The 60,948-nt window shown below is 51.0% G+C and overlaps 2 protein-coding genes across 3 annotated transcripts in view; both read right to left on the reverse strand.

The window, feature by feature from the left end:
* Positions 1-2,931, reverse strand: part of LOC125633021 (zinc finger protein 688-like) — an 8,038-nt gene extending 5,107 nt beyond the window's left edge. The window contains exon 1 of the mRNA XM_048842145.2: positions 2,519-2,931. Coding sequence (XP_048698102.2) covers positions 2,519-2,542 — 24 coding nt within the window. The 5' untranslated portion in view covers positions 2,543-2,931. The remainder of the gene's footprint in view (positions 1-2,518) is intronic.
* A 28,260-nt stretch (positions 2,932-31,191) lies between these two features.
* LOC125632991 (uncharacterized) lies at positions 31,192-39,846 on the reverse strand. 2 transcript variants are annotated; one of them, XM_048842038.2, is made up of 4 exons: positions 39,735-39,846; positions 36,116-36,792; positions 33,679-33,882; positions 31,192-32,570 (listed from the first exon to the last, which is right to left on the reverse strand). In XM_048842038.2, the coding sequence occupies exons 2-4, from the start codon at positions 36,651-36,653 to the stop codon at positions 31,537-31,539; spliced, it is 1,776 nt and encodes a 591-aa protein (XP_048697995.1). In that variant the 5' UTR covers positions 36,654-36,792; positions 39,735-39,846; the 3' UTR covers positions 31,192-31,536. The 2 variants fall into 2 exon arrangements, with proteins under 2 accessions (XP_048697995.1, XP_048697994.1); XM_048842037.2 differs by lacking the exon at positions 39,735-39,846 and adding an exon at positions 39,643-39,728.
* Positions 39,847-60,948: the final 21,102 nt, after the last annotated feature.

The raw sequence follows: 60,948 nt of genomic DNA on the forward strand, positions 1-60,948 counted from the left end.
TTGGGTCTGGAGGTCACCATCTGAGTGTGCGGGATGATAATAACCCTTGAGGATCCCTTCCCTATTAGAAACCTCGCTTTAGAAAGGATGGCGAGAGAGGGCAACAGATTTACAATGGACACAAAGACAGCATTTTTTTAAAAAAATGCAACATCTAATTAATCTGTGGAACTCATTGGCACAGGATATTTTTGAGGCCAAGAACTGAATAAGGTTCAGAACTGGTGAGAAAGTACAGGTGAAATTCACCCCCTGTAGGGACCAGCACAAAGACCAGTTACATCCCATTTCAGCCCTACAAGATCTAGGCACCACTCAAGTTCCACTTGTGCTGATCCCTTGCACAGGGTGAATTTCACCCTATCCAGATAACTGAGCTCTGCCCAGTCATGTACAATAAGAAACAATTTTGCATTGTCATGGATGGACTCAATTACATAACAGAATATTAAAAACATAAGAAAGGCTGTACTGGGTCAGACCAATGGTCCATCTAGCCACAGGCACTGACTTTCCAAAGTGCTGGGGGGTGCTCAACCTCCAGCTCTGCCCCAGGCCCCACCCCCACTCCACCCTTTCCCCCCAAGGCCCCACCCCTGCACCACCTCTTCCTTGCCCCTGCTCCACCCTGCCCTGCCTCTTCCTGCCCAGTTCCGCCCTCTCCCCCGAGTGCACCGCATCCTCGCTCCTCCCCTCATCCCCCCAGTCTCCTGCACGTTGCAAAACAGCTGATCATGGCGTGCAGGAGGCTGGGTGAGGAGGCGCTGATCAGTGGGGCTTGCTGGCGGTGGGAGGTGCTGGGGGTGGGGTGGGAGTGAGCTGATGGGGGGGCTGCTGGTGGGTGCTCAGCATCCACCATTTTTTCCCCATGGAGTCGGCGCCTATGTGTCTAGCCCAGTATCCTTTCTCTCACAGTGGCCACGGCCAGATGCTTCTGGCAGTTGGAGGTTTAGGGACACCCAGATCATGGGGTTACGTCCTTGACCATCTTGGCTAATAGCTGTTGATGGATCTGTCTGCTATGAACTTATCTAACTCTTCTTTTTAACCCAGTTATACTTTTGACCTTCACAATATCCCATGGCAATGAGTTCCACAAGTTAATTGTGGCTTGTCTGAAGAAAAACACCCTTTGGTTTGGTTTAAACCTGGTGCCCATTAATTTCATTGGGTGACCCTGGTTCTTGTGTTGTGTGAAGGGGGAAATGTTCGCTTTCTCCACCCCAGTCCTGGTTTTTTCGACCTCTCTCATATTCCCCCCCTCACGCACCTCTATTTTCAGCTGAACAGTCCCACCCTTTTTCATCTCTCCTCCCGCGTCTAATGTTTACGAGGCCACGGAAAGCGCAGTTTGTGATCTACCTTAACGAGAACGTGCCCTGTCCCTATTGCATGTAAAGCCCCACTCATGGCTTCAAGGCACCTTCCCAGAGCCAGAACACACTGAAGCTGTTTCTACCAGCCTGGGAGGAACGGGGAAGGGAAGGGCGTGGAGCTGTGGAGCAATGTGCATGCCTGTCGTTCCATGGCAAGTGATCAATAGGGAGAGAAGGCAGGGATGAGCATTTGAAGCCAGTGGACAGGTGGGTCAGAAAAGCCTGCCCTTGGCTGCCCACCTAAGGTAAAGCCTAGGGCCAGAACAGCTCTGTAGAAGCCAGTCAGGTCCCTGGGGTATAAGGCAACGGGGCTGATCCTGAGAAGGGCACCTTTCCCCCGGATGGTGCTGAGCACTCTCCGCTCTCTGTGCAGCTAGTGGGAGTTGAGGGAGGCTCCGTGCCCAGCAGAATCGACCCCCATAATAGGACAAAGACAGGGAAAGGCACAGCTTATGCTAGGGATTTATAGACAGAGCTGCCTGAGCTACCCGGTCCTTTGTCTCCTGTTGCTGGGCTGGAGATTTGTGTTTAAAACACAGGCAAAGGGAACACAAGAGTCTTGTCTCTCAGGCTGTCTGGATGGGGAGCGAGCGAGCGAGCGAGCGTGCGTGCGTGCGTGTGTTGTTTTAACCCTTGCGATGCTGGGGGGTTCAGAGGAATGGTTCCTGCTCATGCAGCCAGGTCTCGAGTCCCCACCCCCCTGCCCAGCATGGAAATTAAACACCAGGGAACATCAGCCATGACTCCCAGAGCCCTGGCCTCAGGCACTTTCAAATCAGATACCTACTGACATGTCAGACATGTTGCTTAATTTACCCCCGTCAGGGCCTAGCACCAGCCTTGGTCTGTGATGTGCTGGGGCCACGATCGACTGGCACCTGCCAATGTCTGAAAGCTGCCAAGAGAGGCAGACGGGGCATGTCTTTTTGCTCCATTGGACTAGTCGATCTGGGGGGGACAATGATAAACATATTGGTGACTTGGGGACTGTTCTCCTCAATCAGGGGTGAGGCCTGGGTGAGCTTGGGGTGTCCGGTTTAGATGGCTGGGAACGGCCACAGGGAACCCCGGGCACTGATCCTGTCCAACAGGGGACCAGTAACCACAAGCTGCTCGGGTCTGACCGCACACCCAACCCTTACCTTGCGGGAGAGCCCTTCAGACATGTCGGCAGGTGACGCAAGGTGTCCGGGGCTGGGAGCCGGTCAGCAGCCGTCACCCTGATCTGTCCACCTCGCAGGGATCCATCGCTCACATTTTCATGTGCCTGCAAAAGCAAGTTCCCAATCAGCCAGTGCAGGCTGCCCCCTGCCCCACTCCACAAGCTGATGAATACAGGGCTGGGGAAGATTAGCTGCCACAGCTCATAGCAAGGGCAGGGGATATGGGGAGGGAGTGGCCCTCAGGGCCAGTGAGGGGGGTCAAGCCGGGGCACCCCAAACAGGGCTCCAGAGGGTCACTGCTTTGGCTGGTCCAATCCCCCTTTGCCGAGATGGTCCTCAAATCAGAGGGGCATCTCCCTACATCAGAGCCATCTCCATTTGTAACAGCCTGGGAGGAAGGGGCCCTGTGGGCTGCTGCTAGAGGGGGACGCTGGGAGATGTAGTTCTGCCCAGGTCTTGCTGTGGGATGCCGGCGGCGTGTGCCAGCCACAGTCCCCAGCACAGACCCTCCCCGGCTTCCTAGGGGGAGAGGGGATAAATAACATCTCCCAGCAGGGCCTGGGCTGAGCGCCGGACACTGGATAGGGGAGGGAAGCCACAGAGGCACCCGTTCCCGTCCCACTCGCCCCTCTGCCGGAGCGGGCCATGGGGCCAGCGCTGAGCTGGCGGCTTGGGGTACATCTGAGTGTGTGGGAATCGCTCAGATGAGACTTAAATGCTAGATCCCATCTCCCCCGTGTGGACATTAACGAGCCTGGGGATAAGACCAGGGATTTGCCCTGATCTCCTGAGCTCATATTTCAACCCCACCTCCATAGGGTGCAATGCACTATTGTGCAGAGGCCTCCAGTTGTGGGCCTAGAAGTGTTGCCAAATCACGGACATTTCCTGCCTCAGCTCCCTGGTGCTCTGAGACCTCAGCACTACGAGGAACCCTTCAAGTGCCTCAGTTTCCCCATCTATAAAACAGGGCCGATGATGCTTACCCACCTTGTAATATGCTTTGGGACCTACCAATGATAAACGACCAGTGTCTCCAAACACAGTCAGGCACCTGAATACATTTACAGGCAGCTTGTCTGAGAGCAGTCTGATTTCCAGAGGGACCAAACCCATTCTCAGTGAGAGTGCTGGGTGCTTTGCTCTGCAGAAAGCCCGACCGATTGTATTTAGAAGCTTAAATATGTATTTAGGTGTCTAAGATGTTGGTACACAGGTTTGAAAATATTGGCGCAAGACTTTACTATCGCTGTTTTTCATATCTTAACCATCAGCCCCCGTGACCTGGCTTTCTGGTGTTCTCTTCACTGACCTGACGTTTGACTAACTTCTTGTGGTGATGAACCCAACACCCGATGCCCAAGCCCTAAGACAGGCCCATTTCCTCATTGCCTGGCGTTCTGGCCCCATTGAAGTCAGTGGAGGTTTTGTCATTGGTGTCACTGAGGCCACAGTTCCAGTCAGGGCTCTGAAGCTGCTGACCAAGAGTAACGGGAAAAGTCACCTGCCAAAATGCTCTTCAAATTCCAGGGAAGGAGCCTGCCGCTGCCTGGGATTTTTTACCCCTTTGACGTGTTGGCCTATCAGGCAGCCAGATCCGACCAGATCGTTTCATAGCCTGGGCTCAGCTAGTGGAATAATTTGCATCTGTGTATGATTTTGGGTGAAGTTTTCAAGCCCAACCCTGAAGGCCTGGGTGTGGCCAAACTCTCACTGAAGGCAGTGGCGATTTTGCCTGAACCAGGATTTGGCCCTCTGAAATTATGGACTTGATGCTTTTCCTCCAGCGAAGCCCACTGGGGTTTCACAGCTGACTCCACCATCAGCAGGTTCTGATCCGGCCGCGTGAGAAAGTTGTAAGGGAGACTCTGATATTGCACTAGGTGCGAGGTGACTCCGTCCCCCCACCAAGCCTGCGCCCTGCTCAGCCCTTGGGCATCATCGGCATAAGTAGCTGGGGAGGCTTGTGCTGGGAGCAGAGTCCCTGCATGCAAGGGCAGGTGCCATGTTCTCATTGCGTCCACACAGGTCGGCCCCGTGTCAAAGGGTGGCCCAGATCCCACTCCAGCTTAGGCTCCCTCTGGCCACCAGAGGCTTGGTCAGCAGGAAAACTTCCTGGAGATGCTGCTGCTCCCTCCCCACTTCCTCTGGGCCTGGGCTTGAAGCCCTAAAGCCGGCCACTCCCCACATTGGGCCCACTACGTGGGGAGGAGGGGGGGTCCTCACCCAGGCCCCAGTTCTCCATCCCTGTTTGTGGTCGTGTTGTGGTATGAAAAGAAGTGACTGTAAGCCATTGTTTCACTTCCCAGGCAAGTTAGAGCAGCCCTTAGGGCTGCTCCGCCTGCAGCAGCCCTCTATGGGCCATTTGTCAGCCATGAATAGCCAGAGCACCAGGCATTCCTGGTCATATTCCCTCCCTGTGCTGGACACGTTCCCTTGCTAGGGACTGTCTTAGAGCCCTTTCAGCCATTCAGTGCTGGCCAGGGTACCCTCTTATGCTGGACTTAGCTCCCTGGGGCCAGTTCTATTCAGTTTGTGGCTCCTTTCTGCTGCCAAAATGGCACAAGGGGTGTGAAGCAGACCAGAGAATCAGATCCTTGGAACAAATGTTCACGGAAGCCAAATGGGCCAGCCTGCAATCTCAGTTATGCTGGTTTAAATCAGGGGTGACCCCACCGGTGCCTACAGGGCATTTCTATAGAACTCCTCGCTACGGCAACCACCACTGCAGCGGAATTATTCCAGATGTAGACCCTGAGCTCACACTCTGGCCTCAGTTTTCACTCAGTCTCACTCCCCCTGGGAATTTTCCCATACAGCAGAACCTGGAGTTTACAAACACCAACCTGCTGAACGAGCGGTTACACCAACAGAAAAAAAGAAATAAACCGCCTAAAGGTAAAGTGATGTCAATGGCCAGCATGTCACGATCCTTTCCCATTCCGATGTCTTCAGGCCACTGGAGACCTCCTTGCAGTGATTTGAAGGACAAGAAGAAAGTGACACAATAGACCATACTGCAACGTATGCACCAGCCCTGCTGTAGTTCTGAGATGTTCAGTTTTATGAACTCCTCAACCCCGAATTAGTTTGTCAGAGAGGAGTTCTTTTGTTTGAGATCTGAGTAACACCTCCTGGATTTGTCCCACTGCTTCGCTGCGGCAGGGGAAGCTCAAGGAACGGGGCCTTGAGATGTTTGTGAGTTTTCCAACCATGTTATTGTACCAAGGTCATTTTGATGGGTGCAGGAAACAAAGCGTGGCTCTGTTTTCAAACATCCCTACCAGACTTGGGGCGCTTGCAGTGTCAGAGTTTCATTTTACACCATCCTTATATAAACACAAGCCCAGATTCTGCTGTCAGTTGTCATAAACCTGCAGTAACTCCACTTGATTACATGCAGTTACCCCAGCCTGAAACAAGAGGGAGGGCAGTAAACCACACAAAGAATTTGTATCTGGCCACAGAGGAGGGGGAAAGGAAACAGTCACTGCAAAGGTGCAGTTAAGGATCCACAACAATGTTAAATTTCCCAGGTGTTTAATCCATAGGCAGTTCAAAAAGAGACCCAGTTGTAACTATGTACGTATTCCTTAAAATGGGGGAAAGGAATGCAAATAATTAAATGCATCTGCACATGCATTCTCTCCTCCCAAAGTTAAAATCTAAGGTTGTCCCATGCCGTCCGAGTCTGTGATCAAAGGTGGTTGTTAACCCATGGGGGATTCTTTTATCATTTCAGTCTAATGTTTCCACTTCTTCAGCGCTTGCTGTTAGTTTGAAGCTCTCTTGTGGGCAGAGAGACCGCAGTTCAGCTGTCACCCTGAGAGGCTGGTGCCTGCTTTTCCTGCATGATCTCGATGGGCAGCACCATTGATGCACCCTAGTTCCGCTTGAGTAGCAGTGACCATTTAATGGGGATTTCTCCAAGTATAAAATTCACATCCATTCCCAGACCGGCCTGAAAACTGGTGTTGTCAGACATCACCAGTGTGGTGCTAAAACTATCCAGGATTATCAACAAAAATCTTTCCCCTAGGAGCAGTAGGCAAGGGTCCCACAAAATCACCCTGTAAACATTGAAGGGGGCCTTTTGATGCTTGATGCATTAACTCTCCACGTCTTTTTCTTCTAGCAGGGTCTTGCTTAGCACACGTTAAACAGCTATGAATATGCAGGTTTACATCCTCTTTCATTCCAGGCCACCATCCCAGTTTTTTAAATTTTTCTAACGCCTCTTCCTGTTTTGGGTGACCTCCCACAGTTGAACCATGGACCCATCCTAAAAGGAGGTACTGCATCTGCTGAGGGATTACCAGGACCCATTCCTTTTCTGGTTTTGCCAGAATTCGGTCTCCCTCCTTTCTCAACGGGACACCCTGCCACTGCTACTATCCATTGCTGTATTAAGTCATCTTTTGCCTGCAGGTCCTGTAAAAACTGTAGCTCTTTCTGGTTTCAGAGTAGCAGCCGTGTTAGTCTGTATTCGCAAAAAGAAAAGGAGTACTTGTGGCACCTTAGAGACTAACCAATTTATTTGAGCATAAGCTTTCGTGAGCTACAGCTCACTTCATCGGATGTAGCTCACGAAAGCTTATGCTCAAATAAATTGGTTAGTCTCTAAGGTGCCACAAGTACTCCTTTTCTTTCTGGTTGTTTTCTTCCCTTTCTTGTTCTTGTTTTGCCTGAGCCCAGGTGATTACTGCAATGGGTGTGGGCTCCCACAGCGTTTCAGTGAGGGGTGCTTCCTTAGCCACTTTATCTGCTTGTTCAATTTCCCTTTTTCAATGGACTTGTTCTCTTATGGGCTTTTATTTTAACCATCCGGATCCTCTGATACTGCCCTGCCAATTTCTCTATTTGCTGCCATAAGGTCTTGTGTTTAATTTTGGATCTGTCAGTTCCTGTAAAACCTACACTACTCCACCATGGTAGGTAGATGGTGGTTCTCTGGTAAACATAATCTGAATCAGTTCCTATTATTAGCTCTGTTTGCTTGTTCTTCATTCTAGCTAAAACTTCTAAGACCACTGACACTTCTGCAGACTGTGTTCCCCCTTTGCTCAATTTGTACTGGAAGAAGTTAACTCTTTGCAGGTTTCCAGTTAAACAAATCCCTGCAAAAACCAGTGACTCGTTTTCCTTCAGAGTAATATGAGCTACCGTCCACAAACCAAATGGTTTTTCCAATCACCTGTTCAGCTGGGGTTGCTTTAAAGACAGGGTGTGCTTTGGATTCCCGTTGGGGGGGGGAGGGGGTTCACAAACATGCTCTTGATCGCTTATAGTCAATCCCCATACAGATATTTCAGGTTCTTTTAGTGGGACTAATCGAACATTCTCGGACATGAGAGCAAAGACCCATTGAATGGCCTTGTCTCCTCTCACACGTCCTTTAGACAGGTTTTCCTGACTGAGTAATTTTCCCAGCTCATGGTGACTCTTTATAATCACCTTGCTTGCTCTGATAATTGCCTGAGCTTTTTGTAGTTTCCAATAGGCAGCGAGAGCAGTTTGCTCACACATTTCCAGTTTGCTTTCTGGACCTGTTAATGCTCTGCTATAATAAGCAGTGGGTCTCTCCCCAGCATCAGTGTCCTGTGTAAGCACACTAACAATACCGAAATTCTTAACACTAGGGTACAATACAAAGGGGAATTCGTTGTTAGGGGCGACCAAGGTAGGTGCCTCCATTAACCCTTTTTTCAAGCTCTCCCATGCATTAGTTACCTCCTCTGTCCAGGTCCACTGTGGTCTTTTAAGTACCTCGTACAGGGGACCTGCCTTCTCTGCGTACCCAACCATAAACTCTCTGCAGAAGTTAGTGAACCCCCCAAAAGATTGCAAAGATTTAGTATCTACTGGCATAGGGAGGTTAACAACGCACTTTACCCTTTCCTTATCCACAGACCTTCCCCCTGCACTGAGTCGAATTCCAAGATATTGCACTTCTCTCTCTTTAATCTGGGATTTAGAGGGGTTAAGTTTCAAGTCCTACGCTTGGCAGCAAGTCAATAACTGCCACATTAACACTGTGTTCCTGCTCTGTTTCACTGATGATTAAAATGTCATCTACATCCTGGACTATCCTTCCCGTTTGTAACAGCCCCTCCTTCTCTCTCATATTTCTCACTACAGTATGAAATATTGTGGGTGCGTCACAGTACCCCATAGGCAAAACATTCCAGCAACATTGCATATACCCTAGAATACAAAATATGTTCTGTATTGAGACTCTGGGTTTAAAGGTAAACTCCAAAAGCTGTTTGCCACGTCGAGTACTGAGAACCACTTCACGTCAGGGGTTACCACCTCCAACAATTCTGAGTAAGCAGCCATTACTGGGGGCTCCCCGCTTGGCAGTTCTGTTTAACCCCCAATAGTCAATAGTTAATCTGCATGTGCCAGCAGGGTTTTGACTGGCCAGATTGGTGCTGCATTAGGCGCTGAACACCTTCAAATTAATTTTCATTTTTCCAATTCTTCTGTAACTTGCCATAAAGATTCTTTTGCTTTCTGAGGTATTGGGTATTGTTTGATGAATGGGGGTTGTCTCCTTCTACTGTAATGGCGGTTTGTATTTTCCCTGTATCTAGGGAGTTCACTGCTCGGACGGTTTGAATTGCAGCTCACCAACCTTCCCAGACTTCTGGTGCAGGAGGTGGCTGTTTGAGCTTTATTGCTTTCGCCGTCTGAGTAGCAAGTCCCATAGGGATCACGTGAGCGTTATTTGTTTCTCCCGTTACAGTGAGAGTTTTTTTGATACACATGTTTGGGATGTTCAGAATTAATCCCAATCGTTTGATGGTTTCTGCCCCAATTAGATGGTCTCTCCCTGCAGCAGCACACTTCTCCTGAAGGGTACGTACACCAAGCCGGAGAGGGAGGGTTTTAACATCATATAGATTCATAGAGTCATAGATATGAAGGTCAGAAGGGATCATTATGATCATCTAGTCTGACCTCCTGCACAAGGCAGGCCACAGAATCTCACCCACCCACTCCTGTGAAAAACCTCTCACCTATGTCTGAGCTATTGAAATCCTCAAATCATGGTTTAAAGACTTCAAGGTGCAGAGAATCCTCCAGCAAGTGACCCAGGCCCCATATGTTTGCTTAGTTCCTGAGATGCCCTGGATCTGTATGGAATCCACTATTGGATACACATTAAATGGATCTTTTACTATAGGCATTCCAGCCCCTACGCCCAATAGAAAATCTGCAAGCCCGTCCCTGACTCGGGCGCTTCAGCGTGGGGGTCCCCAGACATCTCTTGCCATGGGGGGCTGGAAAACACAGTCTGAGTTGCAGGAAGCACTGTCCTGTAGTAGTGAATGATGAGCAATCGGATCATTGCTTTAGCCACAGTTGCCTTAGCCACCTTCATCGCTGCCTTTTCTTCCCCCTTTTGAGACCCCTTGCCAACCAGACATGCCTGTAGCTGCGTCCGCAGCTTCTCATTCTCCCCTTTAAGATCTGGAGTCTCCTGTTTCAAGGTTTCAGGCGAAACCCATTCACTCTCTCCGTTTACTCCTCTACCTCTGTTCATTCCACGACGACGTCTCCTACCCCGGCCACGGCCACAGGGAGAGTATCCAGGACCCCCGATTTTCATAGAATCATAGAATATAAGGGTTGGAAGGGACCCCAGAAGGTCATCTAGTCCAACCCCCTGCTCGAAGCAGGACCAAATCCCAGTTAAATCATCCCAGCCAGGGCTTTGTCAAGCCTGACCTTAAAAACCTCTAAGGAAGGAGATTCTACCACCTCCCTAGGTAATGCATTCCAGTGTTTCACCACCCTCTTAGTGAAAAAGTTTTTCCTAATATCCAATCTAAACCTCCCCCACTGCAGCTTGAGACCATTACTCCTCGTTCTGTCATCTGCTACCATTGAGAACAGTCTAGAGCCATCCTCTTTGGAACCCCCTTTCAGGTAGTTGAAAGCAGCTATCAAATCCCCCCTCATTCTTCTCTTCTGCAGGCTAAACAATCCCAGCTCCCTCAGCCTCTCCTCATAACTCATGTGTTCCAGACCCCTAATCATTTTTGTTGCCCTTCGCTGGACTCTCTCCAATTTATCCACATCCTTCTTGTGAAACACTGGAATGCGTTACCTAGGGAGGTGGTAGAATCTCCTTCCTTAGAGGTTTTTAAGGTCAGGCTTGACAAAGCCCTGGCTGGGATGATTTAACTGGGATTTGGTCCTGCTTCGAGCAGGGGGTTGGACTAGATGACCTTCTGGGGTCCCTTCCAACCCTTATATTCTATGATTCTATGATTCTTGAAGTGTGGGGCCCAAAACTGGACACAGTACTCCAGATGAGGCCTCACCAATGTCGAATAGAGGGGAACGATCACGTCCCTCGATCTGCTCGCTATGCCCCTACTTATACATCCCAAAATGCCATTGGCCTTCTTGGCAACAAGGGCACACTGCTGACTCATATCCAGCTTCTCGTCCACTGTCACCCCTAGGTCCTTTTCTGCAGAACTGCTGCCTAGCCATTCGGGCCCTAGTCTGTAGCTGTGCATTGGGTTCTTCCGTCCTAAGTGCAGGACCCTGCACTTATCCTTATTGAACCTCATTAGATTTCTTTTGGCCCAATCCTCCAATTTGTCTAGGTCCTTCTGTATCCTATCCCTCCCCTCCAGCGTATCTACCAATCCTCCCAGTTTAGTATCATCCGCAAATTTGCTGAGAGTGCAATCCACACCATCCTCCAGATCATTTATGAAGATATTGAACAAAACCGGCCCCAGGACCGACCCTTGGGGCACTCCACTTGATACCGGCTGCCAACTAGACATGAAGCCATTGATAACTACTCGTTGAGCCCGACAATCTAGCCAGCTTTCTACCCACCTTATAGTGCATTCTTCCAGCCCATACTTCCTTAACTTGCTGACAAGAATACTGTGGGAGACCGTGTCAAAAGCTTTGCTAAGGTCAAGAAACAATACATCCACTGCTTTCCCTTCATCCACAGAACCAGTAATCTCATCATAAAAGGCGATTAGATTAGTCAGGCATGACCTTCCCTTGGTGAATCCATGCTGGCTGTTCCTGATCACTTTCCTCTCATGCAAGTGCTTCAGGATTGATTCTTTGAGGACCTGCTCCATGATTTTTCCAGGGACTGAGGTGAGGCTGACTGGCCTGTAGTTCCCAGGATCCTCCTTCTTCCCTTTTTTAAAGATTGGCACTACATTAGCCTTTTTCCAGTCATCCGGGACTTCCCCCGTTTGCCACGAGTTTTCAAAGATAATGGCCAATGGCTCTGCAATCACAGCCGCCAATTCCTTCAGCACTCTCGGATGCAACTCGTCCGGCCCCATGGACTTGTGCACGTCCAGCTTTTCTAAATAGTCCCTAACCACCTCTATCTCCACAGAGGGCTGGCCATCTCTTCCCCATTTTGCGATGCCCAGCGCAGCAGTCTGGGAGCTGACCTTGTTAGTGAAAACAGAGGCAAAAAAAGCATTGAGTACATTAGCTTTTTCCACATCCTCTGTCACTTGGTTGCCTCCCTCATTCAGTAAGGGGCCCACACTTTCCTTGGCTTTCTTCTTGTTGCCAACATACCTGAAGAAACCCTTCTTGTTACTCTTAACATCTCTGGCTAGCTGCAGCTCCAGGTGCAATTTGGCCCTCCTGATATCATTCCTACATGCCCGAGCAATATTTTTATACTCTTCCCTGGTCATATGTCCAACCTTCCACTTCTTGTAAGCCTCTTTTTTATGTTTAAGATCCGCTAGGATTTCACCATTAAGCCAAACTGGTCGCCTGCCATATTTACTATTCTTTCGACTCATCGGGATGGTTTGTCCCTGTAACCTCAACAGGGATTCCTTGAAATACAGCCAGCTCTCCTGGACTCCTTTCCCCTTCAAGTTAGTCCCCCAGGGGATCCTGGCCATCCGTTCCCTGAGGGAGTCGAAGTCTGCTTTCCTGAAGTCCAGGGTCCGTATCCTGCTGCTTACCTTTCTTCCCTGCGTCAGGATCCTGAACTCAACCAACTCATGGTCACTGCCTCCCAGATTCCCATCCACTTTTGCTTCCCCCACTAATTCTACCCGGTTTGTGAGCAGCAGGTCAAGAAAAGCGCCCCCCCTAGTTGGCTCCTCTAGCACTTGCGCCAGGAAATTGTCCCCTACGCTTTCCAAAAACTTCCTGAATTGTCTATGCACCGCTGTATTGCTCTCCCAGCAGATATCAGGAAAATTAAAGTCACCCATGAGAATCAGGGCATGCGATCTAGTAGCTTCCGTGAGCTGCCGGAAGAAAGCCTCATCTACCTCATCCCCCTGGTCCGGTGGTCTATAGCAGACTCCCACCACTACATCACTCTTGTTGCACACACTTCTAAACTTAATCCAGAGACACTCCGGTTTTTCTGCAGTTTCGTACCGGAGCTCTGAGCAGTCATACTGCTCCCTTACATACAGTGCTACTCTCCCACCTTTTCTGCCCTGCCTGTCCTTCCTGAACAGTTTATAACCATTCATGACAGTACTCCAGTCATGTGAGTTATCCTACCAAGTCTCTGTTATTCCGATCACGTCATAGTTCCTTGACATCACCAGGACCTCCAGTTCCCCCTGCTTGTTTCCAAGGCTTTGTGCATTTGTATATAAGCACTTGAGATAACCTGTTGATCGCCCCTCATTCCCAGTATGAGGCAGGAGCCCTCCCCTATTTTCCACTGTCCTAACTGTGTTCGCAGCTCATTGACAGGAGTTCCTTCCTGCTGTTTAACCGCAGTCTCCACTTTTCCAATCCATTCATTCCAAGGTACGTCTCTGCCTCCATTCTCGCACCAAGCATTCATCCATTCGGTCACCCCAGAAGGCAGCGCCTCCAAAACAAGTTGCTTCAAATCCTCGAGATCAGTATCCCCCACTGTTAACCTAACATACGTTTGTCTTCTGTCAGCCATCTTGGCCGGAGCCTCTCCTGCCATTCCTGTAATTCCTTTAAGTGCAGCGAATCCACTGGATAACTTAAAATGCTTTTGAGCCCCACACGTTTAACCATTTGCGTAACATCATCATCAAAACCAAGGGTATGACAATTCAGTGGTCCCAAAGGGGTTTGTACTAAAATTGGTTCCTATAACATCAATTCCCACTGCTTTTAACAGCTGCGAGCATTTACGTAGCCATGCGATAAACTCATTAAAATTCTTGGAAGGCGGGGGGCTGACAGCTCCAGCTAACGCAATTAGTTCATTAATTTTTAAAGCATCGAGCCTGGCTGTTAAGCCGCTCGCTCGAGGTGGGTGAGGTGTATCTGTACCGCACTTGGGTGCCTCCATTTTCCTTTCTGCATAATTGCCATGGGGGTAGGGCTGTTTTCAAGTGTCTGTTAATTTTTTTTGTTGCTGTTTCCACTGCGTTCCATAACCTCAATGGAGGTGGAACACTAGTTGGTGGGGTAGCGTCAAGGGTGAAGTGGGGTGTCAGGGTCAGGTTCCACGGTAGGGCTTTCTCTCCCTTTTTCCCTCATTTCTCCTGTTTTAACAGGAATTGGTCTAGGCTTTGGGGAGGGTTTGTCCAAAACCTGGTTCTCATCATAAGGTGGTGGTTGCGGTGCAGTGGCCCCTGCCCACGGGTCAAGAGAGGATGATCCAGCTGGGTCATCCACATGTCCCCAGTGCAGCCTCCATTCCAGTTGTCCCATGTTCCATCTTTTAATTTAGCTAGGGCCACCTGCTTCCATTTCTGCCCCCATCCTTCTGGGACTGGAAAAACCCTCAAAGTCTGTTGAGCAACAGGGGACGGAACGTTTTTCTTCTGCAGGTTTTCCGCAGCTGTCTCCAATTTTTTGTTTTCCTGCTTTATCTGTTCGAGCAGATCGTGAGTCTGGACTGCCTGTTGCCCTGTTAAAAAAACTTGGGCTTTCCAGTGCTTGACTGCCTGGGTTGCTTCCTCCAAGGCTTTAGTTATCCCTTGAACTTCCCTGGTTTGCTCCATTACATGCCTGGCCAGTATGTCGGCGTGTTGTTTAAGCCATCTGACTGCCATGGACATTCATTGCAAAATCCTAGCTTTTTTACTTCTATTATTTCTTAGAGCTTCTGTTTCTACCATTGCTTTACAAATGCCAGTTCAAGTTTCCCCACTTTCTTTTTTAAATTCATATGGACCCCCTTTACTGGCAATCCAGCGGGTCCACGAGTTATCAAACTCTGTGGGGATTTGAAGGGAGAGGATAAGGGGGTTCCTCAGCTAGTGGTTTTCTGTCATGTTAGATCGCGATTGCTACAGCAGACAGCTCACTTACTCACCAGATCAGCGGTCGGGGTCACCAACGTTGTCAGACGTCACCGGTGTGGTGCTCTGCTGTGTCCAATGTTGATAACAGCCAGCTGCGTGCGTGTGTTCCCTCTGTGTGCTGCCCCGGCTCTGCGCGGATCGCTGACACAGCAGACCCCGAGAGAAACCCCAAGGACCACAGATTCCGACAAGGTACGAAGGCACCCGGCCAGGTTTATTGCCAAACGAAACACAGTCTCTAGCGCCCCGGATCAGATGTCTACAGTTCTGCTAGTACATATGTGCTCCCTGACAATGGACTGGTTCAGTCCATGGCGTGATTTACCACTGCCCCAGGCCAGATAGAGACATATCCTCGGGGTAAAGTCTTATGCAGAGCTACAAACAAGTTACACCTCACTCCTGACGTATTGAGGTACAAACCCTCTACGTAGTAAGGTGCCACCTCTCACCTTGTTCATGTTGGTTAGAGCAAAACAACCCCATCCATCATATTACCCTTTTGCCCCTGTCTTTAGGATGGGTCAGCATGTGCCTTGTTATCTGTGTGGAATGTGCTCATATCCGAGCGTTCTCGGTACCATCCTGGCACACGTTTATATCTCTAGTACCCAGGACCTTTTGGCTATGTGTGTTTTTGCAACATCAGCCCTCTCCTTGCCGGCTTTTGTAAGCAGGGCCTGCCTCTGGCTCACAGCTTAACTTTGCTTTATGTTAACGAAGTCTTGACCATTACTTTAGTTCAGGCCTTAGGCCTCATACCAGGCCCTTGATACAGGGTTTTTGTTTCAGGGCCTCATCTAACTACAACTGGTATATCAGCAGGCCGCCCAGGCTAGAGTGAGTGGTGCAAATTGGTCACTTAACCCAGGCGTTCCTGAGATGCCCCCCCATTTTTAATTGTTCAGATACTTGTAACTTGTGTGTGCGCGCGCAGAGCTGGGGAACGTACTACGGGCAGCAGGCCCATGACACTGATCTCACAGTGTGTCTTATTCCACGGGTACACAAAAGCAATCCCACTCGTGCATAGCTCATGAGAGGCAGGAACAGATTTTCAGAGTTCAGCGTTGACACCCTGCTGCCAAGTGAGATCATCCCCGGGGCCTAGCATGTCTTTCGCTTTGACACCAGACGGTTCTTGGTGTCCATGCAGCACGGCTGCTTTCTTTGGCTTTGCTGCCATCGCTCGGCCACTCCACTGAACTGCGGCATAATGATAAAGCTTTCGCAGTTACACCCACCCGCTGTTTACTATTGGATTTAACGCTGTTGCCGGCTTGGCAAACAAACCCCAAACATTGCACAAACGCAAAGCCAACTGGGACTTGTGAGAATCCTGCTCCCTGCTGCCCAGGTGGGACTTCATGGCCTCAGTGGGGCTAGAACTGAGATCAGTCCGCTCCACAAGCATAATTGAAGGAGAATCTCAGTTAGCAAGATAGGGTCTGTGACACACAGATGGGACAGTTCCAATTCCATCCAGTGGGGGGCAGCATAAGAGCCAGTTTGTTACAGCGACAGAGGGTCTTCTGGCTCACGATTTGCCCAAAAACCAGGGACGTGGACACATCACATGTAGCTCATCTCAGAAGACTCAACAACAAGGCCTGCATGGCTTCTGAGCTGGCAAGATGTGGTGAACCCTCATGACTTTGATATGCTGCTCTCCTCCCTCCATGAATCCCACATAGGCACCGAGAGCCACCAGGCAGGATCCTTAGCTAGTGTCAATCCACGTAGCTCCGTTGATTTCAGCCGAGCCACATGGCTTAACCCCAGCTGGCCCCTGGCTCAGCATGCAGCGGACAGGGGAGTTTTCCCCTAGGTCAGTAATGAAACAAGGCTATCTTCAGAGCCCACTAGAATCTGGCTTGGGCTGGATCTGAGACTCACGCTGGTTAGTCCACTAGAGCAAAGAACAGTTTGTGCTCACAGCCCCAAGGCCTTTCCTCCCACTGCTCTGCAGGCAGCTGTTCATTAACCTTGCAGCTCCACGGCAACCTAGGGCAAAGCTGCCACCCTCACCTCACAGAGAGGGAAACTGAGGCACAGAGTGATTAACTGACTTGTCCAAGGTCACTCCGTAGCAGAGCCGGGAAGCTGCCACAGGAGTCCTGGCACCCACTATCTTGATCTAACCATTAGACCACACTCCCCCTCACAGCTGATGGCTGTGAAAGGGTTCAGCATTAGCACGAGCACAGCCTGGGCTTCAGGGAGGAAAGCCGGTGAAAGAAGTGAATTAGCTAATGGGGGAGCCTACTTTATTAGACACCATTTACCTGTGAGTGTGTCTTTGTCCTGAGCGTCCGGCCAGCACACTCCTGGCTTGGTGCCCTGTGGGCCAATGGCGACGTCAGCCCATCAGTGGAACCATGTTAACGGCATACACCAGAAAAATGTGTTTCCACCTGCACGTCCCCCGAGCTCCTGGACAATGAGATTCCTGCTCCCGGAGAGAAACCGCCCTTCTGTGCAAGATCATCCGGCTTCCAGGCTGCTCCGAGGCTATTCATGCGAAGGGGTTCGCAGCAGAGACTCAGAGGCAGGGGGCAGCTGGGCTCAACAGAGAGCTGGGTGAAATCAGCCAGACCGTGCCATTTGAAGATACACCTGCTCACGGCAGGACGCGCCAACGGCCAGACACCCCAGCCGGCTCCCTGGGCCCTACTGACGCAGATGCTCTGGACAGACTGGTGGGGGTGCGGCTGGCTGGCTAAGGGGGCTTTGTGTTCTGTCTCTCCCTGCTGCTCTGCTCAGGCAAGCTGACATGGGCCAGGCCAGCTGACCTCTTCTTTGTTTAATAAGAAATCTGGAGAAAATCAGACATGGATGGAAGCCATCCCAGGCTCAGAGAGATTGTTACTAGCTGAGGGCCCTGCCCCTGCACTTAGTTGGGTGCTCGGAGCAGAACTGGGTGCCCAAGCGGAACCGGGTACCATGAGTCTAGCTGGGCACCCTGAGCAGAACTGCGCACCCTGAGCGGAACTGGGCACCCCAAGTCTAGCTGGGCACCCCGAGAAGAACTGGGGACTGTGAGGTTTTAAGAATGCGAGTGCCATTTGGATGCCTTCTCCCCATGTTAAACTGGCATTTCCAGCACTGGGTTCATTCCTGAGCTCCCTGGTTCACTCCTGCCTCTCTGAGGGTACAGCCGAGATCGTCTGTAGGCCCAGGCCTGGCTTGTGCTCGGGTGGCTACCCATGCTGCCCCCAGTGCCCCAGGGCCATAGTGCTATTTTTTAGCTAGCTGGGGTACGCTCCCAAGTGCTGCTGTCACCCCTCCCGACTGCCGCGCAGACATACCCTCCCATTTCCCGGCCCGAGCGACCCACCACCCTAAAGGTTCTTCAAATATTTACAATGGCTAGAGCCTCCTGGGAGCTTCTCCTTGCCGCACTAGTGAAGGATGGAGCACGACCAATGTCCCGCTCGATGCATCTGCCAGCCTCTCCCCAGAGATAGCTCTACGTCCTTGCCTGCCTGCTCCATTATTTGGACAGGGGCGTCATTTCAGAAAAATTCGGGGGTGGGGGGCAGAGCTGTGTAGGTCTATAGAGCAGTATATGGGCTTCTGTTCTGGCCGGCAAAGTTGAGGGTGGGGGAGAGGAACGTATAGACCTAGGACAAGTCATGGGGGGGTGGGGAGGAGCAAACCGAGGCTGAGGGGGACAGCTGCCCCCCTTTGCCCATAGCAAATGAGGCCCTTACCCCTGGAGCCCCCTAGTGGAGTTGTTCTGCAGGCTGGACCTAGAGAGCATGGTCCCCTGATGGCAGCTGGAAAGCCTGGCAGCTACTTCCCAGCTGGGCTGGACCCAGAGAACAGGTGCGAAGGTGGCTTTAGTTTACTGCCATTTCTGGGTAGGGGGCAGTTGCCCTAGTGCTGCCCCAGCCACCTCCTGAGCTCGTTCTCTGGAGAGCTCTCCTGGACCGCAGCCTAGCAATGGCCTCTCACTTTGCTCTCCTTACACCGCGGTCCTCCGCCCTCCATGTGTCACAAGCCTCCGGGCAGGAGAGGCTGTGGCCCGGGTTGCCGTGCAAAGCCACGAAAACCCTGGGGAGGACAAAGCCTTCTGCCCAGGCCCAGCCCGGCAGCGCAGCTGCTCCTGCAGCCCTTGGCTGGTAACAGGGACTGCCGGGCCCCCTCCAGGCAGGGCTTGGGCATGGCTAGTGGCTGCCTCACTGGACTCCACAGCCTGTTTGCTCGTGTGGCCAGGGCCCAGGGGGGAAGGGGGCGTCTAGGGGACGGGGACCATCTGTCACTGGTTGCAATACGCAGTAGCTACCATGGGCCAGTGCTGTTCCCACACTCAGTTATTGGCCCAGCACCCCATGCAGTGAAGGGGTGCAGGCAACGGTGTTGAGCAGGGACTGATGTGCTTAACAGCCTGCTCCCAAGATATCAAACCGCTCCCCAAAGTGCCCAGCGGCCAGGACCAGCGTGTCGCTCTCCAGGCCACCTGGACTCAAGTACGTGGGTGCTCAGTGTGCCTCCTAAGCTTCCTTCCTTGGGGAAGCTACCGGGGATTACTGGCTCAGCATGGAGACTGGCGTGAATTCCTTGGCCTGTCCTCTCCAGCCAGATCAACTCATTAGTCTGGACGTGAGCCTAAAGGTTGGCCGCTTAGAGGAACCTTTCAGAGTCTTCTTTCTCCCCGCCCCCACTTCTCCATGGTCATCTTTCCCTGTCTCCATCCCATAATGTCATTTATATCCCAGAATGTTCACACCTTTTTTAAAAATCTCACCAACCTGCCGGGCTCTCCTCCCTGGCTGTCATCTCTGGCAGAAGCATGGAGCCTGCACAGCGTCGTGAGTGGTGCAAGCACAGGGACCATGAATTGCCAGTCGTTGCAGAGTCACAAGATGAACCAGCTCAATGGGGAATACGGACAGTTTGCAGAGGGACAGCGAGAACCAATTCAGGGTTGCTGGTGGCATTCACGGAGCAGCTGCAGATGGTGGAGCGCTGTGTCTGGGCCTGAGAAACAAGCACTGACTTCTGGTTTCACACCATAATGCAGGATTGGGAAGATTAGCAGTGGCCGCAGAACTTCTGGATGCACAAGGCCATATTCCTGGATCTGTGTGCTGAGCTCACCCCAGCCCTGTGGCACAGGGACACCAGAGCATAAACCCATCTTGCCACATAGTAAGTCAACAGAAAGGGTTATTTTCCTATGGTTATGCAAATGCCGGTGGATCACCAGGGACACTTCACCAACATAAGTGTTAGTGGGTCACGGAAGGTACATTACACTCGCATCTTTAAAAACACAGGACTGTTCAGAAAGCTGCAGAAGAGACTTTCTTTCCTGACGGGCAGATTACCATTGGTGATGTTAAAATACCAACAGTGATCCTGGAGGACGCAGCCTCTCTCTTACTCCTATGACTCATGAAGCTGAACACTGGCACCAAGGAAAGATTCAACTACCAGCTCAACAGGTGCAGAATGGCAGTTGAATGTGGCTTTGGTAGACTGAAAGGGTGCTGGTGTTGTTTACTCACAAGGCTGGATCGCAGTGAAAAAAATCCCAATGGTTTGAGGTGCCTGCTGTGTGCTGCATAATATCTGTGAAGCAAAGGGGGGAAAGTTGCCATCAGGGTGGAGGTGGAGTCAGGGACAGATTAGCCTTTTGTGGGCCCCCCTGGAGGCAATGGGCCATGGCATGCATGGGCAGGAAGGGTCAGTTCCTGGAGCAAGTGGCCAGCCAAGGACAATGGGGCACAAAATGAGTAATAAAAACTTCAATTTTTTTTTCAGGTTTAAAGCAAATACATTATACCTTAATAAACGTATGAAACAGAGCTTAGAGAATGGGAAGGAACATTCATGCCCATTGTAGCTACACATCCAGCAACCATGGCTCTCACAGGTCAGCGTATATGAAGCTGTGGTTATCCTTAATGTTCCCTGTAGTGGAGTGGTAGGGATGCAGCCCCGGAAGCCATGTGAAGTGTTGAGGGGGGTGTTATAGTGCCGTTCTCCATGGACTGCAAAGGGAGGTGAGCCTGGAATTGTTGTACCTCTAGGTCCACAACAGACTGCAGCATCTGTGTTTGCCGCCGGAGAGGCCCCATTATATCTTGGTGCATCTCCCTCTCCTTTTCATAGAAATCATAGAATCATAGAACTGGAAGAGACCTTGAGAGGTCATCTAGTCCAGTCCCCTGCACTCATGGCAGGACTAAGTATTATCTAGACCATTCCTGACAGGTGTTTGTCCAACCTGCTCTTAAAAATCTCTAATGACAGAGATTCCACAACCTCACTGGGCAATGTATTCCAGTGCTAAACCCCCCTGACAGTTAAGAAGTTTTTCCTAATGTCCAACCTAAACCTCCCTTGCTGCAATTTAAGCCCATTGCTTCATGTCCTATCCTCAGAGGTTAAGAAGAACTATTTTTCCTCCTCGTCCTTGTAACAACCTTTTATGTACTTGAAAACGGTTATCATGTCCCCCCTCAGTCTTCATTTCTCCAGACTAAACAAACCCAATGTTTTCAGTCTTCCCTCATAGGTCATGTTTTCATGTTTTCTCTTTAATCATTTTTGTCCCTCTTTTCTGGACTCTCTCCAATTTGTCCACATCCTTCCTGCAATGTGGTGCCTAGAACCGGACACATTACTCCAGTTTTCAGAGTAACAGCCGTGTTAGTCTGTATTCGCAAAAAGAAAAGGAGTACTTGTGGCACCTTAGAGACTAACCAATTTATTTGAGCATAAGCTTTATGCTTATGCTCAAATAAATTGGTTAGTCTCTAAGGTGCCACAAGTACTCCTTTTCTTATTACTCCAGTTGAGGCCTAATCAGCATAGAGTAAAGCAGAAGAATTACTTCTTGTATCTTTCTTACAACACTCCTGCTAATACATCCCAGAATGAGGTTTGCTTTTTTTGCAACAGCATTACACTGTAGACTCATATTTAGCTTGTGGTCCACTATGACCCCCAGATTCCTTTCCGCACTACTCCTTCCTAGGCAGTCATTTCCCATTTTGTATGTGTGCAACTGCTTGTTCCTTCCTAAGTGGAGTACTTTGCATTTGTCCTTATTGAATTTTACCCTATTTACTTCCAATCATTTCTCGTTTGTCCAGATCATTTTGAATTTTAATCCTATCCTCCAAAGCACTTGCAATCCCTCCCAGTTTGGTATCATCCACAAACTTTGTAAGTGTACTCTCTATGCCATTATCTAAATCATTGATGAAGATATTGAACAGGACCCAAAACTGATTGCTGTGGGATCCCACTCATTATGCTTTTCCAGCATGACTGTGAACTACTGATAACTGCTTTCTGGGAATGGTTTTCTAACCAGTTTTGCACCCATCTTATAGTAGCTCCATCTAGGTTGCATTTCCCTAGTTTCATAGAATATCATGTTTGGAAGGGACCTCAGGAGGTCATCTAGTCCAACTCCCTGCTCAAAGCAGGACCGATCCCCAGTTAAATCATCCCAGCCAGGGCTCTGTCAAGCCTGACCTTAAAAACCTCTAAGGAAGGAGATTCCACCACCTCCCTAGGTAACGCATTCCAGTGTTTCACCACCCTCCTAGTGAAAAAGTTTTTCCTAATATCCAACCTAAATCCCCCCACTGCAACTTGAGACCATTACTCCTTGTTCTGTCATCTGCTACCACTGAGAACAGTCTAGAGCCATCCTCTTTGGAACCCCCTTTCAGGTAGTTGAAAGCAGCTATCAACCCCCCCCTCATTCTTCTCTTCTGTAGACTAAACATCCCCAGTTCCCTCAGCCTCTCCTCATAACTCATGTGTTCCAGTCCCCTAATCATTTTTGTTGCCCTCTGCTGGACTCTTTCCAATTTTTCCACATCCTTCTTGTAGTGTGGGGCCCAAAACTGGACACAGTACTCCAGATGAGGCCTCACCAGTGTCGAATGGAGGGGGACGATCACGTCCCTCGATCTGCTGGCAATGCCCCTACTTATACATCCCAAAATGCCATTGTTTGTTTATGAGGTCATGCGAGATAGTATCAAAAGCTTTACTAAAGTCAAGATATACCATGTCTACCACTTCCCCCCTATCCACAAGGCTTGTTACCCTGTCAAAGAAAGCTATCAGGTTGGTTTGACATGATTTGTTCTTGAAAAATCCATGCTGACTGTTGCTTCTCACTTAATTCTCTTCTAGATGTTTGCAAATTGATTGCTTAATTATTTGCTCCATAATCTTTTCGGGCACAGGAGTTAAGCTGACTGGTCTGTAATTCCCTGGGTTGTCCTTATTTCCCTTTTTATAGATGGGCACTATAATTGCCCTTTTCCAGTCTTCTGGAATCTCTCCCATCTTCCATGACTGATCAAAGATCATCGCTAATGGCTCAGATATCTCCTCAGTCAGCTCCTGGAATATTCTAGGATACATTTCATCAGGCCCTGGTGACTTGAAGACATCTAACTTGTCCAAGTAATTTTTAACTTATTCTTTCCTTATTTTACCCTCTTCTGATCTTAACTCATTTTCATTGGCAGTCACTATGTTAGATGTCCAATCACCAGCAAACTTCTTGGTGAAAACCGAAACAAAGAAGTCATTAAACACCTCTTCCATTTCCACATTTTCTGTTATTATTTCCCCCCCCCCCCCCAATTGTGTAATGGCCCTACCCTGTCCTTGGCCTTCCTCTTGCTTCTAATGTATTTGTGGAATGTTTTCTTGTTACCCTTTAAGTCTCTAGCTAGTTTGATCTCATTTAGTGCCTTGGCCTTTCTAATTTTGTCCCTACACACTTGTGTTATTTGTTTATATTCATCCTTTGTCATTTGACCTAGTTTCCACTTTTTGTAGGGCTCTTTTTTGAGTTTCAGATCATTGAAGATCTCCTGGTTAAGTCAGGGTGGTCTCTTGCCAGACTTCCTGTCTTTCCTATGCAGTGGGATAGTTTGATCTTGAGCCCTTAATAATGTCTCTTTGAAAAACTGCCAACGGTCTTCAATTGTTTTTCCCCTTAGAGTTGGTTCCTACTGGGACTCAGAGCAGACAGGAGACAGGCTCCGTTCTCTCTCCTGGCTACCTGCACAATTCATCCTTCAGCCCCTCTGTTCACAGGCTGATGCAGCACTAGCTTGCAGGTGCTCACTGAACATGGCATCATCTTGAGACCTCTTTCTCCTCCTTACCTGGCTCAAGCATTTGGTGGTATCGAAGGGGGAACTTCTCAAGGCCCCAGTAGCACCTGCTACAGATAAAACACCCAGTGGTACCATTGTCAGTATACTCACAACAGAGAGCAAAAGTCAAGGGAACGCCCCCTTCCCTTGCTTCCCTAAAGTGTTAAACAAGACGTGTTTATTAACACTTCTGCTTCGGAGTGCTTGTGCCCGGCCCCACCCACAGCACCCGCCCTGGTGAGTGTGGCCCATCATGGGTGAGGGAAATGAGGAGGGAATTACTCGGTTGCATGAAGCTATGAGTACAGAGCAGCAGCACTGAATCCTGGCACCACAGACAGTGGTGATTGCAGCAGATCTCTCGCTCCTGAGTAACCCAGGCACAGAGCACAGCTGCTGCGGGCATCCCTAAGCCACCTGGGCCCGTATACTCTGCAGAGACAGTGGTGCCTGACGAAGTTATCACTGACTGGCGTGGTGGGAAAGTGTCCCTCTGGGGAGGAAGAAACAAGGCACCCATCCCTAGAACCCTCTGGGACAGGATCACAGAGCACCGCCATGGACATTGCATTGAGCTCTCTCCTGAGGATCCAAGGGACATCCCTGTGAACATAAACAAACTGGTCCACGTGCCTGCCCTGCCTAACTCTACAGGGGAACAAAGGGCAGATAACAAGGCTCCCTCTCTTTGGTCTGTCACTGCCTCTCCAGTACGAGTAAATTAATGAACAGTCGACAGCTGTGTACTGCTAAGCTGGAGGCGCCGTTGGTACATCGCTGTGATGGGAAATACATTTACACACTTACCCGAGGTTCCTTCCCCTGCGTCGGGCCCACCTGTGCTTGGCTGCCGGGAAGGACTGGACTGCGGTGGCGTCTCAAACAGGTCCTGGCTTGCGGCATAGCAGGGCCTCCCAGTCACCTGTCCCCTATCTTCCTCCTCCTCCTCTTCCGTGCTCGCAGCAGGGGCCTGTGACTCGGGCTGCTCGGCGGTATCCACGGTGGTGGTCTGTGCCACGTGTGGCATGCAGCTCTTTGTAAAAGCAGCAGGTCTGCATCTTGACTGTTGGCCTCTCTGGCCTTCCAACATGCCTGCCCCAGCTCCTTTGCTTTCACAGGGCACTGCTGCGGGTCCCTGTCGGACCCCTTCTCCTGCATCCCCCAAGCAATCTGGTCATAGAGGTCCACCTTTCTGTGGCTGGTCTCTTCTCCCCACCGGCCCAGGAAGTCCCATATCTCCTGGAGTGCGTCTGGAGCGCGTCGTCAGCATGGTTAGCTGGGCACTTGCACGCAGCAATGGAGAGTCGCTAGATGTATTCACCAAGCTGGGCAATTGGGAAAATGTGCAGGGTTTTAAAGTGGAGGGGGGGTGGGGGGCTTCTGGTCTCCATGATCCCGGGGCAGTAGAGTTCACAACGGTGACCAGAGCGGTCCATGTCAGGCATTGTGGGACAGCTGCTGGAGGACTGTTAAGGTCGACATAGGAAACGCAGGTTCGACATTTGCGCTGCATTGACCTCAGCTCTTTGACCACGGTACTTTGACCGCGCCCGGCAGCGGTGTTACCGTGTTGCCATAGCGGGGAGCTTACATCTGTGGGAGACAAACTGAAGGGGAGACACATACCCAGCTAGGTTGATTCAAGAGGACTTATGTCACCCTAAGTTTGCAGCGTAGACCAAGCCTTAGACAGGGACAGTTTAAGAGCACGTTGGCTGGTACCAGCCGACCTCGGAGTCCCAGCTAACACATTTAAAACCCCACTTTTTGTCTAGACTTGGTGCTGAGTAGGGTTTAAGAACGTGTTAATTACCACGTTAACTAATAGGTTTGCCAAACATGCCTCCTTTTCCCAGTCTAGCCAAGGCCAGGGCATTTAATTACAGTCCTTGGAAGAGCTGGTCGCTGGGAGGCACTCACAGGGCTCTTTCATTAATTAGCATTAGAACTCCACCAGGATTTAAAGGCTGCACCATTTGTTCGTACATGGCCCTAAACAGCTTTTACCTGCAGGCTGGTGGCAGGCAGCCAAACATAGGGCGAGCGGCCTCTTTCCTGTCCATTGTTCTCATATTTAAGTTGTAATCTCTGGCTAGTGTGTATGTGCAGCACTGACCTCTACGGGACAAGACCAAGTAGTGTCATAAGCTCTATTCTGCTGGCACCATATGAAGATTCTCCTTTAGCCCTGTGCTGTCAGTGGAGGAGGATCAGCTGCCAGCGTGATGGTTTGGATGGCTGCAGCGTGCAATCCATACAGGCCCAGTCAGCCATGGATTTGTCGCAGGACCCATCTACCAGCCCCAGGGGAGTCTGAGCTCACCCCTGATGCTCTGCGAGGCCCAAGGGAGGGGAACTCAGAGCCAAGGGACCCTAGATCTTCAGTAGCACATGAAAAGCTGCCAGCTGATCAAGAGGGGAAAGTCACCCGCTTCCTCCCCTCCTTAAGCAGATTTGCTCAGTGCAGCCCCAGAATAGAGCAGGCAGGCTCATGCGTCAGCAGGATCACACAGGCCCAGGAAGAGGAGGGGAGGCTTGGGAAGGATTAAAGTGGAGAGGGACCTTGGGTAGGCAGCAAATGAGCAAGTAGCTTCCCAAGCAAAGTGACGGTCAGGAAGCTAGTGGGATTATGAGCATTTCAGGGCAGGGAAGGACGAGTTACCTCTGCAAGGAGACGCTAACTAATGAGCCTATCGCCACTGGGTTCGTACAGCAACAGAGCCTCTGCATCTCCAACTGCGTGGCTCAGCCCCAGAGAGCCAGTGCGCCGTGAGGAGGGAATGGAAAGAGGAACAAAGCTTAGCAAGGGGCTGATTTTGTACCCAGCCCCGTACAGCTCCCTTCATCCACAGCTCCCAAAGGGGCAGTGTTAACCCCACTTTACTGATGGGGAAACTGAGGCAGCCAGCAGCAAGGGGACTCTCTCAAGGTCACGTAAGGAGTCAGTGGCAGAGTCGAGGGATAGAACCCAGGCTTCACAGCTCCCACCCAGCCCGGAGCCCTGTCATTGGACCTTACCATCTCTCCTTGGTTTGTTAACACTTCCCGGAGGGGATAAAACAGTCTATGAATATCGGGAATGGGGCAAAAACTGTCTGGCTTCCAGCATGGCTGGGAAGGAGCCACTCTAGCAGAATGCCAGCCTGGCTCTCCGCTCTGCCCCAGCACAGGGCACGAGGAACAGCAAACATCTCTTTGGGTGGGAATTGCTCATGAGGGCACAGTCGCACTGGGGAAATGGGAAATCTAGGGAGGAAGATGGTGCCAACGGCTTCAGCCAAACCTGCTCGCTGCGAAGACAGGCTGAGCTAGAGACAAGAAGTGCTCTTCGCCGTGGATCCGGAGAGTAGAAAGGGTTCCACTGATAAAAGCGGAGACTCCCGTTTCCATGGGCTCAGGTAATCACAGCAGAGTAGGGCTGGAAGGGACCACGAGAAGTCAGCAATTCCAACACCTGTGCTGCTACGGGGCTGGTGAGAGCGTCAGGTGCGAGTTTCATGCCCACCTCTGGCCTAAGGGTAAACTACAGCCCGGGGGCCGCATCCAGGCTTCCAGATGTTTTAATGTGGCCCTTGAGTTCCCGCCAGCTCCGTGCAGCTCCTGGAAGCAGCAGCATGGCCCCCCTCCGGTTCCTACGAGTAGGGGCAGCCAGGGGGCTCTGCATGCTGCACCCACCCCAAGCACCGCCCCCGCAGCTCCCATTGGCCAGGAAATGCAACCAATGGGAGCTGCAGGGACAGCGCCTGCAGACAGGGCAGCGCACAGAGCTTCCTGGCCGCACCTCCGTGTAGGAACCAGAGAGGGGATATGCTGCTGCTTCTGGTAGCTGCGTGAGGTGTCGCCTGGGGCCTGCACCCCTGACCCTCTCCTGCACTCCAACCCCCTGCCCCAGCCCTGATCCCCCTCCTGCCCTCCAAACCCCTCAGTCCCAGCCCAGAACACCCTCTTGCACCTCCAACCCCTCATCCCCAGCCCCACCCCAGAGCCCATACCCCCAGCAAGAGCCCTCACCCCCTCCTAAACCCCAACCCCCAATTTTGTGAGCATTCATGGCCCACCATACAATTTCCATACCCAGATGTGGCCTCGGGCCAAAAAATTTGCCCACCCCTGCCTTAGGCAGTGGTTCTCAACCGGGGGACGCAAACCCCGGGGGGTATGCAGAGATCTTCCAAGGGGTATGTCAACTCATCAGAGATTTGCCTAGTTTTACAACAGGGTACATAAAAAGCACTAGTAAAGTCAATACAAACTAAAAATTCATACAATGACTTGTTTATACTGCTGTATATACTATACACTGAAATGTAAGTACAATATTTATATTCCAGCTGATTTATTTTATAATTATATGGTAAAAATGAGAAAATCAGCAATTTTTCAGTAATAGTGTGCTCTGACACTTCTGTCTTTTTATGTCTGATTTTGTAAGCAAGTCGTTTTTAAGTGAGGTGAAACTTGGGGGTACGCAAGACAAATCAGACTCATGAAAGGGGTCCAGTAGTCTGGAAAGGTTGAGAGCCACTGCCCTTGGGTATCTTCCATTAAACCAAAGTCCACCTCCACTCAAGCCCAGGCCCCGGTGTATTAATTAGCTCTGCAGGACACAGAGTAATATGCCCCAGTGCAGTCCCACCCCCGCATCAGATCCTGCTGCCTCTCTCTTACCTGGGAAAAGGCATTCCTTGGTTGGCACATGCACGTGGGAACACTTTGCTTCCAGAAGCCCTGGGTGGGCACAGTTCTCATGTTTGCAATGTGGAGGGAACAAGATTTTACTCAAAAGCACACGGCCAGCTCCTGCATTGACCTCCTTGGCACTAGCCTGATTTACACCAAGGAAGGGTGAACCGTGTGGCGAGGGGACACCGCCCAGCAGGGCCAGCTTGAAAACAGGAAAAGAGCCTTTCTGCTTCTAAATGAGAAATGAATGGAACCCGCCCAGGGCATGAATCCTTGCAGGAAACGTGTCCAGGGTCTGTTCACTCAGCAGCATCTAACTCTGGGCTGGATGGCTCTGTGGCGCCCCCGCTTGGCCATGGAAGCAGCTGCATTCCCCTTCCCAGGTCTGCAGGCTGCCCTAGAGAATGCTCCTGGGGTGGAGAAGAGAGCCCAGTTCTGCATCCGATGAAGTGAGCTGTAGCTCACGAAAGCTTATGCTCAAATAAATTGGTTAGTCTCTAAGGTGCCACAAGTACTCCAATTCTGCTGTGACTCCACCAGGAGGAGCTGCCTCACAGTGGATGGAACTGCCTGTCGGGTCTCATCTCCGAACAGGAAATCCAGCCCAGACCTGAGCACGCTTGGTACCATGATTCTGGGCAGAGCCATGGAGCACACACACCCACAAGGACCAGACAGGAACTGAGCTGCCCGTCATGGCAGGGTCAATCAGCTGGCCACGAGTGAGGCAGGAATTGAATTGCACCAAACACAGAAGGGGCAAGTCCTTGTCTTGCACAGCTCACACCACACTTCTATGCGCTGGAGGGCAACAGAGTCAGGTCACCCTTGCCCCTTCCTAGCCAACGATTTACTTCCTACAGCCAGTCTGGCTCTAGGATTCAGTGCTAGGAGACATGTTGCCTGCCAGCCACCTGGGGAGAGCCCAGTGCTAAGGGTATGACGCGGGCACCAGCCAGTGTGTTAAGAGATGTCCCACCTGGAAAAAGAGTTGATGGAGTTCCCAGTCTGCTCGAGAGCTATTTGGGAACACCGAGCATTGTATAAGGGAACAGGCGTGTGCAGAGCAGGATCCATCAGGCCAATGACTCGCCCTCAGCTGGATTCACACCATCCTGCCCATCAGCCCTCTGGTCAGGAAAGCCAGCATCCCGGTAGCCATCCACTCACCCATTGTCCTCCGGCCACCGACCAGCCTGCCCCAGGAGAGCCTGGGGGAAGGAGCTGCAGGGAGAAGCTGCCAATGCAAAGAGGCATTTCGGAGCCAGAGGACGGGCATCTAAAGTGGCACTAAATATTAACCGAGAATGGGTGCAGTGCCCATCCCCCCAGCTTTAACCAGCACTAAGTCCACACACAGGCTTGGGTTTGGGTTTTTTTTTTTTAAACAGAAGTTTATGGTTATATGCAAATTAGGTTATTAAATGATTTGCATAAAATGTTCTCGCAGGACAGCAACTATTCCTAATTCCCCTTCCCCCCCCAGAAAGTAGCGACCCTACTCAGCCTAGCGCACTTGCACATCTGCCCCCTGCCGGCAGGCACATGCCCTGGGTCACACACACACGCACCTCCCAGATGGAGGAGTGCAGCATTTCCATGCAGCCACCCCCCCCCCCCGGCCTTGTCTTAAAATAGCTCCCCCCCCCCGTCCGGCTCACATGCACACGCCCCCCCAACACAAGCATCTCTCCTAAATGCACGACAGACACGCACCCTCCCACCGCTGCTCGGACTCACCTCCCCGTGCGCTCACACACACACGTACGTACGTACGTACGTGCACTCAGCCCCCACCCCCAGCCACTCCTGCTCGTACAAGTGCGCCGCTGCCTGATTGTCCCTGTGCCGCCAGCGTGCCCTGCCGGGCAGTCATACACTCCTGTGCACACACCTCTCGGGTGCAATCACAGCCAGTCACTTACACACACACACAGCATGCCCCCCTGCATTCACACGTTGCCATCCTGAGCACAGCTGGCTCTCCCCCATGGCCACAGACATCCAGCTGTGTGCGCACACATCCTGGGCACTAACACCCCCCCACTGCTCAGACAGACACCACCTTCACAAGCACACATGCTCACGCTCATGCCATGGACACCACGCCTCCTACGCCCCCTGGCAACCAATCACAGCCTCCCAGGGCTGCTCACCCTCACATACACCCCTCCATTCCCAAACAAATCCCCCTGCCACACGGCTGCCTCATTCACACACACTGGACTTGTGTACACACGCACAATGCAGTACATGCTCACCCACTTGCACTCAGACACGCACCACTATGGCCTTACACACTTCCCACTGCACACCAGCCCTGCAGAGCTCTCCCATACATGTGCCACATGCTCACACCCATGCATTGCTTACACATCTGCCACTGCAAGTTCACAAGCACATGCATTCGCGCCCCCCCCACATATCTGCAGTCCTGCCTGCAGCCCACACATTCACACCCCATTCTCACTGACATGCACACCACAGGCTCGCACACTTCTCCCCACATGTCGCACACCCACCCCACACACGCCTTCCCCCCCCCCCCCCCCCCCGGAGAGGTGCTGGTGCAGACACTCAAACTGCACCCACACCTGCCATAAACTTACACTGGCATTGTCGGTTCCCCAGCTCTCACACACGCACCGACGTGTTTGCACACCAGGCATATTCCCAAATGGTCCTCTCTCTCCCCCCCGCCACACACACGCCTCCAGCACACACACGCAGCCTCTGTAGCGGGCACCCCTCCCTCCCACCACACTCACCCCTGCCCTGCCATGTCCAGGCGCACGCCGCGTGCCCACCCCGTGCGCTCACCCCCAGACTCCGGGAGGGCTGTCCGCACACCGTGTCCGTCACTGTCCATGACAGCCCCCAGCCACTCCTAGCTATTGGTCAGGAAGAGGCGTCTGTGTTTGGAGGCGGAGCCACGCGGCCGGCCCCGGCGCCGGCCCCGCCCCCGGCTGCCATAGGGGTTCCTGCTGGCCATGGCGCTCTCTCCCCAGCCGGCGCTGCCCAGGGTCGGCCCGGGGAAGCTGACTTCCGCTTTGGGCGGCTGGTCTAGGAGCCCGCCGGCCTCGGCCTCGGCGGGCGGGGCCTGGCTCTGGCAGGCGCTGGCCCGCTCCTGCCGCAGGTACCGCAGCTCGTCCCGGATGTCCGTCAGGACGCCCAGCAAGCGGAACTGCAGCTCCCTGTCCCGCGCCCGCTCCTCCCGCTGCGTGGCCCGCTCCTCCTGCCACATGGCCAGCTCCTGGTGGTACAGCTGGTCCCACTGCTCCTCCAGGTCCAGCAGGCGGTGGATGTTAGTCCTCCAGCTCTCCCTCCTGCCCTCCCGCAGCCAAGAGCAGCCCAGGCCCCGCGAGGGCGGCACCGGGGCAGGGGGCTGGTCCTCCTGAGGCGAGGCGGAGGAGGGCAGGGACTCCTCGGTGAGCGCGCCATGCAGCGGGGAGCGCGCCTGCTGCTGCTCCTCCTCCTGCTGCTGCTGCTTCTCCCACGTGGGCCCCATCAGTACCCTGGGCAAGGAGCCCGCCTCGGGGCCCCGGCTGCCCTCCTCCTCTTCTGGCTGGGAGGCGTCCAGCACCCTGCCCAAGGAGGGGAGGTCGGAGACCCCTTCGTGGGCCCAGTCTGCGTGAGCGTCCACGTGGTTGAGCGTATCCTCGGGGAGGGAGCTCATGGAGCCCTGGGAATTGCACCGGCGGATGAGCATGGCCTGCCGGGATGCCTTCGCGCTTTCCTCGGCCGACAGCTGGGACTCTGGGACAGGCTGAAGGCCCATCGCTGCGCCGGGGCACCCGTCCACCTCCTGGCCTTCCCGCTCTTCTTCCTCCGACATGGAGGCGTAGGAGACAAGGGACTCGTTTCTCAGAGGCGGGGACATGGCCGACATCTCTGGAGTTCGCAGCTCCGGCCCCGATTCGGCTGAAACAGAAGAGAAGCTAGCAGGTAAGTCTATCTGCTTCACCATCTGTGGCGCCATGCATTAGATTCCCAATTGGTCCCCTCTCCCCACATCCCTGGGAACACCCCAGGATCATCTTCTTACTAAAAATCCACTCAAAGCAGCCACAGACACACAGACCCCTGGCAGGGCTGCATGGGCACTGCTCAGACCCACCAGGAACGTTCAGTATCCTTTCCTGACAGCAGCCAGAACCTGCTACTTTGCTGGCAGGTGTAAGAAGCCTGCGGTAGCAGATATGGGATAATCTGGCCCCACAGTGGGAGTCTCCTCCTAAACCCCAATACTTTGAGGCTGTCTTGAGCCCTGAACCATGAGGTTGTTACATCCCTTCCAATTTATTTTTGAGGATTAAGTTGGATAATGCTGGCTAGTTTGCTCATCCATATAAATGCTCACTCTATCTTGGAATCTTGCTAAATTCTTGACCTCAACAATATCCAGTGGCAGTGAGTTCCACAGGCTACTTGTGTGCTGCAGGAAAAATGTTTATTGTCTAGGATCAGTTTGAAATTTGCTGCCTTTTCGTTTCATTGACTGTCTCCTTGTTCTTGTGTTAGGAGACCTGGACACTAGAGGGCAAGAGCACTGGAATAGTCACCCACAGTTTGAGCATTGTGAATGCACAAGTGTTTGCCCTGAAGCTAACCACTGGGCTGTTCGAAGCGGACAGTGGAGACACATCTTTGCAAAGAGTTTCTCCAGAAGTGCATGGAGATCTGAGATTTGACTATGGGGCCCTACTCCATTCCGGGTGTAACTTCACTGGGGCTACGTAATGGACATGCTTGGCCCAGGTTCTCAGAGTCACAATCATTTCACCATTTTTAATAACAAATGTAACCACTCCTTGGCCTTCAACAGCATCCCCACCGCGGCGCCTGCAGGAGACAGCGCGTCACAAAAAAGTCATTATTAGTGTGATCATTTTCCCCATGCTCAGGAGCCTCTGGCTGAGCCTTTAACAGGCACCAGCCACTGCTTTCCCCAACTATCAAAGAGGCCTGTGCCCTGGACAGTCAGCCTGGCCTTCACTGTGGCTACTGGCAGCTTCTCCATTACTCCTACCTGAACTGCTCTGCCCCTCGCCTCGGCTGTATTCACAGATCACAGAAGGGTCTGGACTCTGGACTGCGAGCCGAGGCACGGCGGAACCTTCCACGTCAGGCAAAGAAGAGGGCTGCCCGTTGGTGTCTATGTAGATGCTGGGGTGGCTGACTGCAGGCTGGAAGGCCATGATCGATTGTTTGGACGCACCTGGGAAGAACAAGTCTGCAAGAGAAAGACGATTGACTTAAGAGGATAGCGACTATCATGCTATCACAGGCTAGGATTCCCCAAGGGAAACATCCTATAGGACTTTTCATAGATCCCAAGGCCAAGAGGGACCATTGTGATCATCTGGTCTGACTGCCTGCATAGCCCAGGCCAGGGAACTGCCCCAAAATGATTCTTAGAGCAGATACTTTAGAAAAACATCCAACCTTGGCTGAAAATTGTTAGTGAAGGAGAATCCACCACCACGCTTGGTCAATTCTTCCAACAGTTAATTACTCTCACCATTAAAAATGTGTGTGTCATTTCCAATCTGAATTTGTCTAGCTTAACCCAGCCATTGGAATTGGAATGAACCCCACAGAGGCATGTAAAAATTACTCCAACAAACTACAGAACTTAAGTGAACTAGATGCTTTCTATAGGTTTTCAGAACAGCCCTATAAAATTCTATAGCAGGGAGATCAGTCTCTGATCAGCGCTCCAGGACGGTCCAAAAACACCCTACAGAAAGATCAGGATTTTCTATGAAGTCCAACAGGATATTTCCATTGTGTTTTTATATAAGCCGTGTTTAGCCCAAAAACAGCCTGGATTTTTTACAGTATACATTTAAATTAACAATTTGTGCTTGTATGTCCCTCCTTCACCAAAAGCTAGTGATCTGATCTGATCTTAAAGGTGAGCAGCAAAGGGAACGAAAATTGAAGTTGGCCCCTTTTATTTATTTTTGGTCCTCTATAAAGTATAAAAGGCTGCCTGAAATGGTTCTTTAAACAAACAAAAAACCCAAGGTTTTGTTTGTTTGACCTTCAACATATTGAGAATGTCCAGTCTGGTCTTTCCTGCTTTAGTGGTAGTTCCAGACATCTGGACTAGGAGCTCTCTCCATGTTTCGCTGAAGGAGGAGAGAGTCTTTAACCCTGAGGTTTCTCTCCCAAGTGTGTCTCATGCACTTGAGTTAAATAGTGGGTAACAAAAAGCAAATAAAACAAAGAGTTTTAATCACTCTGGAAAAAAAATCACTCTCTCAATTAGGCCCCACTCCTTCAAGGTACTTAAGCACATGCCTAACTTTAGCACCAAATCAGCAAAGCACTTAAGCACATGCTTAACTTTAAGCAGTGTGGGTAAGTATAACTGAAGTCAAAGCATGTGCTTAAGTGCTTTGATTAAGAGGGATGGCCTTGAGTATGTTTAAAAAGTTAGACAGGTGCATAAGTGCTTTGCTGAATCAGAGCCTTCATCAGGTGACTCTTGACATCAGACAAATCATGCATGTTCCTTCAAGTTCTACAGTAGAGCAGAGAGTCTCACAGGAAAAAGAGACCAGAGGAAACCTACATTTCTAATGTAAAAACAAGCAGACTCCCTTGTGCCTCCCCATCCCCCACTTTTGGTTTTTGGGTGTGGGGGGAGAAACTTTTCAACCCTACTTGATACACCTGAGGACTTGTTGTCACTGCAGAGTTAACTCGAGTGCTGCCCAAATCCTGCCCACACCCAAAAGCCCTGAACTCCGGTTGGCTGGCTTATCCAAGGACAGAGGCTAAAGCTCAAGTGAGCACAACGTGTCAGCAAGTGCAACCACTGCACAGCTCCAGTGCCATTTCACAGTGGCACTGTTGACTCCGAAGAACACATGCCCATGCAGTCAAAAGAGGGCACGAACCCATGATTTTCCCCCTTGCAAGTCACCTGTAAAAGGGATGCGATCAGGCTAGACGCAGTATTTAGAGGTTTTTAAAAACAAAAAAGTTTTACAAAACCGAAGAGCAACAGGAATATTTTCACCATTTTTTAAAAAAATTCCAGGGAAAACTATTTCCTTTAGTTTGGCTATTTGAGTATAAACATTTCCCAGCAGCCTTTGCCACCCAGACATGACAGTATTCTCCTACTGCAGGAAAACCCAAAAGGGAGACTGACTAGAAAAAAGGCAAAACTGACAAGTCTTTTTTCACTATCCTCTCTGAGCTAGCACAATAAGTAAATGTTCACCAGGAACGAAGTCCCAGAGGGCCAGGGATTTGTTACATTACTGTTAGGTGAGGCTGATGTGTTCAGATGATGACAACAGGATGGAAACAGATATTCATGAAAGCCCCTTTCCCTGGAGAAATGGTCTTCTGGCTCCATCTCCTTTACCCATAGACCTCCCTGACCCTACCACCATTGTGAGCTCATGTGCATCAGACCTGCTATCAGAGAAACCCAAAGGTTAGCTCACCGGGGTCAAAGATGATCTCGGGCTCTGAATCATGGCTGGCCTGTAAGAAGGTAGAGGCCACCATCTTCTCCAGGGGAGTGAGGCGGGGTTTGTGGAGAGGCCCTCCTGCCCTGTTCATAGGGGGATGCTTCTTTGAGGTGATCTTCTTCTTGACGTCCAGCCGAAGGTCTCGCCACTTGTGCTTGAGATCATCAATGGAGCGCTCCGTGTAGCCCAGGAAGTTGACCCGGCTCTGGATCTGGGTCCACAGCTGCTTCCGCCGCACAGGGTGAGCTCGGAGGGATTCGGAGCCGTAGAGGGCGCTGAAGTGCCGAACCACGTTCCAGACCAGAGTCTCAGTCTCGTCGTTGGAGAAATTGGCTTTCCTCTTCCGGCCAGATGTGGCCAACCCCTGGGAGGCTGCAGCAGAAGTGGAAGGGGCACAGTTGAACCTAGGTCCCCACTCCTCTCGGTCGGCTCCTGAGGAAAACATTGGGCTCCGGGACCCAGAGGGAGCCGAAGAAGGAGGAGCAGAAGCCAGAGCAGCTGAGGAATCCATGGTGCCAAGGGGAAAAAGGCCTGGAGCCAATCCTGCTCCGGGACACAAATCCGGACGGATATGGGTGGTTTGGGAGGATTAAAGAACTGCTCCAGAGTGCCAGGTGGCGGGGGAGACGCTCATCCCAGCTTGAAAGCACCTGAGAGAGGAGAAAAAGCCAGAGGTAAAGGCGGGCTGTCTAAGCACCCTCCTTAGACAATCCATCTTGTAGTGGAAGAGTTGATAACCCCCAGTTAGACCCATTAGCCCACTCCAAGCCTGGGATCCTCCGTGGGTGGAGAACCAGAGCCAACACCTGCTTGGTCAGACATGCATGACAGAAGAAAGACTTGCCCGTCCTGCTAAGCGCTCTGTGCCTCAGTTTCCACATGTGCGAATGGAGATAATACTGCACCCCTGCCACACTGGGGAGTTGTGAGGACTGCAAGGTGCACAGAGACCATGGAGATGGGGACCAGGAAAGTACCGAAACAGCTGGATATCAGACCTGGTCCAAAATTGCCCAACAGAACCATGGTTTTCGGTCAGAAAACGCCCCTTTGTCAAAATCGAACCGTTCCACGGGAACCTGCCCATGCCAGCGAAATTTGGTTTAGAAAGGGGGAAAAACCGTGAAATCGAGCTTTTGCACAAGGCTTGAAACGGCCCCTTGAGACCTTAGCCGGGCGGAACGCTCCAATGTCTCGTTTCAAAGTGACTTCGTCTGGAATTTGTCTGGTTTCGTGATATTATGATTTCACTTGTAGATATCACTCTATAGCTTATAAAATAAAATATAGCTATAGCCCACACATGCACCCATACTGTGTATACACACGCACACACAGAGCACTACCAAGCGCACAGACTCATAGCGTGTGCAGCCGCACGCACGCGGGCACGCGCGCGCGCACACAGGGCTATGCCGGGCACACACACACGCACGCGCACACACGCACACAGGGCTATGCCGCGCACACACACACGCACGCGCACACACAGGGCTATGCCGCGCACACACGCACGCACGCGCACGCGCACAGGGCTATGCCGGGCACACACGCACGCGCACACACGCGCACACACGCACACAGGGCTATGCCGCGCACACACGCACGCACGCGCACACACGCACACAGGGCTATGCCGGGCACACGCACGCACGCGCACACACGCACACAGGGCTATGCCGGGCACACGCACGCACGCGCACACAGGGCTATGCCGGGCACGCGCACGCGCACACACACAGGGCTATGCCGGGCACGCGCACGCACACACACAGGGCTATGCCGGGCACGCGCACGCACGCGCACGCACACACACACACAGGGCTATGCCGGGCACGCGCGCACGCACACACGCGCACGCACACAGGGCTCTGCCGGGCACGCGCGCGCACACGCGCACGCACACAGGGCTCTGCCGGGCACGCGCGCGCACACGCGCACGCACACAGGGCTCTGCCGGGCACGCGCGCGCACACGCGCACGCACACAGGGCTCTGCCGGGCACGCGCGCGCACACGCGCACGCACACAGGGCTCTGCCGGGCACGCGCGCGCACACGCGCACGCACACAGGGCTCTGCCGGGCACGCGCGCGCACACGCGCACGCACACAGGGCTCTGCCGGGCACGCGCGCGCACACGCGCACGCACACAGGGCTCTGCCGGGCACGCGCGCGCACACGCGCACGCACACAGGGCTCTGCCGGGCACGCGCGCGCACACGCGCGCACACACAGGGCTCTGCCGGGCACGCGCGCGCACACACGCACACACAGGGCTATGCCGTGCACACGCGCGCACACACGCACACACAGGGCTATGCCGTGCACACGCGCGCACACACACGCACACACAGGGCTATGCCGTGCACACGCGCGCACACACACGCACACACAGGGCTATGCCGTGCACACGCGCGCACACACACGCACACACAGGGCTATGCCGTGCACACGCGCGCACACACATGCACACACAGGGCTATGCCGTGCACACACGCACACACACACGCACACACACACACAGGGCTATGCCGTGCACACGCACACACAGGCACACACTCTCCAAGCTCAACATTTTCTGCATACCACGGCCGGCTGGGGAGCTAATCTGCTCTGCTCTGCTCTGCTCCCCCCGCCCCAGCGCTGAGCCGCTCAGCGGCCTCCTGCGAGCGCAGCCCGCCCGGCTGGGGCCGGCCCCCCGCGCCCGGCCCCCCCGGGCTGCTCCTGCGGCAGCGGCGGGGCTGGCAGGCGGCAGCCTTTTGTTCGCTTCCCCCTCCCCCGCTCGGCGGGGCGCGGGTCGGAGCCAGCGGCGCGGCTGGGGCTGCAGGGCTGGACAGGGACGGGGCTGGACAGGGACGGGACAGGGACTGGGGCGGGGGGGGGGGAGGGACGGGACAGGACTGGGGCGGGGGGGGGGGAGGGACGGGACTCCTGGGCCCTTCCCAGGGGCCGCCCGCACCGCACCCTGCTGCCCCAGCCCCGCGCCCGGCGGCGGAGCGCGCCCAGCCCGGGGCGCCCCGGCCCCCGCCGAGGACAATGGGAGCCCCGGGCGGGCTCCGCGGTGCCGGAGCCGCCCCCCCTCCGCCTGGCTCGGCTCCAGCCCGGCCGAGCCGCCGCTGCAGCAGGGAGAGGCGCGCGGAGCCCCCGGGGCCAGCCCGGCCGGCGGCTCAAGTTCTGGTGCCGCCGGGGAAGGGCCCTGCCCCCCGGGGCGAGGGGGGGGGAACCCCGGCCCCCTGCCGGGACCCGCGCTCCCGCCGCCCCTCCGGCCAGCGCCGCAGCCAGTGGGTCCCGCTGCCAGAGCGGGGGCCAGCGGCGAGAGCCTGCGTCGCCCCCCGGGCAGGGCTCGCGGCAGGCTCGGCTCCGCTGCCGGGGGCGGCCCGGACGGGGCGGCCCGGCCCGGCGCTTCGCCCTTGTCCGCGAACTCCCAGCCCCGCCGCTCGCCCCGTGCCCCGGCTGCTGGGGCCAAGCGGCCCCGCCGCGCCCGCTGCCCACGGCCCACCTGAGCAGGGCGCCCGGCGGCGGCGCTCGGGTCCCCCCAGCGCCCGGCCGCAGGCTGGGCTCCGCGCCCCGGCTCCCCGCGCCCGCACTCACGGCGCTTGGCGCTGGGCGCTCCAGCTTCTTGGGCTAATGGCTCCTGACTCAGAGGAACTCGCCTTCATTTCCTCTGCCTCCGAGTGGCAGGCACGGCGAGCCGCCGGCGAGCCTGCTGCTGCCCTCTGCTGGCTCCCGACCCACGGAGGCTTGTTCTCCAGCGGGGGTGGTGGGGGGAGAGGTCAGCTACAGGGTTTGCTTGTTGGAGGCACCCTGCACACGGTCTAATAAACGGACACCCCCCCCCCCCCCCGCTCCACCTTGGCTTGGCACAAATGCTGCCTTCTCCCTCCTCCTCTTTCTGCTTGGCTGAGTTCCCCAACACCGAAACCTGGGATGGAGCAGGTGGAAAGCAGCCCTCAGGCCAGGAGAGATGGCCTCTACTCTGGGCTCTGCTACAGCCTTCCTGTGTACCCTTGGCCACATCCCCTAGCCTCTCTGTGCTTCAGGTCCCCAGCACGAAACTGGGGACAGTGATGCTCCCCTACCTCACAGGGAGCAGGTGAAGATTAACCCATAAATATCTGGGAGGAGGTGCTCAGATGAGGGGGGGCGTCTAGGCAGATAAAAAGATTGCAGTTACATGATGCAATTTTTCTCTGTTTCTGTATAGTTTTGTTTCTCTTATCTCCCAGCCCCAGTCTGTTATATCCACTTGTTGCATCCTGACACCTAGATGGTGAACTCTCTGGGGCAACGAGTGTTTTCTGTGTTACTTCTCTGTGCAGCAGCTAGCATAATGGGCCGTGTGTCTTACATTCAAACAATATACAAGGAATAGCAGCTTTCATGTACACTAGATCCCCAACATGTTTTAGAATTAAATAAAACAGATAAGATAAAAAATAACAGAAGGGGAGAGAAACTGAGTGTAGGAAAAGGAATCTGAGAACCTAGCAAGCTACACATGCAGTCCACCTAGGGAGAACCTGGGCAGGATTTTTCCTGTTGCATACTCAAGATAGTTCAGTCCAAAGCTGACTGCAAAGAATTACAAAGGGGTCTCACTAAACTGGGTGACTGGGCAACCACATGACAGATGAAATTCAGTGTTGATAAGTGCTAGATAATGCACACTGGGAAAAATAATTCCAACTATACATACAAAATAATGGGACCTAAATTTGCTGTTACCACTCAAGAAAGTGATCTTGGCATCATTGTGGATAGTTCTCTGAAAATAACAGTCAAAAAAGCAAACAGAATGTTAAGTACCATTAGGAAAGGGATAGAAAATAAGACAGAAAATATCATAATGCCTCTATATAAATCCATGGTGCACCCACATCTTGAACATTGTGCCCGGTTCTGGTCACTCCATCTGAAAAAGGACAGAGTGGAACTGGAAAAGTTTCAGAGAACAGCAACAAAGATAATCAAGGGTATGGAACAGCTTCTATCTGAGGAGATATTAAAAAGATTAGGGCTGTTCATCTTAGAAAAGAGACAACTAAAGCAGGGTATGATAGAAGTCTATCAAATCATGAATGGTGTGGAAAAAGGGAATAGAGAAGTGATATTTATCTGCTTCCACAATACAAAAACTCGGGGTTACTCAATGAAATGAATAGGCAGCAGGTTGAAAACAAACAAAAGGAAGTACTTCTTCACACAATGCACAGTCAAGCTGTGGAACTCATTGCCTGGGGATGTTGTGCAGGCCAAAAGTATAACCGGGTTAAAAAAAAACCACTAGGTAAGTTCATGGAGGACAGCTCCATCAATGGCTGTTAGTCAAGATGGCCAGGATGCACCTCACTCATCGATTGTCCCTGAACCTCTGACTGTCAGAAGCTGGGACTGAACCACAGGGATGGATCACTCACAATTGCCCTGTTCTGTTCATTCCTTCTGAAGCACCTGGCCACGGTTGGAAGACAGGATACAGGACTAGATGGACCATTGGTCTGACGAAGTATGGCCATTCTTATGTTCTATATCCAGTCCAAGATGGAGGTTCCCTTGGGAGAGTAGCTCACGATCTAAGAGATTGGTAGAGAAAGTCAGGGGATTTGGCTGAGATTTGAAAAGCAGATGGCGAGCTGATAGGACAGAGGATTACGTGTTGTCTACACACACGTTAGAATCCATTTAACTACACCGATATAGTGAAAGTGGGACAACCCTCCTACTGTGCACGCAGTTCTGCTGGTATAAAGGAGCTTATCCTGGTTTAGCTGATACTTGCCAGAAAGGGGAATAAGCTATAAGGTGTCGTTATACTGGTGAGCCCATGTCCAGACTAGCAGTTATATTGATATAATGAAGGTGGTTAAAAAAAAAAATCACACCCTACTCGAAATAGTTATACCAGTACAAAAGCTATGTCTAGGTGAGGTCTTACAGGAAAGTTACAGGGAGAGAGTGGCCGCCCTGAGACTCGAGGAGAAATGCCTTTGTCCCTGGGGCTCCCCTGTGACCGGGGTACAGGGACCAAGTCAAGGACAGGATTGTGGGAGGTTCAAGAGACTAGTAAATCCCATCCCAAATGTGCATATTAGCAGATCATGGACAGCTGGTGGCACCCTCGAGACTGGATGCTGAGTCTCTCTGGAGGAGAAGAGCTGCTGTTAGAGAGGGAGTGAGCCCAGGAGGAGGAGCCAGCACCTAAACCGTATGGTGTGGGAGGAAAGAGGTGGCTGGTTCAGTTTCTGCCCGGTGACAGCGTGGCAACAACACCTGCAGCCCTGGAAACCAAAGGAGGGAGTGGAGTGGCAAAGCAAGATGTGGGGGAGTTTCAGTTTAGGCAGGGCGCAGGTGAAGCGTGAGGGTGTTTGCCTCTGGCTAGTGCACGGCCTCTGTCCCCAAGGAAGAGAATGGCTGTAAATGGTCATCAGCGAGGGCCAACCTTTCCTGGCGTTCTCTTTCCTCCAAAAAGAATTTCACAAAGGGCCTGATCCTGCCACTGCCAGGTCTGCGAGGGGCTGAGCACCCTCAGCTCCCACACCCTGCAATGTGCTTAATCATGACACAACAACACAGCCTGAGGAGCAGTTTGCTCAAGCGTGGGATTAAGAATATAAGATTGAGAACAGCCAGACTGGGTCAGACCAATGGGCCATCGAGCCCAGTATCCTGTCTTCCAACAGTGGCCAGTGCCTGGGCTTCAACGGGACTGTACAGAACAGTTAGAAGTTTAGGGTGACCCTGAGCATGGAATTGCATTCTTGACCATCTTGTCTAATAGCCATTGATGGACCTCTCCTGGATGAATTTATCTAATCCCTTTTCTGAAACAAGTTATACTTTTGGCCTTCACAGCATCCCATGACAATGAGTTCCGCAGGTTAACTGTGGATTGTGTGAAAAAGTACTTCCTCTTGTTTATATGAATCCTGCTGGCTATTAATTTCATCGGCTGATCCCTGTTTTTTGTATTATGGGAAAAGGTAAATACTACGTCTCTGTTCACTTTTTCCACACCATTCACGACTTTACAGACCTCTATCATACCCTCCCTTAGTTGTCTCTTTTCTAAGATAACAGCCGTAATCTTTTTAGTCTCTCCTCATATGGAAGCCATTCCATAGCCTTGATTATCTTTGTTCCCCTTCTCTGGACCTTTTCCAGTTCCACTCTATCCTTTTTGGGGTGACCAGAACTGGACATGATATTCAAGGTCTGGATTTATAGAGTGGCATTGGGATATTTTCTGTCTTATTCTCTACACTTTTTACTAATAGTTCCTAACATTGTTAGCCATTTTGACCCCTGCTGTGCACTGAGCTGAAATTTTCAGAGAAGTATCCATGGTGACTCCAGGATCTCTTTCTTGAGCGGTAACAGCTAATTTAGAACCCATAATTATATATGTGTAGTTGGGATTATTTTTTCCAATGTACATTACTTTGCACTCATCAATGTTGAATTTCATTTGCTATTTTGTTGCCCAGTCACCTAGTTTTGTGAGATCCCTTTGTCATTCTTCATAGCCTGTGTTGGATTTAACTATCTTGAATCATTTTGTATCATCCACAAATTTTGCCATTTCCCTGTTCAACCCCCATTAATGAACACATTGAACAGTACAGGTCCCAGCACAGATCCTGGGGGACCCTGCTGTTTAACTCTCTCCATTGTGAAAACTGACCATTTATTCCTACCCTTTGTTTCCTATCTTTTAACCAGTTATTGATCCATCAGAGGACCTCCCTATTATCTCATGACTAGTTAGTTTTCTTAAGAGCCTTTGGTGAGGGACCTTGTCCAAGGCTTTCTGAAAATCCAAGTACACTGTATTGACTGGATCACCCTTATCCACCTGCTTGTTCACACCCTCAAAAGAATTCTCCGAGATTGGTGAGGCATGACTTCCCTTTACAAAGGCCGTGTTGATTCTTCCCCAACAAATCATGTTTATGGATGTGTCTGATAATTCTGTTCTGTACTATAGTTTCTAGATGAGTTACTAGTCCATAATGCAGGAGTGGCTCATTTTGACAATTCTCTTTGGTAGATGAGCCCCTCACAGCAACTGAATTAATGGAAAAGTCCCTAGAAGCAGCTATTTAAAAAGTCCCAGCAGATTCAAGGGGTCTTGTATTGAGCTTTGTTGGAACTCTGCAACACCCGTCACAGCACTTTATCAGAGTCACCAGCTCAGCAAGCCATGGGCAGAGGTGACAGCATCTAACAAACGTCTTGAGTTAACCCTGATGCAGAGACATGCCAGGAAAGGAGAGAAGAAATACCATGGCACAAAGGCCAACCAGATACCCTGGCTGCAAGTGGCACAGAGTGTTAGAGCCAAACAGAAAGTGGCCGGCAGCCTGCCCAGTCAGCAGTGAGACCATTTACCCCAACAGCTGATGTCATAACCACCCCCAGGCTCAGTGCTACCGGAGGTGCAGGGGACATCTTGCTAGAAGCAAGGAGCACATTGGCTCTCTTGGTGATGGACGTCCACAACGCTACCACCAGTGTGCCTGTGACATGCTGTAACCAGCCCCACTGCAGGGAGTGGCTGTAGGACACCAGTCCCGAGTGGCCTGGTAGCTCATGGGGTGCACCATGCGCTCAGAGGAGTCCAAGCAACGGGCTCTACAGGCTCCAGCAGGGCTGGCACCTGCCTGGGCTTTCCTAAGATTGTCCCTCTTTTGAGGTGGCTGTCTCAGGAAATCTGCCAGGGTGCTCTGTACCCACTGCCAGCTATCCACTCTCGTGGGCTCAGGATCATCCCAGATGTCCCAATTCTTTGTCCCTCAGACTCCAGCCCTCCTGGGCTCCGCACACAACAGTCACACACCCTGAGTGACAGAGGGTTCCTTCCCTAGGGCTGGCCGAAATAAACAGCGGCAGGCACCCTGGGCATGGTTACTGCCCCAGTTAAACCAAGAGAATCCAACTGATCCTTGCCCAGTCCTTCGCAGCAGTCTAGTCCAGCGATATGACACTTAACAAAGGCCTGGGTAAGCTCTCCACATTGTCCGCTTGCCTGCAGGCCACAGCCCTGTGTCCTCCCACTGTAGCTACAGCCAGCACCAGGATGTGTCTGTCCGGCTCCCAGGGCCTCCAGCCCCAACTCTCAGGCTGCCCGCTCTCCAGCCGTCCCTCTGCAGCCAGCTCCCAGGCTGCGGCCTCCAGCTCCCTTCTGAGCCAGGTCCACTCTGACCTCCTTCACTGATTGCTGTGCTGGAGGGATTATGGAGTCCTCTGCAGGCTCGGTGTTAAACGAGGGGCTAGCACAGTGTCCCCCCCTCTCCCGATACACCCTCCCGAATGAGCCAGCAGGGTCCTTACAATGTCTCCATCCCCTTGGTGAAAATGAAAACCAGCCGCCACTGCAGCAAACACAGGCTCTAGGACGTAGTCCCACCGTAGCCACTGAGCAGAGCAGTTCTGAGGTCAACAAGTGGCTCTGTGATCAATAAGCCACTGAGGTTGAGAGGCTCTTATCTGTCAGGGTCTGGGGTCGTCTCCTGGCCTTCTTCCTTGACATCTCCACAGATGGGTTTATCCATGGCCTGTGTTGGTCTGTGATTGGCATTATCGGGATTATGGAAGACGTAACAGCAGCGAGAGGTCTGACACCATCCAATGGCTGGGAGTGAAAGCTAGAAACACACAGACTGGAAATAAGTCCTAAATTCTTAATGGTGAGAGTAAATAACCATTGGAACAATTTACTAAGGGTTGTGGTGGATCCTCCATTGCTGGCAATTTTTAAACAAGACTGGGTGTTTCTCCTAAAGGATCTGCTGTAGGGAAGTTATTTTGAGGACATTCTCTGGCCTGTGCTATACAGGAGGTCAGACTGGATGATCACTGTGGTCCCTTCTGGCCTTGGAATCCATGAATGGGGGCAGTCGGGACTGACTCCCATCGTCATGTGAGAGGGGGAGGAACCTGTGTAGCCCTGACCCCATCCAGTGACTGGGGCCAGGAAATAACATTCAATTGTCTTTTACCAAGCACTCCTATATTACAACCCGGCTAGCTCCAGCGTAGCCCGGTGGCTGCTGGCATTTAACCCGGCATGGGGTCTCGAGCTGACCTGAGCAGGATTTGAATGCCCGGTGGTCACAATGCTGGCGACCTGTCTACATTCGGGAAGCGGCAGGTAGAAACAAAGGATGGCGCAAAAGTGAACAGCTGGTCACGCAATGAGTGAGATGCTGGCAGAGGGAAAGGAACCTTGTGCACAGAAGGGAATGCTACCCGAGGAAAATAAGAATTTGTGGACTGGGGCAGTCGGTGGTGATTTTGGGCCCCACAGATCTGAAGAGCTCATTTTCCAAGCTGGAAGTTCATTTCCAACGAATGAGCACAGCAGCCATTAGGAGAGACTGAGCTGCAAGGGGAGGTAAAATGTAGAGGTCCGGGCACCAAAAAGCCAGATCTTCTGCCCTCTGCCCAGCAATCCCTGAGAAACGCGATTCCCCTAGAATCTGTAGATGGATAATTCAGAGGCGACAGTGACAGGGGAAGGGGCTGCAGGGGCTTCTGCCAAGGTGAGACCTGGGCAAGGACAATGGAGATCGGGTGGGATCTCTGGATTGGTCCTTTCAGGGGCTCTCTGTGGTCCTCAGAGTCTAACATTTTGTTAGTAATAATGGCAAGTTTTCAGCCCTTCTGGTTGGGTAGAGGCTTCTGAATGTAACCCTGTTTCCCTGCGGGATCTGCATTGATACTGGCTGCACCAGTAGCTGCCAAGGAAACATGACCTGCCCAGGGGTGGTGGTGCCCTTTAAAGGCTGATGTTGTTAGTCCTTTCACTGCTGAGCTTCATGTCAGAAACACCCGGCTGGAGCCCTCATCCAGCGAAACTAGATGCTCCTGAAGTCCCGCTCATTATAGAAGATATTCTGCAGCAATAAGGCTGAGTTTGGAAAACACACAGAATATTTGACTCTCTGATCACTGAAATACCAGCAGAAAAAAAATCTACCCTTTGGGCCTGATCCTAAGGGGCACTGAGCTCCTGCAGCTCCCTTTAATGCTTCCCCCAAATCATTCCATGGGGTTTACAGAACAAACCACAGGGCAGGTCTTTTCCCCAAGCACGGTGGGTTTCTCAGCTATCCCTTATCCCCCCCACATGGGATCTGAAGACTGCAGCACCCACACTCCCGCCCCCCCCCCGCCCTCCGCCAGCACAGATCCAATGTAGCTGTGTTACCAGGGCCATTCCTGGCTCCACCTCACCTCCCCAGGACCCCCATGAAAAGGGGGATTTCCCTTCCACAGAAAGGGCCCATGGACGAGATAATACAGCTCAGTTGCATGATTTTTCCGGGGTTTTCTCCATGCAGCTGATGGGGCAACCTCCCCAAACCCAAAACAAAACAAAACTACACCAGGCTGCGTGCCAGGGCCAGCCCGGGGACCTGGAGCAAGCTGCTCACTATCAGGCCCGAAGGGCAGAGATCAGTCTGGGACCAGGCCAGGTCAGGTAAAAGCTGCAAAGTCAGAGTCCATTACCAAACTGAGAGCTGGGGTCAGTCCAGACCCGGCCAGGTTCTTTCACCAGGGTTGTTACCTGCACAAAATTCTCTGTTACACACACTATAAGGCACCCACTTTACCCTAAATTTGTTGCCTGCACACCCTAGGACATCCCACCTATACCTAGTTCCTAGGGCTCAAGGCATAACCCAGTTGATTTAGGCACCCGTACCCTTTCCCAGTTCCTAGGGCTCCAGGCGAAAGGCACCTAACTTTACCCCTCCATAGGCTCTGGGCTGTACTCCTCCGTGGGCTCCAAGGGCTCCGGGTAAACACCATTCCCTGTGGACTCAGAGCAAACACCCATTCTCTGTGGACTCAGGGCTTAATCTTTTGTGGGTTTGTGGGGTCTTTTACCAGTGAAAGAGCTTTACACAGTTATATCCTACTTAACCTCTATTTATTAACAATTACCAAAACAGACTGTACACACTAAGCATACAGTGCTCACCACTCCCAATAAGACAGATGAACTTTTCTTGATGGCCAGTCAGGATCAGGTCATCTGGGGAAATTCCAGCTTCTGCCCGGTGTCATTAGCAGAGTGTTGAGGTCTGGCAGCTCTGAGCTTGGGGCTGTGTCCTGGAGTTGGTTCCAAAGAACTTCCTTTTGGACCCCAGTTTATATAGTGAAACTTGAGTCTTGCTTAGCTGCACTTTAACCAATCATTTTACTAAAATATTACTAAATCATTTTCTAAACAATCCAAACATGTTGTAAAACAATCCTTAAATCATAGAATATCAGGGTTGGAAGGGACCTCAGGAGGTCATCTAGTCCAACCCCCTGCTCAAAGCAGGACCAATCCCCACTAAATCATCCCAGCCAGGGCTTTGTCAAGCCTGACCTTAAAAACGTCTAAGGAAGGAGATTCCACCACCTCCCTAGGTAATGCATTCCAGTATTTCACCACCCTCCTACTGAAAAAGATTTTCCTAATATCCAACCTAAACCTCCCCCACTGCAACTTGAGACCATTACTCCTTGTTCTGTCATCTGCTCCCACTGAGAACAGTCTAGATCCCATCCTCTTTGGAACCCCCTTTCAGGTAGTTGAAAGCAGCTATCAAATCCCCCCTCATTCTTCTCTTCCGCAGACTAAACAATCCCAGTTCCCTCAGCCTCTCCTCATAAGTCATGTGTTCCAGTCCCCTAATCATTTTTGTTGCCCTCCGCTGATGTTTTCCAAATCCTTCTTGTAGTGTGGGGCCCAAAACTGGACACAGTACTCCAGATGAGGCCTCACCAATGTCGACTAGAGGGGAACGATCACGTCCCTCAATCTGCTGGCAATGCCCCTACTTATACAGCCCAAAATGCCATTGGCCTTCTTGGCAACAAGGGCACACTGTTGACTCATATCCAGCTTCTCGTCCACTGTAACCCCTAGGTCCTTTTCTGCAGAACTGCTGCCTAGCCATTCGGGCCCTAGTCTGTAGCGGTGCATGGGATTCTTCCGTCCTAAGTGCAGGATTCTGCACTTGTCCTTGTTGACCCTCATCAGATTTCTTTTGGCCCAATCCTCTCATTTGTCTAGGTCCCTCTGTATCCTATCCCTACCCTCCAGTGTATCTACCTCTCCTCCCAGTTTAGTGTCATCTGCAACCTTGCTGAGGGTGCAATCCACACCATCCTCCAGATCATTTATGAAGATATTGAACGAAACCGGTCCGAGAACCAACCCTTGGGGCACTCCACTTGATACCGTCTGCCAACTAGACATGGAGCCATTGATCACCACCTGTTGAGCCCGACAGTCTAGGCAGCTTTCTATCCACCTTATCGTCCATTCATCCAGCCCATACTTCTTTAACTTACTGGCAAGAATACTGTGGGAGACCATGTCAAAAGCTTGCTAAAGTCAAGAAACAACACATCCACTACTTTCCCCTCATTCACAGAAGCAGTTATCTCATCATAGAAGGCAATTAGATTAGTGAGGCATGACTTGCCCTTGGTGAATCCATGCTGACTGTTCCTGATCACTTTCCTCTCCTCTAAGTGCTTCAGAATTGATTCCTTGAGAATATCAGCGTTGGAAGGAACCTCAGGAGATCATCTAGTCTAACCCCCTTCTCAAAGCAGGACCAATCCCCAATTTTTTTTTGCTCCAGATCCCTAAATGGCCCCCTCAAGGATTGAACTTACAACCCTGGGTTTAGGAGGCCAATGCTCAAACCACTAAGCTATCCCTCCCCCTGAACTCAACCATCTCATGGTCACTGCCTCCCAGGTTCCCATCCACTTTTGTTTCCCCTACTAATTCTTCCTGGTTTGTGAGCAGAAGGTCAAGAAGAGCTCTGCCCCAGTTGGTTTCTCCAGTACTTGCACCAGGAAATTGTCCCCTACACTTTTCAAAAACTTCCTGGATTGTCTGTGCACTGCTATATTGCTCTCCCATCAGATATCAGCGTGATTGAAGTCTGCCATGAGAACCAGGGCCTGTGATCTAGTAACTTCTGCTAGTTGCCGGAAGAAAGCCTCGTCCACCTCATCCCCCTGGTCCGGTGGTCTATAGCAGACTCCCACCACGACATCACCCTTGTTGCTCACACTTCTAAACTTAATCCAGAGACTCTCAGGTTTTTCTGCAGTTTCATTCCGGAGCTCTAAGCAGTCATACTGCTCCCTTACATACAATGCAACTCCCCCACCTTTTCTGCCCTGCCTGTCCTTCCTGAACAGTTTATAACCATCCATGACAGTACTCCAGTCATGTGAGTTATCCTACCAAGTCTCTGTTATTCCAATCACATCATAATTCCTTGACTGTGCCAGGACTTCCAGTTCTCTCTGCTTGTTTCCCAGGCTTCTTGCATTTGTGTACAGGCACTTGAGATAACTTGCTGTTTGTCCTGCTTTCTTAGTAAGAGGCAGGAGCCCTCCCTTTCACGTTCTTCTGCTTGTGCTTCCTCCCGGTATCCCACTTCCCCACTTACCTCAGGGCTTTGGTCTCCTTCCCCCGGTGAACCTAGTTTAAAGCCCTCCTCACTAGGTTAGCCAGCCTGCTTGCAAAGATGCTCTTCCCTCTCTTCGTTAGGTGGAGCCCGTCTCTGCCTAGCACTCCTCCTTCTTGGAACACCATCTCATGGTCAAAGAATCCAAAGCCTTCTCTCTGACACCACCTGCGTAGCCACTTGTTGACTTCCGCGATTTGACGGTCTCTACCCCGGCCTTTTCCTTCCACGGTGAGAATGAATGAAAACACCACTTGCACCTCAAACTCCTTTATCCTTCTTTCCAGAGCCACGTAGTCCGCAGTGATCTGCTCAAGGTCATTCTTGGCAGTATCACTGATGCCCACGTGGAGAAGCAGGAAGGGGGAGCGATCCGAGGGCTTGATGAGTCTTGGCAGTCTCTCCGTCACATCGCGAATCCTAGCTCATGGCAAGCAGCAGACGTCTCGGTTTTCCCGGTCGGGGCGGCAGATAAATGACTCAGTCCCCCTGAGGAGAGAGTCCCTGACCACCACCTCCTGCCTCCTCCTCTTGGGAGTGGTGGTTGTGGAACCCCCATCCCTAGGACAGTGCGTCTCATGCCTTCCAATCGGCAGAGTCTCCTTCTGTTCCCTTCCCTAGATGTATCATCTAGCCCACTCTCTGCATTAGTACCTGTGGAGAGAACATGAAAACGGTTGCTTACTTGTATCTGTGCTGCTGGTACATGGACGCTCCCCTTTCTTTTTCTGGAGGTCACATGCTGCCAAATTTCTTCACCGTCCTCCTGTCCCCGCTGCGCAGCCTGCTCTGAATCTTCAGAACGTTGTGTCCGTAGAAGCATATCCTGACGTCTGTCCAGGAAATCTTCAGTTTCTCTTATGCAACGCAGGGTCGATACTTGTTTCTCCAGACCTTGAACCTTCTCTTCCAATATGGAGACCAGCTTGCACTGTGTACAGACAAAGTCACTTCTGTCCTGTGGAAGAAAGACAAACATGGCATACCCAGTGCAGGTCACAACAGCTGAATGCTCCCCATCTATATTACCTTCCTTCTACGAGCTTCCTCAGGAGTTGTAGTAACTACTCAGAGAAGCCGGCAAGATGTCAGCCTCAGTGGGCTCTCCCCGGGTGAACTCCCAGGCAAATTCCCTCTGTTAGCCTCTCTGCTGTTCACTGCTCAGCTGGTTCACAGCTGACTGGCTTTTTATAACAGTCAGGCCCACTCGAGGCTCACCTGGAAAAAAGCACTCCCAATTCACAACTTTTCAAACAAACAACCAATCAAGCACATGGTCAAACTGTTGAACTGTCCCCACAACAGACACTCAGATACTCACCAACACAGCCTCCCTAATGCAGCCCTTAGTGTACCTCCTCTCAGACAGATCCCAGGCAAACTCCCTCTGTTAGCCGCTCTGCTGTTCGCCGCTCCATACCTCAATCATACCTCACCACCATGGCTGATTTACACCTAGCAAAATTAGTTATGCAACTGACAGAAGCAATCAAAGAGCCAGACAGAGACCATACAGATAAACAATAGAGAAGTAGGGACCATAAAGGCAAAACAATAAAGAAATAGGAATTTCACAACCACAATTTGATAAGTGATTTCTTGTCATACAGAATGCTATCAAACAAAGTTTTCTTTAACCATCTTAAGATCTGTTTCTTTATCTTGTGATGATGGGTGTTATTAGGACAGGATTCCTTCTGAACAGCCCAATATTACATTTTTTTAATGTTATTTAGATGGAATGTGAGGATGTGACTTTCTGCTTCTTAGCTCATGGCTGCTGCTCTCTTAATATGGCCACAGACAAAGGCCTCATCCTTACAGGGTCAGCCACAGTCTTAGGCCAAAGACAGAAAACCAGGGATGGGGGTAAGGAGCCAAGCCTATGTTGAGAGCTGGGAGTATGAGATCAAGGCAGGTGTGCACCAGAGGTCTGTGTTACTCAGACAGCTCCCAGAAATGGCTTCCTAGTTTATATGGGAAATGCCCGCCAATCAGGAAACCACAGAGGGCTGTTGCTCATGCCCCTTAGGGCAGGACTTCCTGCAGGGGTCAATCTCTCAGCACCATGTGGTGGCCACCCTGTCTGAGCCCCAGGTGGTGAGGCAGAATCAGCAGCTGCCTCAAACCCTTCCAATCCTGGTTGTAGGCTGTGGGTTCTTACATCAAGATTCAGGGTGTCAGAAGGTGCTGAGTGTATAATGCTTCTGATTGCAGGGCCCAGTGGGGTTAGGTGACATCGCTGTCTGTGTCTCCTGGGAAGAGTGGAAGGTTGTAGCTGTATCAGGATTTGATGAGGGAGAAGTGCTAAATGTTGACCTAGCTGGGTAAGGATGTCAGACCTAGGAGTAAATTGCTTCTGGATTCTCAGGGATTTCCCTAGACACACACACCCCTGAATTTTCCCAGCACCCCCACAGTGGTCAACTAATTAAGCAGTGTTGCCAATATAGTTATTGGTTGGAAATCTGATTTGAAATTGAAACTTTAATTCACACTTTAAAAGCATATACGTGATGTGATAAAATACTTATACCTGAAAAAGCATAACAGCGTTTGAAAAGTATGAACAAATACTGGCTTCCTCACATAGCTGTTGTTTTTTATGACAATGTCGGCGCATTTGTTTTGGGGATGTTGGCTAATGTAATAATTTATATTCTGATTTGTAAGCAAGGTCTGAGTGAGCTCTTCCCTGACAGCTAGTGATCAGCTGGGGGATGAGGGAGAAAGGCTTACATGAACACACCTACGCTGCCTCCGTATCCAAGCAGACAGATTTGTGTTGCCTAAGTGATCAATTTTTGCTGGTGTTGGGTTACAGTTTTGGCTGGTGTTGGGTGACAAATCGTTTCTCAGCCTAGGTGGCTAAGATCATGTGTAGTATAAATTCTAAGCTACTGAGGGACAATCTTCACTCACTGATATATTTGCTTTCCACAACCAACCATACAATGGTCCAGGGACATCTACATAGAATCACAGAATATCAGGGTTGGACGGGACCTCAGGAGGTCATCTAGTCCAAACCCTGCTCAAAGCAGGACCAATCCCCAACTAAATCATCCCAGCCAGGGCTTTGTCAAGCCTGACCTTAAAAACGTCTAAGGAAGGAGATTCCACCACCTCCCTAGGTAATGCATTCCAGTATTTCACCACCCTCCTACTGAAAAAGATTTTCCTAATATCCAACCTAAACCTCCCCCACTGCAACTTGAGACCATTACTCCTTGTTCTGTCATCTGCTCCCACTGAGAACAGTCTAGAGCCATCCTCTTTGGAACCCCCTTTCAGGTAGTTGAAAGCAGCTATCAAATCCCCCCTCATTCTTCTCTTCTGCAGACTAAACAATCCCAGTTCCCTCAGCCTCTCCTCATAAGTCATGCGTTCCAGTCCCCTAATAATTGTTGTTGCCCTCCGCTGGACGTTTTCCAATTTATCCACATCCTTCTTGTAGTGTGGGGCCCAAAACTGGACACAGTACTCCAGATGAGGCCTCACCAATGTCGACTAGTGGGGAACGATCACGTCCCTCAATCTGCTGGCAATGCCCCTACTTATACAGCCCAAAATGCCATTGGCCTTCTTGGCAACAAGGGCACACTGCTGACTCATATCCAGCTTCTCGTCCACTGTCACCCCTAGGTCCTTTTCTGCAGAACTGCTGCCTAGCCATTCGGGCCCTAGTCTGTAGCGGTGCATGGGATTCTTCCGTCCTAAGTGCAGGACCCTGCACTTATCCTTATTGAACCTCATCAGATTTCTTTTGGCCCAATCCTCTCATTTGTCTAGGTCCCTCTGTATCCTATCCCTACCCTCCAGCGTATCTACCTCTCCTGCCAGTTTAGTGTCATCTGCAAACTTGCTGAGGGTGCAATCCACACCATCCTCCAGATCATTTATGAAGATATTGAACAAACGTGGCCCCAGGACCAACCCTTGGGGCACTCCACTTGATACCGGCTGCCAACTAGACATGAAGCCATTGATCACTACCTGTTGAGCCCGACAATCTAGCCAGCTTTCTATCCACCTTATCGTCCATTCATCCAGCCCAAACTTCTTTAACTTGCTGGCAAGAATACTGTGGAAGACCATGTCAAAAGCTTTGTTAAAGTCAAGGAATAACACATCCACTGCTTTCCCTTCATCCACAGAGCCAGTTATCTCGTCATAGAAGGCAATTAGATTAGTGAGGCATGACTTGCCCTTGGTGAATCCATGCTGACTGTTCCTGATCACTTTCCTCTCCTCTAAGTGCTTCAGAATTGGTTCCTTGAGGACCTGCTCCATGATTTTTCCAGGGACTGAGGTGAGGCTGACTGGCCTCATCGAACACATCACTGGCCATCGACAGTACCAGGAGGCGTGAGCCCGAGCAACATCGTACATCGACTACAAGAAAGGGACCGAGAGACTTTTTCCGTTGGCCCATATGAACTGGACCCATAAACTCACTGAACATTAAATCTCACTAAGTGCGGGTCAATCCATCCTCATCATCGCATCCACTCATTATACTCCACATCTGAACATGGCCATTATATGAACAACATACCCCCATATCTCAATGTCTGTACTCTGACCCGTTAACCTTCTACCCCAATCAGGGATATTGCAGATTATCTATTCCTTATGCCATCCGATCTTAAACCGAACTTCACACCCCTTGATAATCTTATGTTATTCTCTGATAACCAGAAACGTCTACGCTTATACTCTGTACCTTTCTTTTTTTTAAAAAAAAAACCATCATCTTAATAAATTCTCAGGTGCTGAAGGACAATCTTCACTCATTGATATATTTGCTTTCCACAACCAACCCTCTGTATAACCTTTCATGAGTGATGTACTCGAATATTTGGATATTAATATCTAAACTGTATCGTTAAATTTATTCACCTAAATTTGGGTTATTGCAGATTATGTACTACATGAATTGTATGACTTTTAACCCAATCTTTGTACTTTTGGATAATCTAAACACTATACCCAGTTGTATAGACACTCTTTCCTTAACCTGTGTGTTATATAATTTTAGCATTAGCTTTAATAAAAAAATTAAATTTGAATGTGGGGGTAATTAAATGTTGTTGTTGTTATTGTATGAATAAAGGGCAGCAGATCTGTGCTTAGCCTGTCCTGACTGGGGGGGTCACCCTCAACTGAACAGCACTCGCTAAGCAGGGGGGTTGGATGCCAGACCCCAGTGGAGAGACAGAGGGTGGGGACAGGGGTTTTGCTTGGTGGGGTGGGCCCTGCCTAAGAGTCACAGGCACTATCTGACCTGCCCCCCTCTCCTGTTTAGAGGGAAAGAGAACTAGTTAGGCTCCACAGAGAGTCTTTTGGTTTGTTAAGTGACCACTAGAGCTGAAATCGCTGAGAATCAGGTCTAAGTGCTCAGACCGGCTGCGGGACAGCGTTTCTGTGGAAGCGACGGCCCAGCCTGCACAGCAGCAAGGTTCCCCCACTGAGAGCTGAAATCACCAAGGGCTGGAGGAACCTCCAGAGACCGACTCGCAGAGGTCACAGTGGCAGGTGGCAGCAGAAGGTGATGGTGCAGGGCCATTGGGGACGGAGCGATAGAGTGAACGGTGGCATGATGAAAACCAGTGGCCAGAGTGAGCAGCCTGCAGCTGTAGGAACTAGCAGGGTGACTCCTCCTCACCCCGTGAATTCATGCGAAAGCACCTCTGAACTCTGAGGGCTAGACTATACTGGCAATGACTCCAAGATCTCTTTCTTGAGTGGTAACAGCTAATTTATACCCCATCATTTTGTATGTATAGTTGGGATTATGTGTTCCAATGTGCATTACTTCGCATTTGTCAACACTCATTGCCAGGGAATGTTGTGAAGGTCAAAAGTATAATGTGGTTCAAAAAATAATTAGATATGTTCCTGGCGGATAGGTCCATGAATGGTGATTAACCAAGATGGTTCAGGAAGCAACCCCATGCTCCGGGTGTCCCTACACCTCTCACTGCAAAGACAGAGGATGGATCACTTGATAAATTGTCCTGTTTTGTTCATTCCCTCTGAAGCCTCTGGCTCCAGCCCCTGTTGGAAGGCAGGATACTGGGCTAGACGGACCATTGGTCTGACTCAGTAGGGCTGTTCTTATGACCTGGAACTGGGCACTCTTTCCAACCCACCCCACAGATACCTCACCCCACCTGGTCTCAGATAGTGAGTGCTGCAATCCTATGGGAGCTTGTAGCAAGGCAAAGACTCACCGCTGCGGCACCTCCTGCTCGTCGTCCTGGGAATTAGCTCTGTTCCAGCCCGGAGCGCCCTCTGCCCGCTGGTGTCTTGCCTGCCTCAGGCCCCCGTGTCCCTCCCGGACCCTGATGCCCCTTTACCTCAGGGTTCTGCCCCAAGCAGTAACCCACAGTCTGGGTCTCCCCTCCCAGGGGAACCCCCAACCCTCTAAACCCACCTTGCCTCAGTGGCTACTGCCAGTCATTATCTAGCCGCCACTCACTGGGGCAGGCTGCAGTCTGTAATGGCCACTCATCACTGGCAAGGGGGTGGGACCTGCTGCCTTTGCCTATTGCCGGGCTGTATAGGCCTTCAACAAGGCCTGCAGCCTGGGGTTTTACCAGGCTGGAACTCCCCAGCTCCCTTGCCCTATTCCCCAGCGCTGCTCCAGTTCAGGTCCCTTCCTCTCAGGCAGCTATAGCCCTTCCCACTCCAGGGCTAGAGTGAGACTCCTTCAGCTCCTGGCCCCCATCCCTCTGATCAGGGTCAGCTGAGCCCTAAGTGAGCTGGCCACAGCTGTGGCTGCTTCCCCAATCAGCCTAGCTTGGCTGCTTTTAACCCCTGCCTATCGGAGTGGGGCAGCCACCCACTACAGAGCTGTATCTGTGAACTCAGAGCTGGAATCTTAAGCACTGAGGTCCTAGATGAAACCAAATCCAGCTCCTGAAGGGTTATTGTATTTTGATTGATCTTTTCCATGTTGAACTCATGTTTAGTTCCCACATCCAGCTCGTCTCTGGGGTGAGACATGTGGGGTCTCCAGATGAGAAACCTAGGGCTGTGCCTTGTCACTCTCTAGTCCCCCTGATAAGTGGCTGGCCCACAAAGTGCAAAGTTTACACAGGTCTGTGAGGCCCCCCCCCCAAAGCATGGGCCCATCCAAACAGAACAAAAAAGAACGGTCAGCTGTAGCTGTTGTGACTGGGAGTAGCAAGAGATGAATTCCTACTTCTTTCAGCCCAGGAAACAGGGCACAAACATCAGGTCGTGGCACTAGTGATCATAAAGAAGAAGTTGCAGTCAAATCTTCATTCATTCATCATGTGATATTCCACTGTGTGTTCAAATTCTCTATTCTGTCCTGAGCACATGGCAGCCCCATGGCTGGTAGTGCCTCACTCCACTCAACTGTCCGTGTTTTATAGGACAGGCGTCGGCAAAAACTTTGTAGAGGTTGAGTAGAATCCAGAAGTTGCTGTTGTAGATTTGTAAGAATCAAGTCTGTGTACTTTTTCAGCTGTCTCAACAAACACTTCTTGTCCTCTTCATTTAAGGAGTCAATATAAGGGCCTTCATTAGTCAACTTCTGGACTGAAGTCTTTGCTTCTTCCAGTATGTTTTCAATGGATATCTCTCTGATTGAGCCAAATGTAGCTTCCATTGCTGGACAGAGATCTACTATTGTTGTAGCAGATGCCTGGATGATATTGTTTAATGACTCAACTGGTTTCAACGGTAGACTTACAAGAGAGAGAATGGCGATACTCTTCTCTGAACATAGTAGCAAAAGTAGTCCACCATCCTCACTACTTAGATCTGTCCCATCTTGGTAGATTCTTTCCAAAGCCAGTAATAACGGTTGCAGTAATTTTGAGACAACATCCATGGGTCACTCATGAGAAAGCCAGTGGGTTTTCCCAAGTTGGACTAATTTGAACTTCAGAACCAGTGTATCTTCTGTTTTTTCCAAGATGTTCAGTCTTTTCGGACTCTTGCTGAAAAAAAAGAGTATAATGAAGACATTAAATTTATGGCTTTTTTAATGTCTTTTGAAGAGTTTGCACCTCGTACTAGTGCTAACTGGAGTAGATGGCCTCTGCAGTGTGTATAAGAGAGATTAGGGTTAGACTTTTCTCTGAGCAAAGCTTATAGTCCACCATGTCTTTCAGAGAAGTTTGCAGCTCCATCAAATGCACAAGCAGTCATCTGTTTTGGGTTCAACTGACAAGCATTTAACTCTTCTAAGATGTCACAGATACAGCCGATGTGTCTTCTATAACCAGAACATCTAGAAATGCAGCTACTGGCCTACCCCTGACATCAAGATAAGATATGCAATGACTTAATACTTGACACACATTTGCTTCCGTGCATTCATCAGCCATGCATGCACATATTTTGAATGTGGTGACAGAGTTCTTCACTTTTTCAACTGCTGAGTCTTTCACTGTTGCACTGTATGCTTCTAACCAGTCAGTTGAGTTTCTTGCAGAAAGACAGTGAGCATTTGCTGGTCTTGTTCGGAACCAGTGTCTACCTTCAGGATTAATAAGTGACAATGCATTTAACATGGCCTCCAGCCTGTAGTATGTGGTATCTCTTGCTTAAATACAAAGTATGATGTGACAGCCACGTTTGTTCACATAAACTGTGTTGTGTCACCAGCATTCTTAACAGCCTCATTAAGTACTTCTAAAATTGGCTTTGACAGTAACCGGCTAATAAGGCTTTCTGCATGTCGGTGCAATCCAGAGGCTTGGTGTTTTGTAGCCTTTTCACATAGTTTGTCAGCACTGGCTTTGCTGATCGGTCTGCCAAACCAAGCTCCTCCACTTTTACCAATTGTAGCACTGCGAAGCTTTCCTTCTTCGTAAGCTTTTTTGCAAGAGGTATGCCAGTAGTCATCTTTTGTAACTTCAATACGTTGGAAAACTTTGACCGACAAACATCGGGAACTGCCTTTAGGTTTTGGAGACACTGTTTCTTCAGTAGGTAGTGTATGTGTGCTTTGGGCTGGTCGGATGTAGATACACCACTTGAACCTTGAGATGACATGTTGGTATATTCTTGGTTCTTGGTGTGTTCTTCATCTTGGTTGGTTTTTGCGGTCTTTGAGTGCAAAAATTGTAGCATTGATTTTTGTCTTTTCATTTTCACTTTGACCTGCAACATATAAAACATATATGAATAAATTAAATGTTCTGTTAGGATAATGCAAACTTAACATAAGGATAATGCAAGTTACACCAAAACACATAACAGTTCTAGATTTCTAAAACAAAAAATATCAAAACATTTAAAAAATGTATTTAATGTAAATAGACTTTTGAAAAGCAAGCAGTCATGGGATAAGAGGGAAGGTCCTCTCATGGATCAGTAACTGGTTAAAAGATAGGAAACAAAGGGTAGGAATAAATGGCCAGTTCTCAGAATGGAGAGAAATAAACAGTGATGTCCATAGGATTTTGGTGCCTCCAGGAGGAGCTGTCATCATGACATGAGAGGCTCCTCCCGTGATTTTCAGGGCTGGGCAGAGCTCTGTCCAAGAGCCTCAGGGTTGAGGACACAGACCTGGCCTGCCACTGAACCCTGCCTTCACTTGTTGCCTTAGAGCAAAGAGCAGGTCCTGGGGCACTGGGGGCAGGAGACTGGGGAGGCAGGGAAGTAGCGTTACTGGATCAAGACAGTAACAGGAAATGGCCAGCTGTCCCCCTGTCTCAGGGACAAGGAGAGGGTAAGTGCTGTCTCCATGTGAACAGCCAGGCTGAGGCGTATATTTTGTATGTGTTAAGGGTTGACTTTTCAACCTGAAATTATCACACAGGTTGGTAGAGGAACAGAGGGGAGTTTAAAGTGTCAAAACACAGACTACACCATGATTGGATTTAGAAAAAAACAACTGATGGTTTTTGGGCCGACCTCATGATTTTTAGGGTCTGACTCGTGATTTTTGATCTCTTGAAGCTGACAGCACTGTGGATGGGGGCGCTTTGGTACTGGGAGGGAAGAAGGCTGGTATCCCTGGAGTTAAAGCTATGGTTGGTGTGTGCTCTTTGGTATCTGGCGGTGGGAAGCTGTGTACCATTGGGTAGAAGAGTAGAGGCTATGTACTGCCAGGCAGATGAATGTTTCGTTTTCTTGCTGCTGGGGCTTTGAGTCAGGTGTATCAGGTGTGGAAGAACCAGAACTGTTCCACAGCAGAGCCGGGTGTTAATGATCCTGGTGGTGGCTGCTTTATACTTTATGACTCTGACATATCACAGGGTCTCATTCAATCCCTCAGCAGGCTTCACTTAAAACAGTGTTCAGCTTCATCCTGCTCCAGCCTCAGC

This window comes from Caretta caretta, chromosome 2, assembly GCF_965140235.1.
Source record: "Caretta caretta isolate rCarCar2 chromosome 2, rCarCar1.hap1, whole genome shotgun sequence".
Taxonomy (NCBI): domain Eukaryota; kingdom Metazoa; phylum Chordata; order Testudines; family Cheloniidae; genus Caretta; species Caretta caretta.

Bases quoted from the DNA above. Each gene is read 5' to 3' on its own strand.
- LOC125632991 (XM_048842038.2), bottom strand. From the start codon at position 36,653: ATGGATTCCTCAGCTGCTCTGGCTTCTGCTCCTCCTTCTTCGGCTCCC. The intron at 33,883-36,115 runs GTGAGCTAACCT...TTTCTCTTGCAG, and splicing joins CGAGATCATCTTTGACCCCG to ACTTGTTCTTCCCAGGTGCG. The intron at 32,571-33,678 runs GTAGGAGTAATG...CTTCTGTTTCAG, and splicing joins CGAGGGGCAGAGCAGTTCAG to CCGAATCGGGGCCGGAGCTG.